This window comes from Theobroma cacao, chromosome 10 (assembly GCF_000208745.1).
Source record: "Theobroma cacao cultivar B97-61/B2 chromosome 10, Criollo_cocoa_genome_V2, whole genome shotgun sequence".
In the NCBI taxonomy this organism is placed as follows: Eukaryota; Viridiplantae; Streptophyta; class Magnoliopsida; order Malvales; family Malvaceae; genus Theobroma; species Theobroma cacao.
Genome location: NC_030859.1, coordinates 142,463 through 208,547, shown reverse-complemented (window position 1 = coordinate 208,547; position 66,085 = coordinate 142,463). Strand labels below are relative to the sequence as shown.

The following is a 66,085-nucleotide window of genomic DNA, read 5'->3' as shown; positions in this document are numbered from 1 at the left end:
ATGCATGAACCGCCCGTGCTCTTTTGAAACGCAGGGAAAGGTTCACTATTATATGCTCTGCTGTTGAATGAACTGCACAAAAGGACACCATCATCCCTGCTCATGAGACCATAAATGAAGTGAAAAGGTATTAATGGCTTGATGGACAGAGAATCTGGTAGCATCCAGAAAGCAGTTTTTGGTCAGCAACATTGGCTACTCAAGCGCAAAGCTAACCCTCTTCGTAGGTTTCCCATTCCTCCAGCAATGACTTGTCTGATTATCATCTCGTTGGAACCTGTGGCTATTGTAACCAGATATATACTGATGAGAACTTTCCCTCTTCCGGGAACCACCATGCCACGCTCCACCACTGCTGCTATTTTTTCTGAAGTCCACCTTTCTTGACCCAATATTCTTGTTCTCCCACTGTTTCCAACCCCATGAATTTCTCCCATAATCTCCCCACCCCTGATCCTTTGCAGCTCCATTGTGTTGAACAAAACTACGGTCCCATGAATTATCCCCATTAGGCAACCTTTTATACTGCTGGTTCCTTCGGCAAGAATTCCGTTTGAAGTCTCCCCATCCATCATCCTTCCCAGAGCCAATGCCTTGACAGCTATGGCCCCATGAATTGTTGCCGGTATTCCAATCCCTTGACCCATAATCTCCCCATGAGTTGTGCTTTCCACTTTCATTTCCCTGAGTAATGCCATTATCCCAGGGATCATTTCCATTACTATTTAAATTCCTAGAGCCATCAACTTTACTAACCGGCTGGCCCCAGCCTACAAGATCCTTTAAACCACTATTACCCTGAATATCGTTGTTACATTCCCAAGGATTCTCAACTTTATAAGGGTTTGCATTACACCCTTCTGAAGGAGCAGATGAAAGGTTCATTGCAGTTTTGTTTTCATGTACTACCTTGCCATCTTTGTCTTTGGCAGCAAAGTATTCTTGTTCTAAATCCATAATCAATTCAGGATCGATATTAGGATTCCAATTTATTTGATCAATAAAAACATCTGGATCAGGAGTAGGAATGTCACAGGCGAGGCCATTAATCTCTGCCCAATAGCGCTTTTTTGCATTTTGAAATGCTTCTTCTCCAGCTGAGTCATCCCAATTGAGCACATTCTCATTGTAGCACATGAACTTCTTGGCATCAACAATCTTCCGCCATGATACCAATCCAACTAAAGTGCAGAATTTCTTCTCCCACAAAGGCACACCATCATTCCAAAACTCTAAGAGAAGAAAAATACAATTAGAAAAGAATCACACACATTGCAAAACGGAATGTAGACAGTAATGAAAATAGTAAATGCCATGTCCAATATTTGATTGGTAAATATAGCCATTAACAGAAAACTAATGAGAATAGTCCAGCGGCTAAAGCCCATGCAACAAAATTTTAAGTTAAAATCAAACAGGCAATTACTAATAAATTAGGAATAACATGTAAATCATATAAGTTTAGTAACTTGTAATATCTTTCATGCATTCCAAAACCAATTTATAATTCTATGGAATATGCCAAAAATACACCTAATGGTCAAACAAAGAAAGTTAATTTCTTTTCCATCTACAGTCCTCCCTTTCTGTGAATCATTCTTTCCTTCCCTTAAAGCATGACCCCGATTCGATGCTGTATCAATTGTGTAGCATCTTCAAATACCAAAGACATACAACGTTTAATGCTTGCAACTTGTTCTGGAATCTATTTAATCAATAAAATTATGTAAAAAAATCACAATTTAATGTAAGAAAGAGAGAATTCAAGTAAAACCAACAACTATAGAAAACCAAATTCACAGAAAAGATTGAAAACACAATGTGCATAGAATCATAAAACAGTACAGTTATACGTATGTAAAAGAAATAGGAGGAGTACCAGAAACAGAAGGTTCAGGTTCATGATAAGAAGGAGGGTATTTAGGAGCTCTATCTTGGCGGTAAAATCTTCGGTGCGGTCGATATCTCCAATTGCCCATCGCCCCTTGATCACTCAATATGCAACTCTCCAACCCAAAAAGAAAAAAACGAAGCTTTTAATGAAGGAACACAGAAAACAAGAAGCAGAAGACAAATTAGAAGGATGGGTTGTTTCGAAAAACGAAGCTTGTCTCTTGTCTGATATTAGAACAGAGATTCTCTGGAGAAGAGACGAGAAGTAACGAACACACACTTGGGTGAAAGAGCAGAGAGCTTTAGCGGTTTTGTCAGATGCGATTGCAAGCATATATATATATACAGACAGGTTTATTAGTTTCGGGTGCGCGGAAGATTTTACAAATTATTATTTCTTTTTCTTTTTTATACTATTACCATGTATCTCCTTCTTGGTGAAGTTCCCCTTTTTATTTCCTTTTGAAAGAAGTTTGAAGATAACTTGTAGTACAATTCTTTCTTCTCATGTTTGACAATGTAAATTGATTATTTTCATGCTTTAATTTTTCATGAAAATTAAGATAAAAGTCTTTAATCTTGATATATTTTATATTAAAATTGAAAAGAGTTATAATATAATAGATATTTATTACAATATGAAAAAGTAAAAAAATTTATAATAAAAATAAAAATATTAAATATCTAAAAATATTATAAAAAAAAAAAAAGATAAATCAGAAAAAGGAAGGGAAAGAGTACTTCTTTATTAAGGACAAGGCAGCAGATCTTTTACCAAAAGGGGAAAAGGTAGACAGTCTCTATGCTCACATAGTTTGGTGACATTCAACAAATAATTTCTAATAAAAGATATAGTATATTGTTTCAATTCATTAGAAGAACAAAAACATGATACGACATTGTTGTTTAAATCACAATCCAATGACACATTGTCATCTTGCCAGAAATTGTTGAATGTGAATGGAGCAGCTTGAATGTGTATTCTGAAAACAAAGAAGCAATGAGTTCGAGTAGTCTTTAGATTAGATGCCATTAATAATGCAAGAAAGTAACTCATGCAGGTAGCCAGTGAACACGTATCACAACAGCAATTCAATCTTTCCTTGCTGGTATGTCTTGCCGATAGATTCATTTCTTCACTCATGATCCAAGTGCTGTAAAAATTGACATCTACATGCCACACTGGACAAGATCAATTTTATATAAAAAGGTACATTTCATGGAGATTTAGAAAGGTTTAGTAGATTCGACTGTACAAACAGTTTGTGTTAGATTGGCATCAGCAGATGTCCAATGAGTCCTCAAAAATTCTTTAGAAGATGTTAGTAGGTTGTGAAGAATTGGGTTTGGTGAATCACTTCTGCCAAGAATGTTCTCCACCTCATCAACTAATCCTACAATAATATCCTTCCGGAAACGAGAGGCATTGTCCTTGAAAAAGTTAGACCATGCTGACTTGGAAAATGCCTGTAACTCCCTCAAAGGATGGATGGTAATACATGAAAGAGCAGAAATGTAGTCATTTTTCTCCAACTTCATGCAAAATCTTTCTTTGATCAGAGGCAGAGGAGGGGTCCTATCAGCCCTTGCCATGTGCTCCCAAGTTGTTTCAATTAGTTCCCCCTGCAAATGTTAACAGGTCTCAATAACCCTTGGCCAAAAATAAAAGCAAGGTTGTTTGAAACATTCTAATCATGGACAAATTTTGTAAGGACCTTTCCAGCTCTGGCAGCATCCAGTATCATGTGGAGATGACGTTTTGCATTGAAGTGAAATTCATGGTGCAACATCTTTCTATAGACACGCTCAAACTCATCCCACCTCTTCTGTTGAACGCATGCATCTAACATGATATTGAACGTATAACTATCAGGTATCACTCGATGCAAATAATCAGATTTACTGCTGATTTGATTTGCATCTTCTAACATCTTCTGAAAGAGATCTTTCGCTTGATCAAATAATATATGATCCAGATAAGCTTTTAGCATGATGTTGCAAGTGACAAGATTTGGAGAGCAAAAGTTCTGCATTTCATTGAAGATGTATGCCCCATTTTGAATGTTTCCAGAGTCTAGACATGCTTGAATTAAACCAGTATAAGTTACCACCAGAGGTTTACTAGCAACCTTGCATATTTTCTCAATCTGTAAGAGACAAAATGCAATAACGCATTAGCCAATGTTTTGGTTAAGTGATAGACATTACCTCAATAGTTTATTGCATATTCTTTCAACTGTAAATTTCTTCAAGCTCCTAAATACTCATAAATAACTTTTCCAAGAATAAATGTAGAAGGCATGAGCAGAAATTGCTTCAAATGGTGACAAGCACAAATAAAATAAATGCACTAAACAAATTAAGCATTAAAAAGAAATACCTGCATCAGTGCTTCCTGGCACCTTCCAGAACTACAAAGACAGCGAGCAAGGTCATAATAAAGAGCAGCAGAACCTACAATTCCTCTTTTTTCCATACCTTGAACAGCCAATACAGCGTCATCTATCTTACCTTCCTTCCAAAGGGTATTTACAAGAACTGAAAATAACGCGAAGTCAACTTTCAAAAAACATTCTTACGGAACCATGACAAAATAGATGACAATAAATACCTCTATAAGTCAAAGCATTTGGCATAGAAGATTTCTCAATTTTCCTGAAAAACTCATGAACCAAGTTGTATTTGCCACATGCAAACATCACCTACACAAAACAAAAAAAGTTGTACTATTTTATCACAAAGAGAATCCATTTAACAACATAATATCACAAACTGCAGAGAAGTCATTTCCTAGTTCAATGTTATGTTGTGATCCTAGAGAATATAGCCATGACAACTCATGCTAGAAACTCATTCCTGCAACAATACACTGCTACTCCTTAAAACCATATTTTTGCTTGCTAGTAAGAGTTCTTAAAACAAAACTAGTTTGATGTCATTGGATGTTATCTTCAAGAAACTTCGAAATGTTGAAGGCACTTCCACTTGCAATTTAAGAAATGTACACAATCATCCAAAATGTTGCAATAATTATTATCACTTTATAATACAAAAACCTGAACCTATAATTAAAATAAGTTTTGTAATTTTAATCACCTCCATTACAAGTCCATAAGTCGTAGCGGAAGGCTGTAAGTGTTGTTGCTTTAACTGCTGCAAAACCCAAAATGCCCCCTCCCACTGTTTCCGCCGAGCACATGCATTTAGGACCTGCATACACAAGAAAAATATGATCATTCTTTATATGCACCTATAATACTGCATAAAATCAAACCAAAGATGACTAATCGGTTTCTGAAGATGATAGTATTTAGGTATACTAATACTTATTACTGACAGCATTGTAAACCACAATATCAGGCTCTAATCTCGGGTCCCACTTTCCAATTAGCCCTGTCTTGAATTTCTTCTTGGGAGGAGATCGCATGCTATCAATAACATGAAAGAGTTCCCTCATATGCCCAGCTTGCCCAAGAGTGACAGCAATGGAATGATAAGCGACTATGTCAGGATATGAAGCCATTTGTTGCTGCAGTAGATTGGGAGGAAAAAAAAAGTAGAGTCAAATAAACCTTTCATCAAGCTAAATGCATTTCATGAGCCATATAGATGGGAATTGAAGTGTATTACCTGCATTGAATGAAATATGTTAAGAGCTTCCACAGGTCTCCTTGCTTTCCCAAGCACATCAAGTGCAGTTGTGTAAATATGTCTGCATCATAAAGTTATACCTCGTTAAAAGACATATACACCACGCACAATTTGTAAAAATTAAAAGGGAAAGAATAAACAGGTAGCACTCCATTTCTAAATAAAAAATACTAAGAATGTTTGCAAACGTTATTGATTCAAATTTGTACAAAATTAGAAACTAATGGGGCTGGGGGAAGGAAAATACCTGAGCCTGTAAGATTTGAAGCGCTCGCGCATTTGAAGCCACTCGATGACTTGAAGTACCCGCCTCCAGTTCCCTAGTTTACCCAATGCCTGGATCACCCTTAATATACAATAATCTGTAAATTTAATTTTTGCACTCCGCATCATCTTAGAAAACATCCACTCAGGCATATCAATGTCTGCACCATTCAACCTGTTAAAACAAACTACTTTAAGATGACTGAGACCATTATAAAACCTGACTGAACTACAAATATAGAAACCGGTAATTAACAGGGAAAAAAATGGATATAATCCATGACAAATGACATTCACTAAGATGGATCCTAGGCACAACAAAAATGTTGACAATCAAGATTTTAGCAATAAGCACTTAAGGCAAAATGAAATTTCTCTGGCATGATTTAACTTCAGCTATCAACTCACAAGATTCTTTTTCTACTATAAAAAGAAAAACTTATAAATCCAAAACTGTCTTCACACAATTGAATCAAATCTTAATAGCTCTCCCTTGTCTAAAACTTATCTTACTCCACTTAATCCTTTGATCAATTCAAATAACCAGATGCTACAGTAATTAGTAAACCATAAAGAATAAATGAAAAAATAGTTAAAAAAAATAGCAACTTAGAAATGTTCAAAATTTTGATAGGTAAAAACAAAGAATGTAGCTTACACCTTGTTATCATTATAAAAGATTGATCATCACTTCATATAAATAACATCACCAAATTGCAAACATAAGGAAGGAAACTTGCAGAAAAGAAGAAAGAGGTCCATAGGGTACATACGACTTTGCTAATCTTTGAACTCTCTCCTCCATTTCCATCTTTGAAGCTCTTGGCTTATCAAAAACATCATTGGACTCTTCAAAGTTCTTGAAGGCAGATCTTTCCATTCTCAAATCATCATCTTCATCTTCTTCAAGAAATGCCTTTCTACTTCTAGTTCTTCTTGCTCCTTCATTCATCGTGTTTACTCCATTCCATTTAACGATTTTGGACATCTTTACTTCCTCAGAAAACTCCCCAAACTTCATCAACCTCACATCTCCTTCATCACTTTTTGATTTTGAATCATATTTGCCTCTATCCATATAAACAATATTGTTATTGGAACACAAATAATATTTAAATTAGAATAAAAAGACTAGCAGAAGAAGAAGAAGAAACAGGGCATAGAGCACGTACAAATTTGCTAATTTTGTTATTCTCCCTTCCATTTTAATTCGTGAAACTTGTGGCTTCTCCACAACATCATTCGATCCTTCAAAATTCTTGTATTCATCTGTTTCCGCCTTCAAATCATCATCTTCACCTTTCACAAGCAATGCCTTTCTGCTTCTAGTTCTGGTAGCTTCTTTACTTTTCATTTTTACTTCATTGTGTTCAACAACCTTGGACACCTTTTCTTCCTCCCCAAATTTTCTCCTTGAATCATCCTTTGACTTGCCTCTGTTTGATTTTTCAATGGAATTGCCTCTATTTGATTTCAAAGATTGCTTCTTCTCCCTAACAGACTCCATAGTCTTCAAATACTCATCAAAAGACGGCTTAAAATCGAGCTCTTTCTCAAGAATCCCTCCACCGGAATCAACCACTCTTAAAGCAAAACTCCATTTCTTCTTGCTTGAATTCTTCGAGGCGACCCCACAAGTTGGTCTCCAACAATTCAAGAACCCACTTGGAGGAAATGGTTTCTGGCTAGAAACTGAAGTGCAAATTCCATTCTTTTCAAAACTAAAGACACCCATTTGAGCACTCCACATAGTCATGAAACTAAAGCTCTCACCTTTGGCTAGTTGGCTGCCTCAAAGAAAACGCTGCTATGCTAAGATTAAGCAGCAACTAGCAAGGCTCCGGGTGGTGATATGCTGTGCGACTAAATTTTCATAAAGATAAACCAGAAGTTAAAAGTTCTCGAAAAGATATTGTCGGGGTTGAAGAAAGAACCAACTGTTGAGTGACTGTTCTGTTCTGCTGACTAATGCATTCAGAACTCAAGACAGCTACGCTGTTCACTTAACTCTTGTTTTGGGCCAAAAGCTCAAATGGATCCAAATAGTCCATTCATGGCTACTGGACTCAATAGTTTTAGTTTTTGAATCTGTTGGGCTCAATGTGAATTGGGTTCTTTTCTTTTCTCAAGAAATTTACCATACTTGAGGAAAATGGATATTCAATCTTCTCAATAATGTAAAAGAAGATACGAATTCTCATGCCAAACTCCTTTTCTTTCTTATATCCTAAGTAATTATGAGTTAGATGAATGATTAAATATTTCTTTTGTCTTTTTTTTTAGTTGGTAATCATATTAGCTTCTCTAACATGTGCAATTCAATCAATCTTTTGATGCATTTTCCACACATAAAGTTAAAGTCACAGGCAATGGGGCTTGGTGCATTTTTCCAACTTTTATCGTTCTTGCAAAGAGAAAAGGGAGTCCATGGGTACCACATAGTGTTGGTTGCATGCATATTTTTGGGTAAAGCATGGGATCAAGGAAAAACCTGGAGCTAACATGTGCTGCTTGGTTCCCACTTTCCAATTCCTATCATCTTCACCAAGCAACAGTCAACGTTAGTAATTAATGGTTTTTTTGGCAAGCTTCTAACTTACAAAACACATATGCCTCTCAAAGTTTCTCATAGTGGGGCTTCAAGCCTTATCAGGAATTTTGTCAGCCAATAATGACTGTCCTCTACCCCTTGCATTTTGGCTTCTGCATTAGTTTCTGACACAGTTTTATAACATGAATTTCAAGCATCTCATCAAGGGTTGAAACTTGAAGCTGGAAACAGATTTTTTTTCTTCTCAAGGCTCAAGTGCTAACAGCCTAGCTAATTTAGACCCCCAACTTTCATGGTACATCAAGAAAGGTTGTCATACATGATGGGTTGTTTCTCCTGCAGCCCTTCTGCCATTCCACCTGCCGAGGGAAAAACAAATATATTTGGAAAGGAAAAGATGCCATAATTGGTCACAAAGGCATTAGCAATGCCATAATGCTAAAGCTTTAGTAGTTAGACAGTATGTAAAAAATGTGGTCAAAGGACTGGTGATGGTCATTTCAGCATGTTCGTAACTTTTCCAGATCTTCAGTTTAAGCTTCTAGCTGAAGCTGCTAGTTTGTAATTGCCAGAGATATTACAACTAATTAAGTTCTTCTATACATCTGCATAACTGCCTTCTGAAAACAATGATTTTAGAATAAACTATGAATTATGCATAATTAATTCATTATTATTGGAGGCGTTTTGACTTTATTATCCTGTGATTGCATATATAATATTTGCCTTGATTAACCAAAATACTTCTATCTTTACCCATTTGATTATAATTAACAAAACTTAACTCATGTGCATCTGAAACACCTTAAATATATCTCTTTTCTTTTCCTTAATATGACTTCAAACCTCAGAAATAATTCATAGTTTGTAGTTTGAGTCAGAGACTCAGGGGGGGTTTTGGTGTTCTGAAAAGGAAAGAGAATTATTCTTGTTCTTTTATAAAAGCTGAGTATGAGACTATAAGCTTGTATGATGATTTGTGACTATTCATTCTTTCAAGTTTGGGCCCTTTCACAGCTGTCATTCCCCTCCACAACTCAAGGCTGCTTTGTTTTCTTCTCCTAAAATCTCTCATCCTTGCACATTGAGAACAATGACACTCTCTCTCTCTCTCTCTCTCTCTCTCTCCTCCCTCATCCCCCACTGCCCTCAATAATGGCAGTATATGTATGCGTATAAATGTTGGTGTGCGCATAATAGTATCTCAGTGTAGTACTTGTTTTTAAGGAATGGTCCATATTTTTCTTAAAAAGAATGATAACTTTACCTTGAGGGCAAAGGTAAAGGTTATCATTGCCTTACTCTTAACAAGAGTAATGCAAACACCCAAGGTGTTAATCTGGACAATCTGTCAGGTGGTTCATAGTTTCAAGCCAAAGTACTTGGATATGTCTTGAAGTTTCTCCATAATGAATCGTAGGGAAGATAGGGGTAAGCTGAAAATATCGATATCAGAACTTCAATGCCTCAAAAATTTGGTGAATGGGAAGGTGTGATTGGTCCCACTCTACAGCCTTGAGATCACATATCCTGCAAAATGCAAGCAACAGCACTATAAGAAATCCTAGCTACTTTCTCTATCAAATTCATTTTATATAGCAAAATTGAGGATTTATTGGAGTACGGTATATGGTTGCACTTGGACCCCGAAGTTAAATAGAATTCTGACAAGCAGCAAGGTGAAACCACACACCTGCTGCTATTGCAGTGCCATGTTCCTTCCTCAAGAAAGAATTAAGTGAAGGATAGTTGAGTAATTTCATTCCCAACAGACATGTTCAAATGTCTGTTAGGACTCGAGAAAAAGTGGAGGGTTGGAAAAGGATGGAGAGGCCCCATGAAGCTGAAAAAGCCTTTCTCATAATTCATTGAAGAGGTTCCCTCCATGAAAAATAAATACCTACAGTGACTTCTTGGAAGGCCCACAACTTTGAACAGATGAAACTCATCATGAAAAGGATGGAAAAAATATGAATCATTGGACAAATATCTAATTGTGCATTGCTAGAGATGATCATCAACTGATGAATTTAACCGACTTTTGGGTGTTAGTGGTTTCAGTTTTTCAAGGACAAATATGGATTTCTGAAGTTATATCTGATGGCAATTCCTTCACTACCACTTTTCTTGGTATTTGGTGTAATAAAGAATGGTTGATCTAAATTCCACGGCTATCCTATCTCAATCTCAGATATCCAATTTCCCAAGAGCCAAAGCTTTTTGAAGCGGTGATTCCTGTTTGATTCTCCGAATCACGGGATTCTAGGAAATGGGTAAGAATTCAGAGCAACTTTTGTGCACAATCTATATGGATTTTGCCACTATAGTATCTCTTTTGACTTTTTTGTTAATTGCTTTCAAAAACTTTGGTTCTTTCTTTCAAAATGATTGAGCAAATACTTCATTCTCTCTATGTGTTTCTTCCTGCTCTAGCTTTCCTCCATTTTTCAGCTTTTTTCCCTTCTCTGCAAGAATGATTTTGTGGTTAGCTTAGGATAAGCTGAAGAACTGTAAAAGATTCATAATTACTGAAAATAACTAAACTTTTGCCTGAAGTTGTAGTTCTTCAATGGCTAAGAAGAAGAGCTGGTTCAATCTAGTGAAGAGGTTCTTTCTCTTTGAGACACTTTCAACAACAGAAAAGGTAATTTTGCTCTTTACTGATTTTTCTTGTTTCTCTGTATGAATGGCTGTCATGAATGTTATTTATCTCTCAGAAGGAGAAAAGAAGGAAATGGATGTTTGGAAGGTTTAGGACCAAAAGGTTGGCATCCCTTGCAGCTGCATCACCACCAAGAGACAAGACTAAAATTGAAACAGATGAAGATCAGGAGAAGCATGCTTTAACTGTGGCTATTGCCACAGCTGCTGCTGCTGAAGCAGCTGTTGCAGCTGCTCAGGTAGCAGCCGAGGTCGTTCGGCTCACTGGTACCCCTCAGTCTAACCATAAATGTGAAGGAGAAGCAGAAGAATACATAGTGAATTTTCAACCCGGTTCCTCTCCATCTGCTGATCAGCATGAGAGGAAGAAGATCCAAGAACTTGCTGCCATTAAAATCCAGGCTACCTTCCGGGGCTACCTTGTAAGTTCTCTTTATGCATCCTTACTGAACTTCCTTCTTTCCTATTAGTTGTTTGTCAGTGACTTGTCATTGTAGTTCCTTGTGATAAATCAGGAAAACTCAGGTGTGAGTTTGGCTGGGAAAAGAATTACTATATTACAACAAAATTTGCATATGCACTTTTATTAAGTGAGTAGTCTCAGTCAGAAGTGGTCCTCCAAAACAAATCACACTAACTATTATGAACATAAATTCCACCATTGATTAACTCATATTGGATTTTAAAGTTCTTATGGAGAAAACTTGTAGGCAAGGAAAGCTTTGCGGGCATTGAAGGGGATAGTGATGCTTCAAGCAATCATCCGAGGCTGGGCTGTGAGACGACAAGCAATGAATACTCTAAAATGCTTACAATCCATTGTAAGTATTCAGTCTCAGGTCTGTGCAAGGAGATTCGAAATGGCAGAAGGCATTTGGCAGTCTGATGAAGACAAACAGTTGCTAACATTGAAAGACAAGATTATTAAGGTATGCACCATTTAAATTTCTTTCTTGATGTGAGAAGGGCTCCATTTAATTGGAGTGGAAAAAATGTTCAAAAAAATTACAGGTGGACACAAACAGTCACAAAAGATGGGATGATAGCATTTTGACAAAGGAAGAGGCAGATGCAATGGTGTTAAGCAAGAAAGAAGCTGCCATCAAAAGGGAGCGGATAAAGGAATACTCATATGTTCATCGGGTAACCCTCTTTGGCTTGAAATATCTGTCTTGAAATTTTTATATACCTAGTGCATTGTTCTCAGGAGTTAGAAAAGTAAATTGCAGAAGTCAACAGAATCAGAGCAGAACAAGGGTAATGGAGGATTAAAGTACTGGTTAGACCAATGGGTGGATACTCAAGTGAGTAAAAGTAAAGAACTTGAAGATTTGGACTCAGTTTGGAATTCAAATCCCAAGCCTGCGGAGGAAAACAGAGCTAAACAACTAAGACTGAAGACCTTTCCGCGACAGTATCATATGGAAGGATTGGATTCTCCCCTACCGGTTCCACGAAGATCATTTCATAGAAAGCAGTGTTCTTTGGGAGAAGACAACTCTTTTTATACCTCTCCTGTAGTTCCAACTTACATGGCTGCTACACAATCTGCTAAGGCAAAGGTAAGATCAATGAGTTCGCCAAAGCTAAGGCCTGGAAGTTTTGATACTCAGTCTGAAAGCTACTCACCATATAAGAACAAGCTCTCTCTCATATCTTCTATTACAAGGGATGTGCCCAACAGTTGTAGGATCAGTAGCAGGCCTAGCGCTTATCAGCAGAGATCCCCTAGCCTGAAGGGTGTTCCAGGTCCTGTAAAATCAAAAAGAACCTTAAAGGATCTTAGCTTTAACTCTGAATGTTCGTTGCCTAATTGGGTGCGAGAAAGCACCTTCAGATGATTCTTTCATATTCTGATCATTAGGTGCTGGTAGAATGTCTTTGTTATTGTGTTGGTTTGAAAGTGTAGATGCTACTTTGTGCTTAAACAGTTGAATCAATCCAGTTTCATGTTTGACTGATGCAGACTCCTGAGATACTACCTGGATAACAATTATCTTACGAAGCTACAACATTAAAGAGAAATGACATAAGAGTCGTTATGGTTGGAACTGTGATACCTCACATTTCATATCAGATATGAATATAATTGTTAAGACCTATATAATAATTCAAGTCCATCATTATTAGTAATTTGAGCGTAAGGTTTTGAGGACAATGTGGTTTAGTTTCAAAAAACTACTGGGCCAGACCCTCCTCCATCAGTCACTCACATCTCCTTGGCCCATGAAAACTAATATTGGTTCCTTCCTGGCTTTGCTCTGCTTCAATAAATACACCATTGGATCTTGTCAATGCTGAAAGTTCAAGTTTCAGACAACTATCCTAAACATTCCTCCAACACTCATAACTATAACGAGTTCCAGGGCCACATCCAAGGCCCGATCATTTTATCATAAATTGCTTAGACTTCATTAGGATACCTCATCGTGCTGGAAAGTTGCCTGCCTTCAATTCTTCAATCTGTCCTATCGTAGCAGATAAAACTGCTAGTAAAAGAATTTCAAGAGGAACGAAATCTAAAACTTCAAACATCACAATCTTTAGAATAACATATGAAGCTTAGCCTCAGATCTTGTTGTGACTTCAAAAGGAGAACGGACTCACTCCCAAGTGCCACACGTTCTTCTTCTTCTTTTGCGTCACATATCCTTATTGCCACCTTCTGCATGCACAGACAGGCAGCCCGGTTTTCCTCCTTCATATTGATCACAAACATCCTTTTTTTTTTTTTCTCAGCCAAAAAAGTATTTATTTATATAAATCATTGATTACAGTGAATGGAAGTCATAAGTCTATCCAGCAGAAAGAATGCCTGACTTACATAATTGCACAAGGTACCACCTAGATATAATAAACACCTAGATACAAAAAACAATAAGCACCCAACTCTTGAACAGACCAAGACCAATACAATCATAGAAACTTAGTACACCTGCTGCGCACCATTTGATCCCTCTAAACTGCCCATGGATGCACAACAGAGTTTCAATCCCTCTCAACTATTCTGTCAAACTACCAGTCAATTTATTATTCTTTCAGAAAAAGCCAACATCTCTTACTTCATGTCGATAAATTATGCCAAAGTTTTGTCAATTTTCTCGCAAATTTCTTCTGTAACATTTGTGTTGATAAGTTATGATTCAGTTCAATATTTGATAAGGGGCCTAATTCCATATATGTCAATGTCGAGAGGGTAAAAGGGGCCATGACCCAGGGTTAAAACCCTCAATACCCAAAAAATGTAGGACAGTAGGGGCTTGCTAGACTATCAAATGAAACTAAAGCGAAAACTGGGCCTTTGGTGAAGCCCATAGGTACCTTCAAGCAAGTCCATCGTCGAATAGGTTAAGAAGGAAAAAAAAAGAAATAAAAGAGAAGAAAATGTTGAATTTTTTGGAATGAGCTTTGTCCCATGACAGTGCCTAAACAGATGGAGCCAATGTTGGACTTAATTCTAGACCACGATAGAAGATATTGATTTTTCTCCGCTTCGTAGTATTGAATAATAGTAATAGTACTTGTTAAACATATTTAAAGTTACGATAATAAAATCAAATTAATTAAAGATTGCGTGTTTAAATATTTACTATTTTTATTGGTTAAGAAAAGTTAAAAAAATCATGTCAGTTTCGTGTAACAGGGTTCACATAATATGTTATGATAAAATGCCTTCATTCCAAAAGTTCCACATTCATAATTTCCAAACTGCAGCAGTTCCTTTCCATGAAAGCGAAAATGTCTACCACCATGGAGTTGTAATTTTCATGGTCCTGCATTTCCAGCATTGGTCATTGGACTTAGACCTAACCACCTACTTAGCCAATCTGTTTAGAGCACATGGATTGCCCAAAACAATTTATGCTGCCGACGAATAAAGATACATGTAACAGATATATAAAAACTTATAAAATTGACTGGCCTGGTGGTGTGTTTGATGACTCAGTAGAGTTTAAATGGAGCAAAATGCTTTCAAAAGTCATTCAAACGTAGAACATTCTCATCCTAGAAGTTGTAAAGTGTTTCAGACAATTTCCAATTTGAAACTTGTGGGAATCCTTCTCCAAATTATTGAGAATAGGACTTGGTCTTTGGGGTCCTAAGAAAATGACATTCAAAGGGCTGAAACATATTTGGTTTTTCATGAGTCAATTCCAATGTGCTAGAGCCAAGCGTGAATGCTCTTGGATTATTGGCTCAGCCTTGTTATGTTTTTCTGAGGTGTGCGGTATATATGCTCAGTCCAACTTTGTCAAATTGACAGCCTGATCGAAACCAAGCTAGGCTAGGCTGCCTTGGATGCTTGTCTTAACAACCATGATAATTACATTAACCAAAATTTATGAACAAGCTAAGGATGAATGAGTGATTTGATGATCCAAAAAAGAAGTTCATTGAATTCAACTCTACTACATGGGTTATAATTTCCCTTTAGGGGGCATTTCAGTACTGCGCCCATTTAGTTTTGTTGGCATTTTATTGTGTCTATGTGTACCTGGCAGCATTCTAATCTTGTTGCTAGCTTTTCATACAATGTATATACCTCACTTCACCTGTTCTTGTTGCTTTTCATGTCGATTAATCCCTAGTGACCAGGCTTTCCACTATGATCCTCTCCTTGATGGGCTTGGAGTAAAGTTGTGCCTCAACCCTTTTGAAGGAGTGTTTCCAGCCCTTAAAACAAGTCTTTTTTCTTAATAATTTCGAAATGGAATGATGGGAATATTCCAACTTAAGAGTTCCATTTTAGAGGAAAGATATTGCCACTATTATTATTTAGAAAATATGGATTTACTTCTCTATGAAAATTGGTTCAATTTCTCTCCGATCACTTTAAAAGAGGATGGTGACAACTAGTCAAACTCTCCTTGCCTTTTTCATTTAATTCAATGTAAATATAGCTTAATGGGAGTAATTTGAGAATTGGGTCTTTGGAGCTACCTGCATGTGACATGTTAACCAAACCAATTAACTCACTCATTAGCTGACAAAAACGTATAATCACATAACTCTGTCTCTGATCATTGGCATTGCTCCCCTTTCTGTTTCGAGTCAAACCGACTTAAAACATGACACAAGATAAAGTAGACAGAAACTTGATTAAACAGCTTATGTTGATATTTGAAAAATATGGTTTTAATTGTAGTGATGAGAGAGACCCTAGTGAAGGGGTATTATGTGATGGAAATCAAAAAGGGTTGTAAATCCAGAGTTTCCAGAGAAACCTTTATACAGTATATTGACCAAAACTTGGACAGGAATAGCAGAAGAAAAGTCATGAAAAGCACATGGCATGTAAAAATGATCACTCATATTACATGTTTCCTTCATGGTTTTCCTTTTCAATTTTTAAGATTCCATATACTTTTTAGATGGTGAAGCTACAGTGATGGTAGTGCACGGGCACCCTCATTGTTTTTTTCTTTGAACCTAATGATACCATGGCAGAAGAAAAGCAACTGATCCACCGAAACCACCAATGAAAATGGCTGCCAAGTATGAATCACTCTTTTTCTTCTCTTCCTACATTGTGATATAGAAGGAATGCTGCCAACTTTCATGCATCTAGACTGTGAGGAGGCTTCAAAATGGTTTTTAATTGAAAGATTGATTATTATGAATGGAACATATGCATGACGACTCACATTGTTTGAAGAGATCAAGAGAAACATGTAATTAATTAATTATTTTGAGCACAAAAACATACCTAACACAATACATGGAAATCACTAATTGAGTGGAGTGGACTGACTAAGAACTTTGAATTACCGAGTTAGAAGAATCTGTCTGTGTAAGTGTGAACACGATTTCATTTTGAAGGACAGTAGAAGGTGGGGGCTTTGGATCATTGTAATAAACATTGACTGAGTAGAAAGAAAAGGACAAAAGAAAAGAAAGGAAGCAAGCCTATGGCAAAAGATCTAACAAATACTTAAATCCAACCACAGATTTCATCATTTAAACCATTGCCTGAGGATTAAAATATAATTAAAAGTTGTGCTGCAAAACCATAGGTGGTAATCAGCAAGCTGTGTTTGTTGATGCTGGACAGTTCACCCTGCATACCCTAAAAAGTAGTAAAATATTGCCAAAATGCACTTTTCCCTAACTTTTGAGAGGAAGGGTGTATTCACCAAACCAAGTTTCAATGGAGATCATCAGACATGGGGATTGCCAGCGATCAAAGTTCATTTTGCTTCTATGTACACAAGTGTTTTACAGATCAATCTTTTTTGGTTTCTTCATTGATGGTTAAAACCAAATCAAACACAGAATCAGGCCTTGCATGCGGAATGCTGGCATGATCCTTTCACTGCAGATTTGTCCCATGCAGGTGCTTGGAAAACAGGGAAGCAACAGCATATATAAGCATATAAATGCAACAGTAGGATTAATGAGCCAACTGGCTGGCTATATGCAGACAAACAGATAAAAACACATTTTTCTGGAGCAGGAAAAATCCAGTGAAAGTTTACCAGATTATTATACCCGTCATGTTCTTCAATGGTCCCTCCACTGATCCACTCAATGAGACGCGTTTTGCTTGTCGATAAAACTAAACAACGAAGAAGAATTCGATTGAATGGGGGAATTTTCCATGGACTTTGGCATTTACCTCGTGTACTGATATTGTTTTTGTCCTGGTCCGGACTAGAAACTAGACAGGCACTTGACCGGACAAAAGCAAAAAAAGGGGTTCTCTCTCGTAATAAATTACCTCATGATGGGTGATAATAAGTTGACAAAAATAAAGGTGAAGTAGCTAATCACGACAGGCTTGAATAGCAGGAGGCTTTGAGCGCTTTAAATTTTAACCTCAGGGATGGGGAATAGGAATAGCTATCGAGACAAAGGAGACATTGATTAAAGTGGAATAAAAGTGGGGATGGGAAACATGATAAGCATAATTATTTATTAATCACATAGGTTTGAGTATCCTAAATCGAATTTGTGCCCTACCAACCCTTCTAACCACATTCTTTAGTCCCAAAGGCATATGATGATCCATGAGGATTTGAGCATAGGTGTAATGGCGATGACAGATACAAATACTACGTGGCAATCTCACCCGTCTCGTCCGGCCTAATGGCTCCTCCACCTCCTTCCCACCACACTTGTCGAAGCCTCATTGGCCTGTCCTCAATCTCGGATTAGCCAATGGACTGGTCGAGATGACACTGACTTGGCAGTAATCGTGTCGAGTTTTTGATTCATGATTTTACTGAAGAGCATGGAAAGTGACTATGGGAGCCACGCCTCGCCGCCCCTTTGATCACTTTGATGACAAGCTGCTCCCATGATTAAAGGTTCAAACATTGTTTGACCATCAAAAAAGCCTTTCTTGCATTCCACAAATGTAGCATCCAACGGACAAGAGAGGCCCCATGTTTGGGAGAGCTTCCTTCCTTCTTACGTGTAATGGGGTATATTCATTCATTCTCCCACAAAATCATTAAGATCACCCGAAACCCTAACCTAATTAACATGTTTCTTTATTCGCGGTCGGTCTCCTTCTAGAAAAACATTCAAGTTTATACATAAATAATTCAGGATTAGGGTTCTATCTAGTTCAAACTTTCACCCTTTCACACCATAAGCTAGAGGATAAGTGAGTGCAATATCTATTCAAAATTTCATAATCTTTGGTTATGGTTATAGTATAATAATAATAATAAACTCTAAGATTAAGATGCCCTAGACTCCTAAACTCCGAATTAGGACAGCTGTTGGATTCATGGCTACTTCTTTTGAGGATGTGATTTGTCGAAAAAGAGCAAAATTGTGGCTTTTAACCCTGCTTCAATCATATCACTTTTGTTGTTTAGGTCTTTTTTGGCCTCTTGTTTTAGGTCATTTTCATTTCAATTCTTTTTTTTTTTTACTTTGTAAGATTTCCAAGTTTTCTTTACCTAAAGCAACTTCAAGTAATGGAAAGTATGATCCACAGTATGCAAGATTTTTCCTTGGTGGAATCTCACATTGGATCACAAATTACTATCTTTCGAATCAAACAAGTATATCTCTCTCTCTTAACTCAAGAAGCCATGAGATAATACTTCTCTTATATTTCTTTGTTTTCAGAAGCTACAGGCACATCAAGTTATTGCATGTTACAAACTGACTTTGATTAAACAAATGTAAATATATATCTAATGGGTTGAAACAATGGCAAGGAGTGATGAGTACTATATATAGATTTTGTATTCAAGTAGCTGGGTAAGGTACAAGTACTGGCCTTTTTCATAAAATGGTCTATATGTAGATGTTGCTCAGTCAGACACCAGAAGAAAGGCATAAGGAAAGAGACAAAAGAGGGAGGAATGTGATAGATATATAGAATCTTCCATAGGTTGGGAGTTGGGAGAGAGGGAATCTAGGGACTAGGGAGAGTGTCCATCTATAATTCAGAGGCCCTTGTACCCATGATCCTGCTTGCTGCTTTCATTAATGGAATGACACCTAAAGCCCTCGCCAAGTCCCCAAACTCTATCATCTGATCTCTGTTACATTAGGCCGGGGAGGGGGGCGAAGGTTGTATTTATGGTATGAGGTCTATGTTGAAGGCTGAATATGGTGTTTTCCCCTTTCCAATAATATCTCACCAACAGAAAAATGATAGGCGCGTCGTAGCTAGCCAACGAGAGCTAGGCTGAGGTGATACCGATAGAAATCCTACAGTATTGTCCATGCACAAGTTGTTTGCAAAAAGGGAGGAAGAAGCAATAATTGCGCTACTGTAATGTAATCTAATCGCATTCTAAATCATATAAACAAGAGAATCATTCAAGCTTTGTCCAGTTGCTGGATATACCAAAGGCAAAGGATTGAAAAAACAAAACCGAAAACAAATTAACAGCAGATTGCCAAAAGAATGGGCCTTTTCTGTGCCTGCCCAAAGCTGTCATCCCCTGGTTCATTTCTTTGCATTGCGCTCCAAAAGGGGTCCCAACGTGACCAATCATAGAGCTTCTACCATAAAGCACATAAGCATTTGAAATTCACGTGTTCCAGGGTCCCCTCGCTGCCCCACTCGGCCATCTCTCAAATGAATCAAGGGCAGTCCCTCTCATCCAAATCTGAAAATAGATACGTGATGTCTACATTAAGACAGTGATGGATTCAAGGAGGAGCACTCAATATTCGTATCGTTCATGGGAGTGAGATTGGGGGCATGGGCAAGGCAAGGCAATACCCTGGCATAAGAGGCAGAGAAACAGGGGCCATTCGACTCCCTGAGCAAAGCCATTGCTTGTTATTCTAAAAACGGGGGAAAAAAAAAAAAGGAATCCTTAAACATAAGGTTAATCAGAAAAAATTTTGGGAACATGTTTGTCTTTGGTGGAAAAGGTGGGATTGTGGTTGCAACTGTTTGAAAAAGTGCAAAGATTTGTGAAAATCTTTCTTTCTTGTAACTTTTTCTCTTCAACTTGGCTTATGTGTGATGGCTTCTCTTATAAACAAAAGAGCCCAAAAAGGACAACTGAAAGAAAATCCTAAAACTCTCCCACCCAAGAAGGCGGTCTTCATACGGATTCTAACAACTGAAGATAGGTTGACTCGGCCACCCAAACCTTCCTCTTTAAATTCCCCCCCTCACTTCTTCGCTTCCTTGGCTCTTCTACACCTCTCCTCTTGCTTTTGCCTTTGCTTTTGCACATAAATAGGAGACTCCAAGTCTTTCGTTCTCGATTCCCTCCAAAAAAAAAACACATACGAAACGAAGATACCATGAGCTACACACTAGTTAGCTTTCCCAGAAAAACGAACATGCTTTTCTTAAGAAGCTTCATGATCTTATTCCTCAGCTGCATAACCATTAAAATCAACCTCTGCTTTCCCAGCATTCCTTCTTCACTAAAAACACTTTCCATTGATGGACATTTCAAATTTGAAGAAGTTGACCATGCAGCAAAAGATTTTGGCAATAGATACAGGTTCCTTCCGTTGGCAGTGCTACACCCCAAGTCTGTTTCTGGTATTGCCACCACGGTGAAGCATATTTGGCAGATGGGTCCTCGTTCAGAACTCACAGTTGCAGCTAGAGGCCATGGCCACTCACTTCAGGGCCAGGCACAAGCCCACCGAGGAGTTGTGATCAACATGGAATCACTCCAAGGCCCTAAAATGCAGGTTCACGCTGGGAAATTCCCCTATGTGGATGTTTCTGGTGGTGAGTTATGGATAAATATCCTGCGTGAAAGCCTAAGGCATGGGCTAGCACCAAAATCTTGGACAGACTACCTACATTTAACGGTTGGCGGTACTCTGTCCAATGCTGGGATCAGTGGACAAGCATTTCGTCATGGACCGCAGATCAGCAATGTTCACCAACTGGAAGTTGTTACAGGTTTGTTAAAGTAAAATTCAAGGACAATCATATGCTGACAAAATTCAGCATTAATGAGACCAGCATCCATGATATACATAAGAGTGACACTTAGGCAACTTATCAGAACAGTAACTTTATATTTGTCTTGTCTGATTTAAAAATTCATTCGAAACTGAAATTTTAGGGGGTTGGTAGGTTCTTCCATAATGCATGTTGTAACTTCACCCATGTTCCGTAAAACATGCTTAGACAATTGGTTATCCATCATTCTAGAGGAAAAACAAAGAAGTAACGTCATGGTATATAAACTGATGTATGGACTGTACTTGAGTGCAGGGAAAGGAGAGGTGGTGAATTGCTCAGAGAAGCAGAACAGCGACCTCTTTTACAGTGTTCTTGGAGGACTCGGTCAGTTTGGCATCATAACACGGGCAAGAATATCCCTGGAACCAGCACCTGAAATGGTAAACATGGCAATCATTAAGCTGGAAGACAATTTCCAAAATGTCTTTGCTTTAGTTAGAAAGTACACTTCTTTTGACAATTCTCCCTCTTGAACAGGTGAAATGGATTAGAGTGCTGTACACCGATTTTGCCACATTTGCCAGGGACCAAGAGAAGCTAATTTCTGGGGAGAGCACGTTTGACTATATTGAAGGATTTGTGATAATAAACAGGACTGGTCTCTTGAATAACTGGAGATCATCCTTCAATCCACAAGACCCAGTACAAGCCAGCCAATTCAAGTCGGATGGAAGAACACTCTTCTGTCTAGAATTAGCAAAGTACTTCAACCCAGAAGAAATGGCTGTAGTGAATCAGGTAAAGCCACTCTTCCAACCATCAGTTGGAAACAAATAAAAAGATAAAAGGGGCACTTATTCATCTCCTTTCACTGTGCAGGAAATTAAGAATTCACTATCTCAGTTGAACCATATTCCATCAACACTTTTCATGTCGGAAGTTCCATACATCGAGTTTTTAGACAGGGTTCACATTTCCGAGATCAAACTCAGGTCAAAAGGCTTGTGGGAAGTTCCACATCCATGGCTCAATCTTCTTGTACCCAGAAGTAAAGTCCACAGCTTTGCTCAAGAAGTCTTTGGCAATATCCTGACGGATACAAGCAATGGCCCCATCCTCATCTACCCCGTTAACAAATCAAAGTAAAAATTTCACCCGAAATGAGTAATTCATCTCTTAAGATTCATGAGTATCTTAGATTAATGGAGTATTATTAATCTTGATTACAGGTGGGACAATAGAACCTCTGCTGTTATACCAGAAGAAGATGTCTTCTATTTAGTGGCATTCCTTTCTTCCGCAGTACCTTCCTCGACAGGAACTGATGGCTTAGACCACATCTTAATTCAGAACAAAAGAATATTAGAATTTTGTGAGATAGCTCGTCTTGGGGTCAAGCAATACCTTCCCCACTATTCTACACAGGGAGAATGGCAAGCCCATTATGGCCCACAGTGGGAACTTTTCGTCCAGAGAAAATCCACTTACGACCCTTTGGCATTGCTTGCTCCTGGCCAAAGAATATTTCAAAAGCCAATAGCTTACTCGTGATAGCATCCATGTAATATATAGTAACTTTTTTTTTTCTTAAAGAAAAAAAAGATGCATTGCAGCATGCAGGGAAATGTTTTAGCAGCATATACTGTAAATTGATACTACTCAGGTCCAGGTGCCTCTTAAATATTGTAATGTACAATGAGGAGGCTTAAGTCTAGTTGAAAATTTTTTTTCAACCAAAAAGGTCAACAATATCATATGTTAAGTATTGGCTAGAGTTGTAAAGGCACTGGACAAAAATCAGTGCCCTAAAGGGATTATGTAAATACTGAATTTGCCTGTTAACTGCTAATTATTTTCTCTACAAAGTCCAATTGCTGTAACAGTTTCAATACAAAATTTCCACAATGAAGGGAACACCAGATTTAGATCAGGGTGGAGAGAAAAAAAGGCTTTCAGATTAATGGTTTCTGATTTCCTATTAAACAAAGTCAAGTAAAATACTAAATTTAACATGGACATACCTCCAAACAGGGAAACATTGCACCTGCTGCAGCATCTAACTTGCTTTCATTGGTACCATTCCATGCCAAACTGTACTGTGATGAATGCACAAAGGTAATTTGTTTCTGGTTCAGCATCAACAAGTATCAAATCATGGCATAAAGCCATTTGCAAGCAGCTAGGTTCTGAAGCCTGAATTGAGGCTAGACCATCAGAGCCTGCAGCCTTTCTTTTCCCAAGCTGGGATGCTATAATCTGGTGCATTCTCCGCTGTTCTTCTACCTTCTATGCCAAGTTTCACAGTCTTTTGAGCAGGTAGCCCTGTCAAAAAGTAAATGTCTTATTTTACTTTAGTCTATTACACGCTCTTATAATTCCTTACAGTAAGCAATCAAGGAAAAAGATGTCTAAAGTGAAGCAAGGCATAGAATTAGGACAATATACAAAGTGGAGAAGACATAAAGATTATCAGAATGGAAGATTCCCTAAAAATTCATGCTTTCTCCTTGTCTTCAATAGAACATGCAAGCGTCTCATGGAGTATTCTGATTTGTTTGATCTTCATTTCTCTGAAATTATGACAAGCTCTACCTGAATGGCTTTTACTCTTGGGAAAAACTTGATAATGATCACTTCCTTTATCCTTAGGGATCAACTGACAATTATGAGTCTAAATGGATCTTTTCGGTTTTATCAAACTTTATCAATTTCACATCAGCCAAAAAACGAAAAGATGTGTGGATAAAGTGGCTAAAAAGGAGAATATTTTGCTGTTTAGGAGATTCTGGCATCTGTATGTCAGAGACATCGTGGCAATGGTTGCCACAGTTGATTCTCTATTCAATCACTCCACTGTACATTGTTTAAGTGAAAAGTTTAGTGACAAACATGGCCGCCTCTATGAATTTTTAAAATGCAATGGTTCAGAATATCTGCCTCCATTTCTGAAACCACTCAATAATACCAGAGACACTGCGAACACAACAGTGACAACATAATTAAGCAAAGCTCCAGATTCCCATGGAACATTAAGGTCCGTTGGAGGAGAATATTCGAAAGAAAAGGGACTAATTACAAAGGATATGCATGTGACTGGAGCCGGTAGATATAAAGAAAGACTTTAAGTCATTCCCACTGCAATTGATGCCATATTACCGTTCAGAAAGTAGAGAAAGTCCTTTTCAAACCCACGAAATGAAAGAAGTAGTAGAGAAATTAGTCCAAAGAATTTAGGATGTATTAAGGTTTCCATCATGCCAAAAATGTACATTTACTGGCATGGCACTCAACCCATAAATCGGTGACTTTATGAGCCAATTAGTGTGAATTTATAAACTTTCAAACTAGAGAGATATCAAGTAAGCATAGCTTAGAATATAATTATCCTGCATAAAGATGCTGCTGACTCTGATATTGCTTTTCTTGTGACAGTCCCGCTTCTGGAAAATCTAGTTTGAAGGGGAAAAAGAATCATTTACAATCAAAATCACTGCGATCAAACATTTCGTTAGTGCTAGATTGACGACTACAGCAGTGATAAGTGATAACCATGGAACTGGAAATACAACTCATGATGAGATTCTAAGACACAAAAAGTAAGTCTAGTTGTCACAACTTGATCAGAACCAAAGAATTAGGTCAAGGAGTAAAGATTGCTCCATGAAGGACATGTCACAATCAGGTAGTCAATGGAATGTGAGCGGGTAGAGCGATGAGCATAGCATGTAAAAGTTTGTCTATACACAGACAGTTGTGTATAGTCCAGCTTCCAATGATTATCAATAGGATGATACCTTACATTCAGATTTAAATTTATCGACAACTAAATGCAGTGTCACACTGTGTATTTCGTCATAAGAAGCTTCATGCAGTAATCACAAATTCATAGAATTATCAAAGATGCAACTAGTGCATTCATCAGCCTATTATAATTGAACTGTTAATCACACTTCTCCAAAAGTGAAAAGATTTATGATAGCACATGAAGGCAACACTGTAATACTTGATAAACTCATTGACAGTTATGTAGAAGTAACCATGTGCAGACACACATAATCAGAGATAGAGAGAGATAGATCCTACATACATCTTTTTTCTTTTTTTTTTGAATGGCAAGTGATCCTACATACATCTTGACAACCTTTATTGTAAACTAACTAAAAGTTGAGCCTGGTTCATTAACAATTCCCACCAAGCCGAAAATTCCAAGTCTTCAGTTAAACAGGCAATAATGAGGCCATACTTATAGGAGGAAAAAATTTGTCAAACAAAGTTTGGCACTTATAGAACTTCTCTTCATGGGAGAATTTTGATTTATATATGAAGATTGTAACCTATACAAGCAGCCAATAATTATCTGATGCTGCCATATTTGTTTGAGTCATTGTTCACACCAAAATTAGGTGTACAACTTTTGATCAGAAGATCAGGCAAGGCAGAAGATTTGAAAGATGCTTTTCTTGGAAGACAATGACAGCAATTCTATGTCACTTTACTCAAACTATCAACATTTATTTACCCCCTTTAAGAGGGTTCAGGTCCAAGGTTCGATTCCCACAGCCGCCGCACCCCCCCCCCCCCCCCCTGCCTCCTCTGCCCTTGGAATCTTCCTATGTACGACCAAATAGTCAAAAGGAAAGCTAAATCCATCAAGGTTCACTGTCCAAACTGAGGCCAATCACATAAATGGGCTTTTCATTTGGTTCATGCCCAGGATGCGGGGTTTCTAATGTGTTATGAAGAAACAAAACAAATCACCCTCCTTGAAACTCAAAAAAAAAAGGAAAATATGAAAAGAAGAATAGAAGAAAGAAATAAGGACATCGCTTAATACAGTAAATCCTAGGATTTTAACTAGCATGTATTGACTGCTGAACACAAAAGCCATAGACAGGAATGGTGTATACAAAATGCTCAAGAATCAACTTCATTGATTGGTATATGATATATGTTATAACAGCCAGAAAAATAGTTTAAAATATAGTATGTAGCAATGCAACCTAGCTCTACAGAACATAGTCCTGTACATGAATCTGCATAGCAGAATTATTTGATTCAAGAAATCATAGGTAAAAACTGCAAAAATCAGCTTAAACAACACAAATGAACATGGTAAAGAAAGATCTCTAAGTATCTCCAGAGATTAGATTTTAGGTAAGACAATAGAGAAAAGAATTCATTTTGCTAAGGAGACTAGTTTGGCAAAAAGCCCCGTTGCATTGAACACTGAATTCAACGACAAGAACACATTGGTTGATGACTAAAGTCTATGCTTGTCAAGCAAAGATCCTTTAATTTTTAGTTGAGAAATACTTTGATCAAGATATTGTTTAGGCAAAAGGAAGGATATACTGAACTCACTACAATCAATGCAGCTCATATTAATGACAATGTAAGAAGCAATGGTGTATGAAAAGAAAGATTGTAAAGCATGTCTTTACTTTCACCACAACTATGGTAATTATGAGACCATCTACTTCAAACAAAAGCAGAATTTACTCACCCGTTTACCTCAAAGAAATTTGGAGAAACGCTTGCTTCAAACCTTTTCCATCTCTCCATTACTTCCTTCTGCAGGAATGAAATTTATGTCAAGACAATAATTGATCAACTGAATATTCCTTGTGGACCAAGTACCATCATATGGCAAAGTGATCAAGCTTGAGTTACCATAACCTTGTCACCAAGATGTTCCTACAAGAAGTAACAAAAAACACTCTCTGTTCGAGTCCACCACAGCTTGTAATGGTTCTTTTCATGGTTAACCAACTTCGAAATTGATACCGCTCATGCAAGTAAAATGGTCAAAGTCAAAATCGGTCAAATTTAGCAAATTTGTTTGTGTACATCACTGATTGAACATCCCTCACTTTTACAACTGGTTGCTTACAGAGATTAGATGACACTTGAAATTTGAAATATATGAACTCGATCGAAGTCATCCTTGCCCTTTGGAATTTACCAGCCTTGACTTAATTTTCTATTCAAATTTCTCCATTTTTTAAACACTACTTTATGGGTGTTACCAGGAAAAATCTATACTTCAACGAGAAGAACATCCCAATGAAGGAAAAATCATGGTGTGTCTGTTAATTTTCTGTTTTATTTCTCACTTAGTTTCCTACGCAAAGTTTAAATCAATAATAGCAAAAAACCTACTTGAAACACTACGATTCAAGAACCAGATTCTCCATAAAGGCCAGCCGGTGGAAAATGACCAACCATTTTCAGAAAAATAACAAAGAATCGTACAACAGCACATCAGAAAGGTTCTTATCAAACTGCAACAGAAATGTCATTCTACACTGCCAATAGTGCATCAAAAATGTGAAAGACCTCTTTTGTTATTTGGTTTGACAACCATAGGCTGCGAAAATTCAGTGAAGAATACTAAACAAAACTACACTGGAGACGACCTGCTATTTGTTTTGACAGCCGCACACCAAAAACAGATAAGTCAGAGAAGAAAGATAGACGAAGAAAGCTAGGTGAATCAAAGTTTCGCTGGTTGCAAAGAAGATATATATGGAGGAAGGGAAACCAAGCAATAGCGAAAACAAAACCACATCCACTGCATCTATATCAATGCTAATGAAAATAAAGTAGTATCAGCAAATCCTTAATAGTACTATTCAAAGTAATGTATGATAACCCAACAACTGAAGTCTGTTCATTCCCATTGAGAAACAAACATATGAAACTTTTCCATCGTTGCCAAACTAGAGACAAGTGCTACTGGTTGGTGGAGCAGCTGCATACTGTCTATCCACGCCCTCGATGAGCTTGTTTGCTATGGCACTAGCATAAACAGAAGAGCCTTCGTATATCTGCATCCATGGAATCATGATCATCCGATCAAAGATATACTCAAACATACACATGCTGGATAAAACAATGTAAATAAATGAGTTAAGGAAAATTTACCTTGGTGTTGAAGAGAAAGCTGTAATAGTCACCAACGTGGCCACCAGCAACATGGTGGAGATCCAACTGAAGCTCGTCGAGGAGTCTGGACACAAACAGCAAGCAGTTGATCTTCTTTCTTTGAACAAGTTTGATGGTAACTTCATCATCAATAATGCGTACATCAACCTCAGTATCCTTAGACTTCCTCTGAAGCCAAGAGCTCCTCAAGGAAGAATTATAGCATTGGTCTGGATCCCCTAGAGGCTTGCACTCAACATCCCCGGCATCAGCAGCACTACCAGCATCTTCAGTCTTAAGCCTCTTGCTCCTTCCTTGGCCACATCTCTTTTTCTCCACCAGTAACTTAAGCTCATTAACTGTTCTAACAAGCTCTTTGATGTAGTTTATGGCATCCCCCACTATAGATGCTCTATCGGTCTTGGTTGCAGCCGATTAAAATGTGTTTCCCCACCACCAAAGAAATATAATAACACCAAAAGGATGAACTTTTTTAGTGCTTGTCATTAAAGAAAGAAACTGTTTTAATGTTGTGAAAAAAGAAAGAGAGTGATAAACTGGTTAGTGTACCTTGGATGGGTTAGGGACCATATTCCTCAAAGCCTTGTACTTGTCATTAAGATGAACTCTCCTTTCCCTCTCGGTAGCAAAGTGTTTGGTGGTTTTGCCAGCTCTATTTCTGCCTTTGCCATGGCCAGCCATAGAGATGCCCCTATTGAACTCAAGAATCCCATTGTCCCCATCATGATAAAGTCCCCCGCCCCCACTGGCCTCTCTGTCATCAGCCGGCAAGGTGTAGCCATGGGGCAGAGATTGCAGCAACTCCCTGAAAACAGGAGGCTGAGGAGGCAGGTTGAGATGGAAAAGTGGGTCATATACAACAGAGGAGGCAGGTGCGCTTTCAAAGGAAATGGAGGAATTGGGAAGAAAAGAGCATCTGGGTAAATGGAAAAGGTTGAGAAGGTCAGGCGTTGCAGGGTAAGCAGCTTCTGGGGATGAAGAAGATGGCACCATATTGAAACTTTGTTGGTCAGCAACCCAATTGGACTGATCATAGGAAAGCTCCTGAGTTAGTTGTGGAATCAACAGGGTAGTGTTGTTATTGTTGGTGGTGTTGTTATCAAGCATGTAGTGTTGTTGGATTTCCATTTCCACGGCAGCAGCGGCGGCGGAGGCATCTTCATGCTGGTGATTATTGTAAGAAGAGAGATTGAGATTGTCTTCCAAACTGTTTTGGCTGTTGGTGGAGATGCCCCCGGCCAGTCCCCCCATGAGTGCCTGGCAATCCGTCATGGAGTTGGGATCAAAGCAACCACTGTCCTCGTACACTTTCATTCTCTTTTTCTCCTCTTTCTCTCCCTCTCTTTCCCTTTTCACATAAGCAAAACAAAACCAGCATTAGCATATAGTAATAATAGTATTCTTATATTTAAAGAGTAAAAAGAAGAAGAAGAAGAATAAAACTTGTACTAGTTCATTGGGAAACAATGAGATGAGACCCTTTTTGCGCAATTCCGGAGGGAAGCATGATTTACCTTTGGCAGAAGAGACAGATATGAAAAAGGGTAGAATTTGGTTCAAACTTCAAACTCTTTTGAGTTTTGATTTGAGAGAGGAAATTTGGTTGTTTAAGATTTTAGTAGTATTTTGTTTGGAGCCTGCCAGATTGCCTAGTCTACCTACATATCATGTGGTATTTATAATACTACTCACTATGATTATAGACATGTTGTGATTATTCTACTAATTTAGGCTAGAACTGGGTAATTACACCCCTTAAACTCGTACTCTAGATGATAAGAACAGAGCTGAGAAAGTTGAGGAATGGGGAGCATCCTTTCCTTGATGATTGATTGATTGATTAGTTCTTATTACCTGTCTTAGGAAGAAAATGTTGAGTTTTAGTACTTAAATGTCCAATCCAAGGTGGCATCGACCCCTTTGGGAAGGTTGTTACTTGGTACTCAGATTCCCATCAATGGGGCCCTTACATGATCTCCGTATTCTGATTTCTGAAAAGACTGTCCCGCGTGATTTTGCACCCTCCTGCGTCCCGCCTGCCTGCCTCAAACCCTTTTCCCACAGCCCCCCCCTTCTATTTTCTTTCCTTAGCCACAAAAAGGGAAAAGTGATCAATCAGTATCAAGTCAGCAACTGATTATAGGTCTTATCTATGAACCAGTACTCTACCTGTCTACCATACCAGAGTTTGACCATCAATTTTACATTAAACATTAAGGATTACTTGCAACAGTTTGATCAACACCAACATTTTTACAATCCATCGGCATGGTGTTGTGGTGTCTGATGTCCACCTTACAACCTGCTGGTTCCTCCATTTTATGTTGTAGAGTCATTACATCGACAGAACCCCATACTTAAATAATTTTCATTTAGAAACATAAATTGGATATGGTTTTCCCCTATCCTGTCAGGTTTCCTTTCTACATACGAGTGCATGCAAGGAAAGCAAGCAAGAGGATGAGATGGCTAGCTTTGTAATTTGGAGACTCACGCGATTTGTGGTTATTTTGCAGGGACAGAAAAAGTTTGTTAGTTTAGGTGGGAATGGGATGGGGAGATGGAGGTGGGGATGGAAAGCTGTAATTTTTTTTTTCTTTTTTCTTTTCCAATTTTATTAATTTTACGAGAGAAAGTGTGGGGCCCCCACCTCCCTCCAAAAGTAATTCTCCATGCAAACTGCCCGCCCCAACTAACCACCCCCCCATCACTTGGATTTCTTTCCATCCTTTATTCTCTCTCTCTTCAATCGATTCTTAATACTATTATTAATCTCCTAATTAAAATCAAATAAACAAGTCGAGCATATACTCGACCTTCTTCCCTTTGGCAAGTCATGGAAAGTTTGTGCCAACATTTTCAATACATTTATCGAAGAAAGGATAACGTTAAATATATATTATCCTTTTAACTTTATATACCGCTTTCAACCTTATTATTAGTATATCATCCATCAAAATTTAGACTTTGTCTATTGCCCATACTTAACACATCAAATTATACTTAGTACTACTTTCGATATAATAAAAAATGAATTTTTCTTACTAAATATAATTCGATTAAGATTAACTGTAATTTGATATGAGATGAGATAAGATAGTCATTCAATCGAGATAGAATCTTAAAGTTTTATTAAGATTTCATGTTTCCCATATATTTTCATTTCATTGATTGATACAAGGTTAGCTCTTAATTATAAATTGCAAGCAACAGTTTCTCAACAACTCCTGAACTAATTGGGAAATAATAGATAACATTAATTAAGAACCCGACGACAAGTATCTATGGAATTAGTTGTTATGAAGGAAACAAGCAGAAGAGAGAATGGATCCATAGCCTTAAATCTCATGCCTCCAATGAAAAACTTGTTCTAGGTTTAGTCAATTTTCAATTGCGTAATGGTAGCAATTTCTCCTCGGAAGTTAAGTTGGAAAAGAAAGCAAGAAACCATTGATAAATGGATTCAAACATAACATAAGCTCTCATCATCAACAAATATTCAAATCCTGCAAAAGGAAAACGTCCATATAGACTTGAGAGGTTTCGTGTCAGTTAACAAAAACTTGGTAATAGTTTCATGGATCCCCGTTGCTTATTATAATTAACTAGTTTTCTAACGTCCCGAAAATTGCACTCCAATACGCATATTTGTGGCCTTTGTCCTACAAGCTGGGAGATATGAGTTAAATCCCTTTCTGTAGGCATCAAACCAGACAGTTTCTAGGATTCAACCTACTTGTGCTAGCTGCCATAACCTCACCTTTCTTCTTTCTCCAACCAAATAATTTGTTGCATGGAAGCAATCTCAAACCTTATAACAGTTTGCGTCTTCAACAAGGGCCAAGGGATGTGTCCTTGGGCTGATTCCAGCTTTGGTTAAATTTAACAGGACCTGGATGGATTCCTGGAAGCTGCCTGAACTTGGGCTTGTCATTTAGCCCAATTCTACTAGATAGACTAACGTCTAAACCCAATGTAAATCCCGACCAAAAAAACCCAAATCCCAAACTTAAAGATGGGCATGTGTGACATAAGCAAGAGGCGTGCAAATACAAATTGTATCAAAAAACCAAACTCAACAGAAGTGAGTTTGGTTTTTTTAATTCGATTAATTCGGTTTTTTAAATATTTTAATTAAGATAATTCAGTTATTAAAGTTAATTCAGTTTAGTTTCAGTTAAAATTTTAATCAAACTTGAAAAATAATATAATAAAATTTTCGTATAAAAAATAAATCATTTATTGTTATTTTTATTTAAATTTTTTAATTATTTATTATTTATATAAATATTCATTTTATTTATTTTGATTGTTTATTATTATTTTTAATATTTTTATAATATTAATTTATAAAAAATACAATATAAATAAATATATAAAATAATTTTTTAAATTAAATTTCCAAAAAACCAAACTAAATTAACCGAATTAATTCAATTAATTATAAAATTAAGTTAAACATGAATTCGATTACCAGAACCGAATTATCCAAAATAACCATTTGCTCCACCGTAACATCAGCAACAGCTCCTTCCAGACAGCATCTTAACATAAAGGACCTGAACTGAGCTGAGTTGAGCTGCCACCGCATCTCATGTAACCGCGGTATCTTGTGTTTCTTGAAGCTAGGGCCTTTTCTTAGTGCATCTTCTTCTCTTCTGCAATAAAGACTTCCCACTTCTGGTAAATCTTCTCTCTTAAACACAACACAACTCTTTGACAAGGCTGAGGCTCCCACTCAAAGTTGTTCATTTCCATTTTCTTTCAGCTGATCAATCTCTTTCTTGAGTACCCGTTTTGTATTTCCTCAGCATCGTGTTTGAAAGGTTTGAGCTTTTTCGCCACATTTTTTATTTGTATAAACTGGCCAAGAAAAAAGTCCAAATTGGTGTTACCGCGTTGAAGAAGCCGACAGAAATCGGGCTTATCACTTTCCCTTCTCTTTCTTTTTGTTGGCTACTTCTTGTTTGGTAAGGAGTAGATAGCCAAAGTACCTATTTTGACTGAGTTTTCAAAGTCCGCTTTTGCCATTGCTGGATAGAATATGAGTTGGGTTCTTGATTATTGATGCTGATGGAATAAAGATCCCCAAATATCCCATCTGGTGAAACCCTTCTAGAATTTTATGTTATGCTGTAGAATTAGAAACTTCTTTTGGGGTCAAACGGGGCTAAAGATTTCAGATTGTATTGTTGTTGATTAGTTGGTTTTGGTTTTGGTTTGGTGTCGTCGAGTTGGCAGCTTGGCATGCTGGTTTCAGTTTCTGTGGTTTCTTGGAAGATAAAACGCTTACAAAAAGCATAGGCGCTTGGTCTCAACTTGTATAATTTGGTTCAATATCACAGGTCTGGTCCTAGAATTCTTGAATTTTAAGCTTTGAATATTTCCAGTTACAACTGACCTCAATCAAGAAAGAAAGATGGTAGGAACTACCGAAGCAACGGGCCAAAATGTCCATGCAAATGGCTTGATTCATAACTCCAATGGTTCTTTAGAAGAGAAGCTTGACGAGCTTCGGCATCTCATGGGCAAAGCAGAAGGCGATCCGCTAAGAATTGTTGGTGTTGGGGCAGGTGCTTGGGGTAGTGTATTCACTGCTTTGTTGCAGGATAGTTATGGTCACCTAAGAGATAAGGTTCTGATAAGAATATGGAGGAGACCTGGAAGGGCAGTTGATAGGGCCACAGCTGAGCACTTATTCGAAGTGATCAATTCAAGGGAGGATGTCTTGAGGAGACTGATTAGGCGGTGTGCGTACTTGAAGTATGTAGAGGCAAGATTAGGTGATCGGACTCTGTATGCAGATGAGATTTTGAAAGATGGCTTCTGCTTGAATATGATTGACACTCCGCTTTGCCCTTTAAAGGTTGTTACTAACTTGCAGGAAGCTGTGTGGGATGCTGATGTTGTGATTAATGGCTTGCCATCAACGGAAACTCACCAGGTGTTTGAGGAAATTAGAAGGTATTGGAAAGAGAGAATAACAGTGCCCGTAATCATATCCCTGGCAAAGGGTGTAGAAGCTGAGTTGGGGCCTCAGCCTCGCATAATAACTCCCACCCAGATGATCAATCGAGCTAGTAAGCCACATTAACTGTTTGAACCTATTTGCTGAGTTCACAATGAAGTTCATATTAATATGAATCTTGCTCCTTTTCTTGCAGCTGGAATCCCTATAGAGAACATTCTCTATCTTGGAGGACCAAATATCGCTTCAGAGATTTATAATAAAGAATATGCTAATGCTCGAATTTGTGGGGCTGAAAAGTGGAGGAAAGCATTGGCAAAGTTTTTAAGGCAGCCCCACTTTATTGTGTGGGACAACGGTGATCTTGTTACTCATGAAGTTATGGGCGGTTTGAAGAATGTCTATGCCATTGGAGCTGGTAAGATTTAGTTTCTTGCAAGTATGCTAAGACTTGGACATCACAGAATAAGTTGTTAGGAGATATTAGTTTAAAGATTGGGAATAACCCTGGAACTAGGTAATTCTGCAATTCGTGTTAATGTATGATCAAAACATGATCTATTCACCCAAAAAAAAAATAAAGAGAAAAACAAAGGTGTTGAGCCAATGGCCTACTTTCCTTATGTAGCAGTTAGCATGGTGATTCTAGACTTGTTTCGATCTTTAAGTAGTAGATATTACTGGATTCCCTGTATTACATAATCTCCAAGATGTTAAAGGTTTACACATTATTTCCATGAATATCTCTTGACGAACAAGTCAGGATGCTAAACGCTAAGTTGAAATTCAAATCTGTATATTTAACCTCCAATATGTTTCCACAGGAATGGTAGCAGCTCTAACCAATGAGAGTGCCACCAGCAAATCAGTATACTTTGCACACTGTACATCTGAGATGATTTTTATCACTCATCTCTTGGCAGAAGAGCCAGAAAAACTTGCTGGGCCTTTGTTGGCTGACACTTACGTAACCCTGTTGAAAGGTCGTAATGCATGGTATGGGCAACAGTTGGCCAAAGGGGTACTGAGCCTTGAAATGGGTGATAGCATCAAGGGGAAGGGGATGATTCAGGTATGAACTTTTCTGTTCGAGTATTGAATTTGAATAAACAGTTTTTGGTTGATTTAGCAAGAGTTGAGTCAATAGTTGTCTGACTGAATGCAGCCTATCTGATCCTGTCTTTTAATTCCTTTTATGAATATTAATCTCATTATTTTGGCAGGGTGTCTCTGCTGTGAAAGCCTTTTATGAGCTGCTTAGTCAGTTCAGCCTGAGTGTCTTACACCCTGAAGAAAACAAACATGTAGCTCCAGTGGAGCTTTGCCCCATTTTGAGGATGCTATATAAGATACTCATCACGAGGTATTCAATCTCTTTTCCGCCAGTGGCTAAATGATGTTTTTATTATCCCATAAAGCACCCCCCTCTCTCTCTTTCAGATGTGCACAGACCATGCTCAAACTAGAGTTTTAACCAGATATATGTTGGTTGAACTATATTGTAAATGCACCATAGTCTAGATTTTTCATTGTTTCAGAAGTGTAAGCTGATGCCTCCTCTTTAATTTCAATGTTCAGGGAGTTTCCATTACAAGCCATCCTAGAAGCATTAAGGGATGAAACCATGTATGACCCAAAAGATCGTATCGAGATAGCACAAACTCACGTGTTCTACAGACCATCACTTCTTGGTCAGCAGCCATGATAAAAGATGTACCAGTTTCCTTACAGTAATTCTCGGCAGATGTAAATTTGATAAAGAAGTCCATAGTCTAGGTGCTATAGTTTAAGGAAGCGCTGCAGTGGAGGTGAATAACTAGACCAGTCAAGGCAAATGTCATGACCTTTGTCAGAGTGTGTTCTTTCAATTCCTTCATTTGTTTTTTCCTTTTGTTTTGTGTCATCCATTTGTAATAGCTGGTTCTTAATGTCAATGAACTCAAGTTCGGGTTTAAGAATGAATTTTGTTGGAAAGTGTCGGTAGCAGCAATACGTAACATGCCATTTGCCATTCCTATTGATCAACAAAGGCTTAAAGAGAAGAACAAAGTGAAAATGGATTTAAGATCAAATTCATCATTGATAAAAAATGCTTAGCATGTCTTCTGTTAATAGAAGTACACCAAAGAGTCACTGCCAAAGCCAAATGGACTTAGAACGACATCGTATGGTGGGAAATTTCTTTTGTATTAAGCTTTTAATCGTCGAAAGCGCTGTGCTTTGGGGGCAGTCGTTTCCCTGCGCCAGCGGTGGATAATTTAGCAAGAAGAGAGCGAGATGTCTCTGGTAGACTACGCATCCTCTTCAGACGACGACGTTTCAGACTCCGAACGTGAACCACCACAACAACGCCATGAGCCACCGCCACCTCCACTCCCGCGAGCCCCTTCCCCCCCTAAAACTCAGTGAGCATAACATTCATTGATTGGTCTTTCAAATTTTCAATTTTTTTTTTCAAATTTTTCACAACTTTTGAAGGTGGTTGATTTAATTTGCAATGGAATTTGCAGGGCATCAGGGTCGTCGGCGGATCAAAAGCCCGAAACTTTTGAGAGTCTTCCAGATGCTTCGATGCTCTTGAACTCTCCGACGGTTTCATTGGTGAGCGGCAACGACCATGCATCTGTGGTAGCGGCGGCGATGGCGGAAAGTGCGTCGCGTAAGAGAGACTCGAAGGGGATGATGGGGTTGGGTTCCGGTGGTGGTGCAGCAGCGGCACCAAGGGCTAAACTTCCTAGAGCTACCTTACCTCATTCCAAGAGCGTTCCTGATACGGAAGGTGGCCTCCTTGTTCCCCCTCAGCTCAAAGGAAGGTCTCAATACTACCCTTTTACTTATTTCCTTTCTAACATTTCAAAGCTGCTATTTTTGCTGGGGCCTTAAGCTTCTTGTTTAAAAGACTCAGTTGAAATTGTGTGCAAACGCATCATCTACTTGATTTTAGTACAACTTTGGGTAGCGTTTGATGATTTAGCTACCCTCGAACATATAATTTTCTGCTCAATAGAGCAGCTAATTGTTAAGAATTAGTACTTTGCCATTGCTGAAGATTTAAGCCATGAATCAAGTGCATCTTTTTTTCACTTTGAACAACTCAAGTGACACAACTTTAATCTTAGGTCCCTAGAAGTTAAATTATTTTACTTTGCTTGCGGAAAGGTCTTTATTCACAGGCTTACAGCATCACTGAAAAAATAGTGATGAATTCTTACTAGCCAAATCTTGATTATGTTTCTATGAAGGTCTTCATCACAAGAATTTGAAAATTTTACAGCTTTGCTCTTATGTCTCAAGAAGCAAATCATTTGTGCTTTTCCAAGTGAAAGAGGTTTTTCTTATGCTGGAGAACTCTGACATACTATTCACCATTTATATGACCTAAAGTTCCTTGCACCCCATGTGGAGTAGTTTAATATCTGAACTTTCTTGCTGAATCATCCATGTGCTGTCTACGTTTTGATGTGCTATGTTGAATATCATTCTTTTGTACTGGAGAAAGTTTGTTGTTACTGATTCATGGTTCAATTTTTGGCAGGAGTAATGTGGTCACAGAAGATATCAGCAAGCTATTCGTCAGCAGACAGGCTGTTGCACAGCCTAGAGGACCTGAAAATCAGTCGTAGTTCATTTCCTCTTGAAATTGTTGCTTTGTACAAGCCCAAAACAGATCAACAACTTGAGGATTTTGATTCTCTAGAAATGTAAAGAATAATTTTGCACATGCTTGGATACTCTAGTTTGGCTGAAGGCATGCAGACGCAGTGGGTTCATGTATTCCTCTTGCAGAATTCATTGATGAAAGTGGCTAATTATTCAAATTAACTTTAGCTTTTATGATAAGAGTTTTTAGGACAAATTGACAACTTATGGAAATGACAGTTTGAGTGCATTGCCTCTCCCACTTGATTTCAGGTGCGTGTATGATTTCTTATCAATGCATCGTTTTGATGACAGCTACTGTAACTTATTGTGTTTTCCGTCAAACAAGTTTGCTACAGAATTTAACTTGCATTCTAGCATTTTGTATTGGGATTTATTAGGGTAAGATTTCAAGATTAAGGTTACGAAGAGATTGTTGTTGACTTGCTGCAAAAAAAGGCTGTCAAGTCGGTTTAAAATTTGCAAAAGAATAAAGAATCATAAGAATTTCTCTACAATGAAAGAATTTTGTTTTGCCTATATGTTACGACCATCGTTTTGAATTGATTTCCTCGAGTCAGAACCTGTATTGGCAGTTCTAACGACCTGGATCATTCATGCCATATCTGGACCATTCGGGAGTGGTTCGTAGCCGTCATGGTTCGTGGTTGTGGCAGCTTCCTTGCCTTTCTCAACGGGAATGCATTTGAGGATAACAGCAACGATTAGGCTTCCTGCTCCAAGTAAGATGCTGACCAGCCATAAGTCCCAGCTCAGTGGCACAGTGTTTGCAAAAGTACCCAACAATTCGACTATTATGCTTTGGGAAGCCACTGTAGAGACCACCACCATAATGAATAGCCAACTATCAAAGATGCCTCGGATAACATTTACCTTCTCCATATCCCTGCTATTGATTTCATTGAACACCTGAAACAATAAAAACAAAGTGATAAAAATCAGAGTTGAACAACTAACATATGCCTTCTCCAGCCATCAAAAAGCAAAGGTCTTGTCTTCTTTTGGGAAGATAACCAGAGGACTTTTTGAAACTACATTATAAAAAGTGAAGAAAAGGGTAAGTAAAGATCAAGGCGCAGTACCTGGCAAAATACGAAGGTATTGAAGATGACTGTGTTCAAAGTAGCAGTAGTATCTGAACCAGAAAGCTGCAAAAGCCGTTTCCCATCAAACTTGAGAATTGCAAGTACAATCAATTGATAAATGCTCTGGCCGATGATATTCCTCCACATGATCCTGGTGATGAAAGCTACATCCCTTCCAATAGGAGGTCTTTTCATCAGGCCCTCATGAGGAGGTTCTGTAGCCAATGCCAACGCACCGAGAGTGTCCATGATCATGTTCACCCACAGCAGCTGAACAGCCGTGAGAGGAGCAGAACCTGAAATATTGCTTCTCAAAGAACATTAGTCATCTGCATTATCTAAAGACAGGCTTAAGCTGAAACCAAGAAACATATTTGCTACAGATGTTTTTAAAAGGTTAGCATTTGTAGATGAAAGTACCTGAGACGCATGCAGAAATGAAATTGAGCATGAGAGCGACAATGTTAACTGTAAGCTGGAACTGTACAAACTTTTGGATATTGATATAAACTGCACGCCCCCATCTGGCAACATTCTGAATAGTCGTGAAGTTATCATCCATTATGATAACATCGGCATTTTCTTTTGCAACCTGAAGGTGGTAATGAAGAAAGATGCTTAGGTAACAATATAAGAGAAACTTGCTAAGCGGACTTGGAAACGCTTAATTGTCGCAAATACTAAGCTGAGAATGACAACAAACCTCTGTTCCGGCTATTCCCATAGCAAGTCCAATGTCAGCCTCATGCAAAGCAGGTGCATCGTTTGTCCCATCGCCAGTCACTGCCACGACTTCTTTAAACTCCTTCCTCAAGTAGGTTACTAGCTTGTGCTTATCCAAGGGCGATGATCGGGCCATAACCTGCATATGTTTCAAGCATATTATGAGGACTTTACACAGGCTACTTTGGTTCTGTTTTCAGCTCCAGACATATTTCTGAAATGCATGACTAAGAAATAATTTTCCGATCTTTTTTAGTAAAACCTGCGTTTGAAGCACCAATTGTTCTTAGAAAAACAGAACAATTTTCTGGTAAGCAGAAAAAAGAAAGTAGATGTTGCAACTGAGACACATCTTGGTTGAGAGGAGAAAAGGTTTTCATAACAAAAAAAAACCCAAATTCTTAAAGCAATAGCAAGACCTGCAGTTTTGGTAGTGTCTCCTCCATCTGCTGTGGACTCATGTCACGAAAATCGGGCCCTTCAATTGCCAAACCATCATCTGTCAAAATTCCACATTCTCTTGCCATAGCTTTAGCGGTATTAATGTTGTCTCCGGTGACCATCCGCACAGTAATCCCGGCAGCTAAACAAGTTTTCACTGCTTCCTTGACCCCTGGACGCACAGGATCCTTAATTCCAACCACAGCTATCAGTGTATAGCTATCTTCAGGAATGCTATCTACTATAGAAGTGTCCTTTACATCCTTGAAAGCCAAGCATAGAGTTCTTAGGGCTTCACAGGCGAAGCCATTAATCACATCAGTGATGCACTTCTTCTGTTCTCCGGATAGAGGCTCAGCCTTCCCATCAGCATTGATTATCTTATTGCAAGATTTTAAAATTATTTCTGATGCACCTTTGCAAAATGCTCTGTGCCCACCACCATTAGATAGGGAGACAAGGACGGACATCTTTTTCTTCTCTGAATTGAAGGGCTCAACTTTCAGAATTTCAGATTCCTTCCTATGGATTTTGAAGGCACCCCCCAAAAGCAAACCAAACTCTAATATTGCTGTCTCTGTTGGAGAACCTAATATGTTATTCTTTCCATCTTTTCCTTTGACTACTTCTGCGCCAGTATTTTGAAATATGGACTGCAAAAGTATGTTGAATACTTCTCCAGTGATTGAGGACTGCAAAACTTCCTCACTTTGGTTGCCTTCAATTTTTATTGTTCGTCCACAAGTCCAAATTTTATTGACAGCCATATGATTAGTAGTCAGAGTCCCCGTCTTATCAGTGCAAATGGTAGTAGCTGATCCCATTGTCTCACATGCAGAGAGATGTCTAACAAGAGCTTTATTACTCATTAACTTTTTCATCGCAAATGCAAGACTTAGTGTTACTGCCAGTGGTAACCCTTCCGGAACTGCAACTACAATTATAGTAACTGCAGTGGCAAAGAAATTCATGAGTATCAGAGCGTCGCTCACAGACCAGTCTGTGATCTCACCATGGAGTGCCTTTGTCACAACAAACCTTATGGTCAGAACCAAAAATGTCAAGACAGCAAAACCCAAACCAATCTTTCCAATAACGGTGGCAACTCCATTGAGCTTCACCTGTAGAGGTGTTTCATCTTCTCCACCTTCACTTAGAGTAACCATTATTCTTCCCCATTCAGTCCTCATACCAACTGTAGTCACCAACATTTTGGCGGAGCCATCTTGGACTTTTGCCCCGGCGAGAAGAAAAGGCCTCTGTTGAGTAACATTAACAGGCTCACTCTCACCTGACAAGCTTGATTCATCAATTGATAAGCTGAAACCAGATAGAAGAACACCATCTGCTGGAACTTGATCTCCAATTGATAGATGAACAATATCCCCAACCACCAAATCATAGATAGAAATCTTCTGCCTGCATCCATCTCTGGTGACCTGAACAACTATGTTTTTCTTCTCTTTATCCAAGTCATTGAATTGCAAGGACTGCTTGTAATCACTTATGGCCGTGACCAATACCACCAGGAAAATGCAGAGTACAATTCCTATCCCATCATACATACCTGCAGGCCACCCTTCAGTAGCAATTCCAACACCAATAGAAACAGCAGCACATACCATGAGAATAATCAAAGTCAAGTCATGCAGGGCTTCCCATACAAACATCCAAAAGGATCTAGCAGGTTTCTCAGCAAATTGGTTGTAGCCATATATTTTTTGCCTGAGTGGAATATTAGTTGGAACAACACCGTCGGTCAGAGATACAGAGACTTTTTTTGCTAAGCCTTCAACTCCTCCATGATCTTCGAAGCTCTTTATGTCATGGGAGTGAACAACGAATGCTAGCTCATCAGCTCCAATGCCAAAACCAGCTTGCCTGACATCTTCCGGAAGCTTGTACTGGACTCGCTTGCCAGCTGTTCTAATCGCCAGATATAGAGTTAGATGATTGAAAGGGGAAAAGAATAATTTAGATTGATGAGGAGATCATCATCTAGTTGAGATCATACCATCAATGAAATGCAATGCCGCTTTTTGCACGTAAAGAGCTACTCTTAACTTTTCCTGGCAAAACATGATGAAAGTATAATAAGTGCAGAAATATCTTGGAAAACCAAATGTACACTATTTGGGGAAAGGCAGAAGCGTCCAGAATATATGGACTAGTACTATTTAGGGAATAGCACAGGCCTTCAAATTTTAATGCTGGCGAGATTAATTTTATGCTGGTAAACTTGGGGACACGATCACTGATCACAAGGTCAAAGTCTACCAGGCAGATTATCCTGTATTAAGAATCAGATTATAACATTTTAACCACGAACACAGCTTCAATAGGAACTGCAGATTGCGTTCCCTGGTCTTTTGTATAGTTATTTAGGTGAACTTTTGAAGGAGATTTTGGGCTGTTATTCTCATGATCAGAGAGTGATAGCCATGAATTTTCCTTTTTATTTCCAGAGGTGAGGCTTTTAACTTCTCTCTGGTTTCGATATATCATGAAGTTTCAAAAAAAAAAAAAAAGGACCTGCAGATCGCATGCTATCCAAGCCAAGAAACATACAAAAAAGCTGCCATAGCCGTAAACCATCATGATTTTAACTAGATTTCTAACATCCCACACAGATTATGTCATTTAAGACATTAATCTAGCTCTAATATTAAGCAAGATGCAATGCATGCGATGATGACCGTTAGTTGACTCAAAGTACACTTTTCTCATAACAAAGGGGAATAACCACACAAGACCTTTCATAAAAAAGGGAAAATATACAGCTGCATGAAGCAAAAATGACGAAGTGCACTGTTAAACCAGAGAGAACAGTGAAAATGTTTGCTTGCTGCCTCCACCAGAACATACTCAACACACACTGACAGGGATTTGACTCTATAGTCATCACCATTGGCCCTGTTGTATCCAACAATCCACCTTATAAACAGATATCTTTGTACCTCAAAATTCAGAACAGTAATTTGAAACCAAATTACTTACAATTAGGCTAAAGCTTGGCGTTTAGAGTTTCACAACTGATCAAGTTAAGACTTCAATGAGCAATTAAAGAATCATCTATTCCCTTGAGTCATTTTGGCTGAGCAATATGATGATTTCATCATTTAACAAACAGTTTGCTTTTTTAGTTTAGTATCTGTTTCAGTTGGTAATTTTTCCACAGTACCAAACAAAATCAATATGAGTCAACCATTGTTGGAAAAGACAATGATTATATTAAATTTTTATAAAGCATGGTACTTAACATTTTGACCAACATTGATTGTTACAGGACATTAAAAAAAAGAAGACTATGATTGCATCTACCATTCGATAAACCAGAAAAGACAAGAGTGTATCTAACTAATTTCGGCTGAGTGGATTGTCCCGTCTGGTAATGGATATTTGGGAGTGATGTTCCCTTGTTTGCTACTAAGGATATATAGCTGAAGAGATTCTAAAGGAAATTTGTAATGTGGTCAGGATTCTTGTCAAGAAAGTAATAATAACTCCCTTGCTTTATCCAGGTACATATGCACCACTTCTTCTTCTGATAGAAAAGAAGCCTGACTTGTTATTGCTAACTTAAACTTTAAATTCTGTGGAATTTTAGCTCATTTTGGGAGGAATAAACCTAACAAATAAAAAACAGTCAATTTGATTAGCTCACGCCTTCACTAAACAGTATAGAATATAAGTCAATGATTCTCAATACTACAAACATACAACACAAAAATGGAATATCATCTTTACCCTTTCAACTTTCTTTTCTTTCAACGCTTTCACCATGTACCAAAAGGAGTCAAATGAACAACTTCTAAAATACTCCAAAAGGTCATTTTAGCAGTAATTGTTTAAGTTTTGTTTACATTTGGACCATGCAAACCTACCCCCTCACTCAGGTCCATTAGTACTGGCTCTTGAGAATAATCAGACATGACTCAGACAATGCCTTTTTTACGACAAACAGTTTGTAAATTGAAAAAGATTAGCTAGTTGCATCTATTGGGAGAAAATGTGGCTGAAAAGGGCTCCAACCTTTTTGACCCGTACAGTAAAATTGTATGGAAGAAACTTCTTTTGGTTTGAAACAGATAACAGAAGACACTGATTCCGATGCCTAGGAAAGTTCCCATTGTTCTCCAACTGCCAACTACCGAATCAGATGCCAGCTCAAAGCAAGAACTAAAGTTCAAGCAGCCGTCAATGAACGGACTTTGTTTTATTTTCTGCGTACGTAGTTGATATGATTTGTACGCGGTTTCGACATTTCGAACGAGGAGGCCGACCTCGGAAAACATGCCAAATGACCGCCTCATCAGGGATAAATTGTAGGACTGTACTGTTTGCTTCATATATTACGCAATAAATTAGTTTGTATTAAGTCGAGGTAGACGACGACGACTATCTTTCTAGCCTGCCAGCCTGCGCTTTGTTTGTTTCGTGCAAATCAATATGAACCAATTGAGACGATAGAGTGAACCACATGCGTCTCAGTCAGGGACATCATGGGAGGGTGCAAACAAACAGTAACATTTGTTGCTTGTACTTGAAGGCATTGACTAGTCTAATTAAAAAGGTCAAGAAACTATATATGATTAAGAGACCTACATACGCAGCTAGTTAGCTCATATTCAAATGATCAAAATCCTATTGTACGCCGGCGATCTTACGTTCAAATTGTTTGTTCAACGACGTTTGCGAAAAGGGTTGGGAATCTTAATTTATGCGAGAAAAACACAAGTCCTCTTTGACCTGCAACTTGAAAAAGGGCAGCTAGCTAGGATGGTTTCATACGAACCCCCTTACGATCCGGCAATGCGAGAGGCATGCCTCAATTCAACAGGAAAATTGCCAACCAAAGCTAACTAGCTCATCCATTTGATCGTGGAGGATTAACAATCAAGAAACAAAAGCAATATACAATTATTACTACAAAAACAACAAATTAATTAAGCCAATTATATATGTATATATATATATATATATATATATTGTCTTTTGTTTAGTAAATTAAAATGGTAGTAGGTAAAATATCATTCAAAAAGAAATAGTATGAATCATCAAGTGATGAAGATATAAACGGGGAAAAGAGAAAATGAAAAAGAACCTGGAGGTTTATGCGCTTGCGGTCAGCTTCAGCACGTTTAGCAAGATCAGCAACCATGCGAAACCTACGGCGAGGGTTCTTGACCACAGAAACTGCACGTCTCCATCTCCTCAGAGCTTCTTCCGATGGCCTTTTGTGTTCGACAGCGAAGTTCTTTCTCAAGTAATCCTCCATATCTGTAACTGATGAATATGATGGATAGCGTTAGATTTCTATCTCAAATCTGAGAAACTTAATTTGCATGCGCAGCGCAGGAGATGAAGGAGGGCTACGTTTCCATGGATTAATGAATTGTTTTGAAGAAAGGTTCAAACCCTACCGTGATTGGCGGGAACAAGGAACTGAGAGAGTTTATCTATGTTTAACGTGCTGCTCATACGTTGTTGCTCAACATGTGTCAAATTGAAACCCTTTCTTTTTATATGTGATGAAACTTACCAAGTTCCAACTACATAATAAGAGACATGTCCTAAACTTCAACATCTCTTTTTATAATTTCTATTGTGTAAAAGGTAGACTTATCTCGTTCTATAATTAAATTATGGAACAGTTGTTTGCATTTTCAATTATCATGGTCAGAATCTATTCCGGCGAATAAAGAGAAAGGTGTTGAATTAGGAGCAGCCCGCGTTTCCATGGATCACAAGAACAATATAAAACAAAAGGATAGCAGCCCAACTGGCGTGCTAGCTAGCCTAATCAAACTTGACTGGATCAAATATTCTTTGATAAAGGTTAAGATTGGGGCTGGGCTTCTTCAGAGAATTGGGTTGGAACTTGGTTTTTTATCTATTCAAAGCTTTTGGGCTTTAATTAATACGTAAATCCGCCACATCCAAGTTCTGCTTCAACCATTTCTGCTTAACAAAAGTTAATCGTCATGTTGGCATCGCCTCCTCTTGTTTCCTTCTCATCAAAACTATCCAAGGTTTGAAGTTTCAAGTCAGTGATTTGAGCTGACAGAAGTAAGCAAAATTCGCACATGAATATCGTGTCTTGCTTTTTGTTTCTAGAGTAGAATTCCTGGAACCAAGCCGCCACAAAGCCTGTTCATGTTTTAGAAAAGATGGTAATCATCAATCCCCTCTAATCATTGATCATTGTCAAGAAACGTAAGCAATTGTAACTCTAATAAGGAATAAAAATATATTAGTGGGCAACCGGTATGATTAACAAGTCTTGGGCACCGCGAGTTGGACTTGGACTTTTGATAATCTCTTTGGTTTATGAAAATGATTACAACATAAACCACTAAGAACAACTTTCCTGGATACCAAACAAGTATCCGCCTTTCAGGAAAGGAAAGGAAACTGCCCAGCAAGGACTAACCCTCTAACCCTCTCTACGTGTCATGTTAAAGAACATGACGGCTTGTACTTATCCGGTTATCCCCTTTGCCACTAGCCACTTGCCAGCCTGTTTTATCTTTATCTTATCTTTTCCTTTTCTTTATTTTTTTTAACTGGTACAAACTTTCTTTCCTAGCTATTGATTACAGACTTCAAGGCCACAGTGAAAGTAGACAAAACACCCCGAAAGAGAAATATAAAGAAAAATCTTTTAGTAACACTTTGACAGTGTTACAGACAGTCGCAGAAAGAAAGCCACACAGAACCCAAAAGATTCCCGGACGTAGTGCAGCGCAACCGTGCACTTTTGTCATACGTGTGGCATCACATCTTACTCTTACTTTAAGATCTAAGGGAGTGACCTTTCCTGCCAACAAGAAGCCTTAAGAGAGAGAGAAAGTGAAAGCAAGGGACGGAGCTATGCTATGCTATGCAGCAAGGGCAGAGAAAAAAAAGGCCGCTTCAATCACTCACATGGGTGGGTGCTGGTGGGGAGGACCCACTTACAACCTGGCACTTTGATAAATATACATACTAGTAAAACAAGAGTAGGACCCACTCCTCGTGTCAGCCACCCATGTGATGTTGTGTCTTTGTGGCCCTTCCCGTTTCACCTCAATGAGTGGCCAGATCTTAACTCTAACAAAAGCCATTGCGTGACCCCACCCCCTTGAATAATGCTTCCCTATTGCAGTCTTACGAAGTGACAAATTTCTTGCCCTGGTGGTAAACAATAATAAAGCTTGAAAATACAGAGTAAGGCAAAGAAAGCCCATCAGAGTTTAGAACTTTTTTTTTTTTTGCCTTCTTTCTGATTTCTGATGCTTCTACTGGTAAAATTTTTCTCTTTCTATCTGTCTCAATCTTATGGGGTTGACACTGTGGCAACTGGCTACAAAATAAGACCAAATACACAGGGTACACTTTGAACTGAAATTCGACTAATGTCTGTGACCCTTTCCCTCCTATCCCTCCAGGCAGATCCCCATCTTTTAGCCTACAGGGCTATTCATTACAATTTGAATTTTACCATCGTTCCCTGCTTCTGCTTGATGCTGTACAGAACAGATTTTTGATTATACCCTAACAAACATAGACTAACAAACTAAAGAACTAAATATGGGCTTTTCCTTGTGTCTTCCAGGGAAACCATCAGTGCTGGAAAAAAGGAGGAAGGGGAAAGAAATTACAGCTCAAGGGGAGTTACAACTACACATCGACTGTGTGATCCTTTTTTTTTCTTGTGTGCTTTTTACCTGTGGTCCAAACTTCAACTACTGAAACAATAGATAACAATATTACAACAAAAGAAAGGAATGGCTGACCCACTTCCTTCACTGCCTTTCACGTATGCATTTTGTATGGTTGTAAGTAGTATAGTATTTGATGAGGATGATGACGATGGTTGAGGTGGTTCTGATTGTAGTGGCGGTTCTCTACATATCTCTGATGTGATTTTTTTTTGTTTGGTTATACTTTCAAGCTTCCTGTAAAGAGAAGTTATCCTCGTTAGAAAAACCAAAAACATGATTTTGAAAGCATATAAAAGCAAATAAAAGCAAAACAGAAATAATGCATTACGGAAAAGAATCCTAAGCCATTCATTTACCTTAAGCATAAGAAGCTAAATTCCAACAGGGCAAGTCGGGCCGCCAGTGCCCGCATACATACCAATGGTCCCATGTCCAGACGAGAACCTGAATTGAGAGGCACAAGTCAAGTTACAAATCGATTACAGAGAATACGCTTATAACCGTAATGATAGTATTATTGAATCGACAAGAGTGGCTTTCTTAGTTACAATAATATACCTGGGCAGTTGGCAGTTGTAGGAGTTGAAGGATGCCATGTCTAAGGCATTATTTGCAGGAAGTAAGGCTGAAGAAACCCAATTATTGTTAACAGAAGAAGCCGAGACTGAAGCATCCTTATCCACATCAGCATCGGAGAAAGCTGACAAGTACTCTCCAGAGGCTTTTGTAGGAGATGCAAAAGGACTATCAGGAAGGTTGTGCTCCAAACTGCATTTCGTTACAAAAGATGTATAAATTTACAAAAGATAGGCTATTTGATCATCCCCGCATCGGAAATCAAACCATAAAGATCATTGAAATGAACTAAATAGAAATTGCACGCAAATCTTAGCAAAAACAACATATTTGCCTTTCTCTGGGTTTACTCCTGATTTTAATATGACTGTACAAAGTTCCATTACTTTGTATACCTTTCTGGCAGATCACCATCTTCACAATGAGGGCTATCCTTGCCACTACCATTCTCTTCAGTACTGGCTGATTCTTTACCAGCAGCATTAGCAGTACTGGCTGCTTGTTTCTCGGGAGCAGTGACAGATATAGCGGGCGCAGGGCTTGAACAATTCTCTGCAATGGGAAGATTGCAAGTCATTTCCTTTTAACAGTATCAAGTGCTGATTCATATGCACTAGGCAAAGTATCACTGGAGGATTGATTCTGATATTTGAATGGAAAGGTGTACCTTGTGGAGCCTCTTGACTATTGTGAAATTGAGGAAGCACAAGGGACTGGCTGAACAGGTTTGGTGAGTGAGTTGGTGAAGGAATGGGACTTCCACAAGAAAGAGCCCTGTGATGGTGATGCTTCTTGACATCAAGGAGTTGCAGACCCATCAACCTTCTATTTTGAAGCTCAAGGGCTTGCTGCAGATCAGCTTGCTCCTCCAATTTTCTCCTCCATAACATGTCCTGGGAATTGTAAATCATCCTTGCTCCTAATCGCACACAGAGACATTATTAGGCATACATACCTCACAAGGAAAATAAATGAACGACATTGTTGGTTCCTTGGCTTCTGCTTACCAAGCTGATGGTCAAATGGGTCTCTGGAATCAAGGCCAGTTGGAGTACCACAAGGAGAGAACTCTCCTCTTTCCACTTGTGGCTGCTGCTGCTTCCTGCAAAATAACGAATAGCATTAAAAGATATAGTTTCACATAGGCAAGTCCTCCGAAAGTAAGATTATTAAGTGCGAGAGAGAGTGCCTGTACTTGTCTGGGACTTTTCCTTTCTCCTTGTAAGGCTTCACCAGAACCCGAGCGTCGCAAACAAAATGAGGATTGCCTTTAGCCAGAATGATCTTCACAGTCTCAGGATAAACAAATGTAACAAATCCAAACATTCTCTTTTGTTGGTATGGTATCCTCACATCCTGAACCGGTCCATAAATACTTCAAGAAGAAACACAATAAGTTTAGCAACAAAGGTGAATTTCCGCAAACGGCATCAACATAGAACCTAAAAGTACAGTATTCAACAACAAAAACCTGAAATAAGTTGACACATCCTCCTCTCTGAAAGTGCTATCAGCTGGGAAAGTCAAGTAGATCTGTCTTGACGCTGGATTTATCATTCCTGCTTCACCGTTTATGGAAAAACCGTTCCTTTCAAGCCTGGAACGGTTAAATTTATTCATATCATCACCCATCATCAAAGCCGCTGCAGCCCTATAGTTTCAATCAAAAAGAAAATTTTAAAAATACTTCACACCAAAAGAATAAGTCAGGACTCAAATCTTTACCCGCATACTAGATAGCACAAGGGGGAATTAATCACTATGTACCTCTGAGTATCATTTTGTTGCTGTTGAAGAAACAAATTCATGCACTTTGGGGAGTAAGGAAAAGAAGCAGAACCCATGAGCTGAGAAACAGCAGCCAACCTTTGCTGCTGAGCGGATTTAGATCTAAGTAACTCATGGCACTGGTCCATCATCTCAACCTTGTTAGGTGACCCAACCATGGCGGCACCATCTGCCCCAGCAACCATTGAACCAGACTCCCCAAGCGCACCATGGATAAATCTGCAATTATTCCCATTTTTACAGTACCCTCTAGCAAAATACAAGCAGGGTCTCCACCCAAACCCTGAAGCCGGGTCATCAGGTCCCAAAATATCGCTCACAGAGCTACTCTTCCTGTGAAAAGAGCTTCCCCAATACGAGGGGAAACCCATGGCGTCAGTGCTGCCACAAGCAGCAGCAGCTGAACTTGAGGATAAGTCAGCTGCTTGTGAGTAGAACAAATCATGGTTTTTGGGGTTAAGATTTGGTGAGCCCTCATTGAGAAAAGATAGTTGGTCTTGAAGTTGAAACTCATCAATCATATCAGTAGCTCCTCCATTTCCATAGAAGGGTAAAGAAGAAGGATTTAACCCACTGCTCGGACTGATCAACTCGTCATGATTAGGAAGATCAGATAAAGCACTCCAAGATGAACTACCAGAAGATGTAGAAGGGTTGGTAGGGATCGCGAGAGAAGGTGGAAGATTGACTCCAGCACCGTTCCCTAGAAACCTGGAAGCACATGAGCTTTGTCTTGAAACAGTAACAGGATTTGGGTTGTTTGCAAGAAAAGGAGAAGGAGATGATGGAGTTGAGGGTGTAGTAGGAGAGTTAGTGGGAAGACCAAGCTCCTTTTTTGCCTTGAGAACCACTGAGTGAACTAAAGCTTCCGGTCCAAAGGCTAAACGAATCATCTCCTTCTCGCCATGATCTTGAATGAGCAGCAGACCCATGATTTTGGAAGCATTTTCCGGTTCTAAGTTTTGGATTCTTGAGAACACAATTCTGGTTGCTTCATAACCATCCATAATGGAAGTACACCAACCCCCAACACTCTCCAAACAATGTTTAGTTGCTGTATAGTTTTACTTTCCTTCTTTGATTTTGATTTTTGAGAGAGTGAGTAAATTAGTGTTTTGAGTAAGGTCTTTACAAGTAAAACTTCTTTCTCAACCACAAACTCCACCTACCAACTTGTGACCAGTTAGCAGCAGTGCAGTGTCTCTCTATCCTTCCCTCTTTCTCTTATTCCTGCCAGAAAATAAAACAACCATGAAAGAAACGTAAAGAAGATAAATTTATAGAAAAGAAGGGAAAAGAGAGCGTCGAAAGGAGTATTCCCGTGTGGAGATTTAAAAGGAAGAAAATATGGTGGTTGAATTTCTTTATTAAGCAAACATGAGCAAAAGTTGCAGTGGCTAAAGAAGAAAGAGCAACAACCCTACTCTTTTTTCTGCTTCCTTTTCCTTTATGGAGAGAACTGAGAAGAGAGAGCTTCCTAGCCCCTTTCCCTTCTCAACGTTTCTAGTAATTAAATTTGAAAAAACAGTTTTCAGGCAGGGGAGTACGGGCTTACCCATATAAGAGAGGAAAGATTGTGATTTTTAGGGGCTTTGGTCTTTATCTTTCTCTTCTGACGAGAAGACTAGCCAGAGGGCAAGGAAAGGAAAGGGCTCAAGTCTACTGTTTCTGTCCCTTAATTTGCGCTTTCAGCTTTCAAACTTACTACAAAAGCCAAACCACCGCCTTTCTTTCAAGCCTGTGAGCATCAGCAGCAGCAGTAGCAGAGGTAACCATCAATTGCTTCACTGCTGCTGCCGGTTTTGGGTTCTGGAGCTATGTTGAGCAGTCAAAGCTAAGGGCTTTGGAGCTATCAAGTCTTGCCTCTCTCTCTCGGAAATTTCTCTCTCTCTCTCTCTCTCCTTTGAAGTTATAAGTAAAAACAAAGAAAAGAAAAGAAGGGTAAGTGGCAGTGAGAGAGTGTGGGGAGTTGGGGTGATTCGAGTGGATCCAGCTCTGTGCTTCAAATACTGCACGTTCGCTTGCCTCAATGCCTCACTCACTTAACACTACTTTTATTAGTCTTTAACTCTTTCATCAGATTAAACTCCCACACTCACCTTTTGCCCTTTATCTTCCCTCCTCTGCCATTGTTTCTCAGTCTCAACTTGATGACAGTAATAATTAACCAAATGAATGCCTGCAATACTTGTTAACTGATATTTTTAAATAAAAAAGTTTTGTAGAATACCCCGTCAATCATATTCATACCCTCGATTACACAGTACACTAAAAATAATGCACACATACAACATGAAGAATTGAAGATTCTGATCTACTCCACTACTCTCCTTTTGGAAGAGTAAGATACGCACCAATGGCAAAGATGATGCAGATTGGCGGGACCCATTTGGGAGGATGATGATTGGGGGGTGCGTGGCAAGCGCTTCCCCTTTGCCCACATCGGGAGCATCATGTTCATGTGGGTGGGAGTCAAATGCCTCGGCCACTCTCCAATCGATAATCGATTTCGATTGCTCTCCACAAAAGGAAAAGTCCTACCCTCTCTCACCACCTTTGCCAAAAATTCCTTCTGCTTTTTCGGTATAAAAGCAAAAGGCAAAATCTTAATAATTTATATATGTATTTGGAAGAAAAATTTAACACACCAATTTACTAGTAATCGGCATTGGAATTGGTTGACTCTGTGCTGTTGGCTAATATGATACTACAAAGAAAGAAAACTTGGTTTTGAGGCTTTTGTTATGAATGTTCCTGCAACACATACCACCCTCTCCTTTTTCCCCTCCGAAGGGTTTCTTCTTCTTCTTCTTGCTGACTCCCTTCAAAAATAATTGTTATTAGTGTCTTAAGGATTTGATGATAATTGTTATTAGTAGCAGATAATAATGTCCAAACATGTAAAGAGTAAGAAAGGGAGGCAAAAGAGTTTTGCTGTTTTTGGTGGCAGAAAATAACAAAAGGGGGAGGCAAAGGCTCCTTTGTAGTAGCAGTAGTAGTATTTTTATGAGATAAGGGCTTCCTCCCTCCTTTCTCATCAATTGTCGTTTATGAGATGAGACGCCCCACAAGACCACAAACAAATAAATGATGACTGAATCTCTTCAAGGACCCCAACCCCATCTCACTCCTCATTATAATTCACAGCGCATATCTCAATTATTCACTCACTTTTCTTAACCTTTTTAATGTTTATTACTGTATGATATGATGTGTAAAGAGAGAGAGAGAGAGAGAGAGAGAGAGATTATTGCTTCTTGGGGGTTTATGCTACTTGCCACCTCCCTTCCCCCGGTCCCCAATCCCCATAGAATGATAGATGATAGATGATGAACAACCGAGCATTGAGCAAGAACAAGAAAATAAAAACTGGGAAAATACTGAAACTTGAAAAAGCATCATGGCATTCATGATTCATGACCAGGGTTAAGAGGGAAACTACAGTGCTCCCACATGGGGGTGTGGGTGTGGGCACCATTATGATTCTCCTTTTTTATGAATTGATATAGCTATATTTACCAATGTGGATGCTAATCATTTACACTCATTATTCATATCATCCAATCTCTCCTCTTTATTGTCAACGTAATTGTTTCAACTTTGAAACTTCACCTTGTTAATAATCTCATCTGCTGAAAATTTTCAAAACTTAGTACTCCTCCTTTTTCCGCATATGTATAAACTTTTGTCCTTACATCACTCCTTTCAAAGACCATGGTTCCATATTCCACAAAACAGAAATACATTAACTAAAGTAGAAAGATGCTTTGCCAGTGTTAATCACATGCTTAGACCTGCGCGTGTGTGTATATATATGAGTAGAAAGTTGGTTTTGTCCATAAAGTAGTATTAGGGTGAATGGGGTGGTCGGATAACATATCAATTATCAAGTTGTTCCCCTCTCTCTATCATTACAGATTTACAAAAGTGTATGGGCAAAGGGGACTATTCATGGTGGAAGCAATCAAAGCACCTTTGAAGAATTGGCAGTCATGGAATATTTTGAGGCTACTGTTTGTTGCTGTGTAAAAGAAATATATATATATATATATATATATATATACACACATATATATATATATATATATATATATATATATATAGTGTAGTNCTTAAAGGAAATATCATTTCCACTCTATAAATCCCCCTACTCAAATTCAACTCAGACTCACGTACGTTTCTTCGAGATATGGAGGACTGACCATGAAACCAAACAAAATCATACAAATTTGGAAGGTTATTGATTCTCAACAACCTTTGGCTCCCTTTGACTAGGAAAATAGGTGTATCACGACCCACATCACTACCAAACTGCAATGTAATAAATTTAATCAAATTCCAAACGAAAGCAAATTTTGCTAAACCCCCTACGAACAATATGCTCAGGAAATGCCTTGTGAGATCAGGACTTTGATTATTTGAGCTAGAGTACTGTTGAGGCAAACATCTTACCAAGTTGGTGGCCTGTCTTGGTGAAATTTAGTGATTGGTTATAACATGACAAAGAAATTTCAATAATAGAAGCAATATGACCCATAATTTTCATTTTCGAGTCCTTTAAAGGAAAAGTATCACGTAATAACATTAACTTGAGTGACGATTGACATATAATTTAACTGAAATCATTAGCGATGCTAATGATTTATCCAGCACACTTTTCTAAGAGGGGGGTAATTAAATTGTAATCATATAGATTACTTACCCTAGGTAGCAAAAGGATAGACAGCTGCTTTGTACAGCATTTTATGATTAAGATACGAAGCTTAAGCTAGCCACACAATTTGCTCAATTATGGAAAGAGAGAAAAGAGACATAGCCCCTAAAGTTACACTAATGCCAACCTACCAACCAGAGAGAGAGAGAGGAGGAGGTGAATCCAACTAAAGCAAATAATCAGAAGGTAACAAGAGGTGGGCAGTCCCTACAACAAATGAAATTTGAAATAGAGACATGAATTTGTGTTCCCTAGGAAAACAACTTTGTGAAAAGATGGGCGGAGTAGGCATTTGCTTGGATTTGCAAGAAGTCTATAAATGGAGAGAGGAGCTTTGTGTCGAACAAAGATGCCTTGTCTGCCCCTTAATCACGATATCAAATGCAATCAGGCTTTTAATTTTCAGGCTCACTACTGTCTGTTTGATTGTTTCCCTGCCTTTGTACAAAGCTTTTCTTTTTCTCTAACCTTTGCTCATTGCTATGGTCTCAAGTTAAACAGTGTTGTCTTTGCACGCTCCTCTGCACGTGTGGTGTCATGCATGGTTTCCAATACCTTTCGGCTGTTGTCCTCACTTCACATGTCATGTGAGAAAGAGATGATCATTTTCTTTTCTTTCTTCCTTTTTGGTTCCAAGTAGAAAAAGATCATTTCACTCATGCGTAAAGGCCTTCTTTTTTTCTTCCTTTTATGCAACGTGAGAACCTCATTACCAAAAATCCGAGTTGCTTACCCCTTTTTACTTGACTTGTTCTTCACTTGTTGAGAATTGCATAAACCATTCATTAGCACTGAAACTGTCTTTCTTCTCGAAAATGATTCCTCATGACTTTGAGATTCTTACCAATTTTTGATATTAAAACCTGCTATTTATACATAGGTGAACATGGACACCAGGAAAGGCATGCACTGAAACAAAAACGATGGGCCGTTTTATTTAACTTGTCGATTCACTTGAGTGCAATAATCACAGTAAACAGGAAAGCAATTCAAGATGTTAGAGTGTAATTAATGTGGTAAGCCAATGGTTTGGGTTCATATATATATATATATATATATATATATATATACACATATATATTCTGCAAATATTTTTGTTTTCCATTTTATGCAAAGTCGTTTCCTTTCACCATGTTAGCTCCTTTATGTATAAAATAAAGAACTTGAAGAAAAGGATGCGGCTGCTTTGTTTTCCCAAAATAAATACATTCTGGCCCAGCGCCAGCTCCAGCGGCCACCTCCACTCACCACTTGCTTGTGTAAACTTTTCTTTCCCTTTCTTTGGTCAATGATTGGATAGGAAATAAATTTGGACCATTTTGTTCCATCAAAAGCAGAAAAAATAAATATAACTATGATGACCCACACCACACCCCCTCCAGTTACTTCCATGTTCCCACTCTGATTCATATTTTCATTTTGCTAAAAACAAAAAACAAAAAAACCAAGCCCCTTTGTTTCCTTATTTCATATTGACAGAAACCACAGTATACTTGTCCTTGCATGCAATCATTCATGAATTGTAATATGATCATCATGATTCTTTTGAAAATGAATATTATCCTCATGATCATCTTCAAGTAGAGTAAAACAACCAATGAAAAAAGGAAAAGAAAAGATACCTTCATCTCATTTTATAATAAAGATTAGGAAGATGTATACCAAGGAATGTGGGAGAACACCTTTTGTTTTGAAGAAGTAATGAGGTGGCTACGTGGACGTTCCATTAGGTTGAAGCGTAAATGACCATGTTATATAGTATATTGCTATGTCGTTTTCATTTTTTTTGATTTATCTATTCATTTATTTTTAAGAAATAGCATGCAAATTTAGAATCTTTCAATTATTAAAGTTGATGGGTTCATCATACTAGTTTTTCTTACCCAAAAATGGGTTTGTTCTAGGCGTTGCGATGAGAGTTCATTACTACTAATTACTATGAATATGGGATGTGGAAGGGGAGGAAGCATTAAACTACAATATACGACTAACAACATTGGTTGGAGGGCTTGAGGAATCTTGTCTCTGAATCATGAAATATTATGATATGATTAAAAAAGATAATAGTACAATACAAAAGAAAAGACAAGCCGAGAATGAAGATATTAAAAGAACAAGGGAGGAAACTTGGAAATAAAAATAGGGCAAGGAGACACAGAGGTAAGGAGGAGGACAAGCTAACCCATGTGGCCTCCTGTGCTGCCTGATTTGTCTTGAAATGAAATGAAAGCCCCGAACACATATTTATTTCTACTTTGTTTTATTTTTAAAGGCAATGGGGGGAAGCAGTGTGAGCATGAATGATTTGGATGCATGGGGTCCCTCACGCCCTCACTCCTTCGTTGGCCACATTGCCCATTCAATGAAGTCAGACAGAGAGGTTGGCTCAGCTTTCCTTTCCTGGATGTGACTCTGCACTGTTCAACCTGTCTGCTGACCTGCTTCTGCTATTTTTGTCGTCTTTTTTCCTTTATAAATCCCCTCTGATATGTTACTTATCTTATGCAGGAGTATCGATTCACAAGGAGTACTAAGAGGCAAGACTTCTTAGAAAGAAAATGATTGTTTACAACTCTTTGATTTGGGTCCATATTTCGCCAATAATAACTTAAATTAAGTCCAATTTTTGGTCTAAACTTCTTTTCGGGTCAGACATCCTGGATGAAACTTGAAAGCGAGAGAGGCTTTCGTCCTCTTGTTGCGTATGTGATTTCTATTAAAAGGCCTGGTTTCATACGATGGTATGATGCAGACCACAGTCGGCCCTAGCCTGAACGGAATTGGGTCCAAATACAAAGGCACTATCTGATCCAGCTGCATCTCCTCTTCGAAAAACGAAGAAAGTTGGGCCCAATTAACTTGTGTTTCCTGATAAGCACACATTAGGCCTCCTACAACATATATGTAGTCTAATTATCCATAGAGACAGAGATGCTGCCATGCTTTTACCTACTTCAACTACCCTTGTCATAAAAGAAAATTATCAATTTCATTTGTGAGTCAAAAGAACTGGTATGGAAACTTGAATCTTGCACGACCTGTCCTTTTATAATCAGTTGACAGCTTGCAAGAATGAAGTAAGATAACAATATGACCTATCAACAACAATTATCCAGCAAGCAGGGAAGACAAATTTTAACTGCACTACTATGCTATTCCATGTGATTTCAAAAGAAGCAGCAGTTTAAATATTTACATACTAGTACTAGATTTATATAAGCTGTTAAGAGATCAAAACAAGATGTTATGTTCTTGACTCTCAGTTACATGGTTCCGTCAGGCTAAAGTTGTGGTATTTAGGTATGTGATACATATGCATTTACAGTGGTAATCAACCTAACAAACACTCCTCGCATTGTTATTCTATATACCAAAGCATGTAATGTTATGCTTGCATAATGAGCATACTGGAAAAGACCTGGACAGACTTTTTATGGATGAAGATCAAATATATGGAGACTTACAAATAAGCTCTTCCTTTGCAGTTATTCATCTTGGGGTGCACATGATACCAAGGTTTCGACTGCGTTCACGTGGTGTCCTTCAACACTTCCATCTGATTTATGTTAGCTTGACAATTTACAATTGCAGGCTGACAGTTTCCTTCCCAGGATATATTCATTTTCTCGCTTCCACCAATGCTAGCCTGTGATGACGATCCTGCATGTGGATGGAAGCATGGCAAATCGGTCTGACATTGTAGACCGATTGACTCATCAGTAGATTGCACCCCACAATCACCTTCCTTCAAAATAGTGGCATTGTTACACTGCTTTTGGAAGGGGAAAAGACCCAACTCACCATCAATCTTTGCTCTAAGGTCTACCAAAAGGCTTCTGAGCCTCAGAACCTCTGCTTCAAGTATTGTCTGTCCTTGCAATTTTCTGACTAGTTGCTGGTTCAGTAAGCGCAATTTCTTAACTTCCTCTTCCAAATAAGCAGTATGTGCCTTCTTTTTCTCTCTATACTTCCGGACTGCTTCTCTATTCCCCGAAGGCCTCCTTGGTTTCAAACTAGAGCTGTTCTTATTGTTCTGGTGATCATCCTCTTCAGATGTAATAACTTGGGTATGTGTGTGGTAGCAAGTATGTGTATGTGCGGTATCAGGGCCAGGTGGGTTGCAAGTGTGAGTGTGAGTACATGTTCTGGTATTCTTGAAGAATTCGTCAATTATTAAATCTACAGATGTTGAATCCAGCAAATTGCTAGATGAATCAGGGTTGGATAGTAGAACATGATCTGAAAGCTCTACCTCCCCATCATCCATGTTTCCTTTCTTCACTGGCGCTTCTAACAAAAGCTATTTACAGCTAAGCATCACAATTCAGAAGCAAACGCACATCTGCAGGACAAGGCTCTAACTTTTCATAAATAAGCACCACCACTGCTACAAAGCGGCAATCTTTTTATGAATTGAAGCTAACTAATTAATCATCACACTAATTTATTGATAACAATATTAATTAATAGGGACGAAAAAGCAGGATTCCCACACCACAATCGATATGACAATTCGAGAATATATGCAAAGAAGCACAAGGCTTCCAAGAAGAGAATCAATCGATTGTCCAGCGCATCAAGTGTCACAATCAAGAATATTAAGTAGGAAACAGCTTGAGATTGAAAAGCAGAGGAAAATCCCTAATCTCTTCTAAAAGAAGTCGGTTTTTAACATACCAATAAAGCATGCTGTCTTGGCAATGAAAAGAAAACCCAGATGGAAACTGCTCACAAGAAGGTGATATGAAGCATAAAGACAAGATTTTGACATAGAAATCAATCAGAATCGAAAGCTGTAGAAGAAGAAAAAGAATTGTACAGGATCTGAGGGGAGGAAAAAACCCAAGATGATGATGTGCATCAAAATAGGGAATACCTGATGTTTTTAGCAAGATGGTATGAGCATGATCATGATGGTTGAACTCCCCTGGCAGGCAGGCATTGTCAGGGAAGGAAAGGGGGCAACAAGTAAAAGGCATTTCTGCCTCTGGTGTACTTTTCTATGCATTTTATCTGTTGTAAATAAGTTGTACAAGTCCACAAGACTTGTGATGTCTGCCTGCGTCATGCCTCGCAGTCAGAGACGTTGTTTAACTAACCCCTTTTTCGTTTCTTTCTTGTCTCCTTGTTAAGTAGCTAGCTGGCATGATTCTACGCTATGCGTACTGCCTGCACTATTTCATTTTGCTTTCCCATTTTCTCGTAAATCCTAAGCTTAAGCGTACCACTTTTGTCTCTTTGGAAGTTGGAGTTTTCCTTGGGATAGGAAAATGGCAGTTATACGTTGGCGGGTGGAGGTGGTTGTAAATGGGCCACGGAAAGACAGGATTAATGGGCTCTATTAGGCTTTAAGAATAGTCAAAGCCCATGTCGTCAAAATTATTTACTATATTTAGAAAGGGCAGACATTACAAGTCCAACTCAACGTCCAACCGACTGGTTTTATTTTATTTTATTTTCTATTAAAATTGAAGGAAAATTTTGGAAAATTGAGACATCTCCTCCACTTTTTACTCCCACTAAATCGCTTCCAACTTTCGTCTTCTACTTCCAAACTCCTTGCTTCTTCTTCTTCCTCTTCGTGGTGGTGGTGGTGGTGTTGTTTTAGAGCTACTGATTGCTGGTCAAAAAACGACATGTCAAACTTTTGGAATCAGACCAGAGCAGCGACGTCTCTGATCAGACGCCTTAAACGGAGCATCATCAATCCTGCGGCTGTTGCTCGCCCGAGATGTTTTACCACGGCGGAGGGCCACCGTCCCAGCCTCGTCCATAAGCGCAGCCTCGACATCCTTCATGATCCTTGGTTCAACAAGGTACTTTTTTTTTTTTTTACATCTTAGCTTGGATTCGAATGCTCAGTCCTCGATTTGAGTTTTCCAAAAAGCTGATTTCGTTACTTATGCCTTTTTTTAGCTTCAATTATCTACAGAAGTTCAGTTTTCTTATTTGTTTAAATGCGTTTGGTGTTAGGGAACAGCATTTTCCATGACGGAACGAGATCGTTTGGATCTTCGTGGCCTTCTTCCTCCGAATATAATGTCTCCTGAACAGCAAATTGAACGCTTCAGTAAGTTTTATTGATATCGGACTGGTGTTTATGCTGCTGAGCAATATGAAATCCTTCTATGTATGGATTTTGAATGATCAATCGGCTTTTGCTGACCATGATGGCACACATTGTTATTTCCATGATTTTCATATTTGTAATTCATTAATCAACAGTGGTTGATTTGAAGAGGCTTGAAGTTCAAGCTAGAGATGGACCATCTGATCCCAATGCTCTTGCCAAGTGGCGGATTCTTAATCGGTTGCATGACAGAAATGAGACCATGTACTATAAGGTAAATTCATTTTATGTTCTCCATGCTGATCTCTATAATGCTTTTAGAAGTTAACTTTTAAAGTTTCTCTTCTTCCACCTAATGATATTGTCTGTGTAGTTGTTGGTCATTTCAGCTAGTTGGAAAGAACAATATGTGGTTCCTTTGAGTTTGAATGTGTAGATTCTTTCTAATGATAACTGGTTATCAGCAAAAGTCCTTTTCACCTCCTTAATGCTATAACACATTCTCCAATGTCAAACAAATGATTCTATGAAATCCAATAACACGACTACTATCAGTCAAATGCCATTGTATTAATTACTTATTATACTTAGTTTCTTTTTCTGCTTTTTCCGAGTTTCATGTTGCTTCCATTTTTTGTTAATGGAATGACTCCATTGTTCCTTCCCCATTAATTGTTTCATTTCTGGTTCCCTATAAGCCATCTCCAATGTGATAACAACCATCTTTCCTACATTCTTACTTGAAATTAGCTTAAAGTGTCAAGAAAAAGAATCGCAATGACATGCTTTATTGGCTTTACTTGTGCCTATCTTTTCTTCAGAGTATGTAGTATGTATGCAGTGACTCTGTCATCTTCTCGATGATATATCTAAAGGATATTTATTTCTGACTCTGACAGGTTTTAATTGCCAACATTGAGGAATATGCTCCTATAGTTTACACTCCAACTGTCGGTCTTGTTTGCCAGAACTATAGTGGTCTGTTTAGGAGGCCTCGAGGAATGTACTTTAGTGCAGAAGATCGTGGAGAAATGATGTCTATGGTTTACAACTGGCCTGCTGATCAGGTCTGCTTTACATATCAATGATGCAGTATATAGTAGAATTTCTTTCCTTAGTTGAATTGATCCCACTTGTGGAGCTATGTCCTTGCTTGCTTTATTGTGGCCCTCCCTGGTGATAAAATGAAATGGTTTTCTATGACATGCATATTTTAGTACTATGCTTTCATACGGTTTTGACTAGTTATTTTGTCTTTTCTGTTTCTTTTGTGCACGGTAAAATATCCCTTTGCCTTTCGCTTTATGGTGTATGGGCAGCATGTCTTTTCAATTTTGACTACCAGCAGGCTCAATGGGTAACTTCTTGTGGAGAAATTAAATGTTGTAGACCTGCTCTTGAATTTGGGAATTTAGACATCCAAGTTTGTTCTTTATAGATATTTGTTTTTGACTCAGTGATTACCTCTTTCAGTTACCTGTACTTCATGTTCCAGCAACGTAATTATTTGTCTTCGTAGTGCGACAAAATAATGCTGGATTCTTCTTCCTTTATCAGATCAGGTTTAGTAGTAGCATGCATGAATTTTGGTATCAGTATTTCAGAAACACTTTGGTTTTTTATGGAGACTAGTTTGCAGGTTGATAGGCTTCCAGTTAATTTATTTTGTTTTATTGAGTACAGGTTGATATGATAGTTGTTACGGATGGAAGCAGAATATTGGGTCTTGGAGACCTTGGAGTTCAGGGAATTGGAATTGCTATAGGGAAGCTGGATTTGTATGTTGCTGCTGCTGGTATCAATCCTCAGAGGGTTTGTTATTCTTTTTCTACTCTTTTATTTTATATGCTAGAAGTTTTTATTACGTTGATGTTTATAATAGAAAACACAGAGTATCTCCTAAAGATTGTCAGTCTTTATGCCTGCATTTCAGATGCCGGAATAACGGAATAAGGATTGATATGATAACATTTGTAAATACTCAAGTTCTATATCCATTTTCTTTGGTTATTTTATCTCCTTACTTCAGAGTAGCTTTACTTTCTGAAAATGATATGAGAGAGTGAGACTTGATTGTGTGTTGATCTTCATTGTTTGTGGAGTCATTGCAAGTCTCAGTCACTTGTTTTTTCTGTTTTCAACCATTTTCTAATCTTATTAAATGGCAGTTCATATCATGCTAATTTTTGTGGTCTTGCCCAGCTTGACCAAATACTGGGAATTTTACAAATATTTCCTCTGTTTTCTCCCTTGCATTAGGTACTTCCTGTCATGATTGATGTTGGAACTAACAATGAGAAGTTGCTCAAAGACCCCTTGTGTAAGTTTTCCATTATCCAATTTTGGGGAACCATAAAAAGAGAAATTATGAAGCTTTGACTTCTTGTTGTGATGCTTGTAGTCTGTGGCCTTACTAGCGCTAGCCAATTTTCAGTAGCTAGACATCTTGTACTTGCATGCTTTCTGAGTTAATTTTATATTCTGCAAAAGAATGAAGATTACATATTTACATAATTTTTTGACAATAGATCTGGGCCTTCAACAACATCGTCTTGATGGTGATGAGTATATTGCGGTGATTGATGAATTCATGGAGGCTGTTTTTACTCGTTGGCCAAATGTGATTGTGCAGGTATATAGATATGTCTATCTTGTTAAACAGAATATTGTCTAGAATTAAATTGGAGTACCTTTATTTAAGAGATATGAGCAGATTTGGTTTTCTGCAGTTTGAAGATTTCCAGAGCAAGTGGGCCTTTAAGTTATTGCAGCGTTATAGAAATACATACAGGATGTTCAATGATGATGTCCAGGTAATTGAGATTTTCTCTTGGTACAAGATAATCCATCATGTTGACTTGATTTATTAATGCAAAACATTCCATTTGTTGTCACCTGTTGCTTTGGATCTCATATTTAAAGTTCTGTTTAAGCAATTTATAATATATTCTTTCAAATGTTACTGTATCAATTTTATGCAGAGTTCTAATTTATTCTAAGCCACTATTTGATTTATTTTATTGAGATTTAATTGCCTTTACATTCTGGCATACTTTCTATCAATTTGCTAAGCAGGGAACAGCTGGGGTTGCAATTGCTGGTCTTCTTGGAGCTGTAAGAGCACAGGGAAGGCCAATGATTGACTTTCCGAAGCAAAAGATTGTTGTTGCTGGTGCTGGAAGGTTAGTTTTGTAGCTTACTCTGTGAGGCTAAGTTGTGGATTATCATAATACCAATATTAGGGAAGAGATAACATGGCTATGTTAGATATTTATATATGTGATGGTTGCTTTTAGTGCTTAGACTGTTTCCATTGGTACCTGATTTACTAAATTCCTCACTTATGAACTGAAATTGGATTATAGCAAGTTAATTACTATGTGCTAAATGTGTTTTCATTTGTTCTCCCTGTATGTCTGAAAAAAAAAGAAATGATTCCTCCAAATAAAAAATTAGAACTCTTTCTTGGCTTATTATTCATCTTACTCTATATGGAAGTTTTATATTGCTCATGCTTAAGATGATTTGGTTGTTGGTTTGCTTGTGGCTGGATTTCTTCTCATTCTATCAGACATTTCTATAAACTTGTTGTATCTGCTGACTGATTTGTTTGCTATTTTTTGGTCTTTTTAGTGTTTTCCTGTGAAAACTAATACGGAAGACCCTGCATGCTAGTAGGAGATATTAGGGCTTGTTTGCATAATCTTTATACTGTTGCAGTGCTGGAATAGGGGTTCTCAATGCTGCAAGGAAAACAATGGCAAGGATGTTAGGAAATAACGAGACTGCTTTCGATAGTGCAAAGAGTCAATTCTGGGTTGTTGATGCCAACGTAAGTAGCATGCTTCCTTAAAACTAAAGAATTTTTTGTTAGAGAGTTGTGCTTTTAAGGCCAATATGTTTTTTTCGACATTTGGGCCTAGTTTTTCATCTAATATTTCAGCTTGAAATTGGAAAGCTAATGAGAAGGTAGTGGGTGGAGGAATATGCCAGGAAGATAGAACTGGTGAATCGGGCCATCAGCAACTTCCTACTATGATATGACTTTGCCTTGCTTTCAAAAGGCAGGAACACTATAAGTAGATTAAAAGATGGCTAAAATAATGATATGATTGCATTCATTGTTATCAGTATCACAACACCATTTCTTGTGATGCCTTAAAGCTAAATAACCAGTTGATTATACAAGTTACATTTCTATGAATGCATTACAAAGCTATTTGTGGTCATTTTTACATTTTGCTGCTGTAGATTCTGGCTGTTAGAATGTGATGGTTCAATGCAACCTTTGCACAGTTATCTTGCCCTGAGGAAGACCAATTTGCATTAGCTATACATTCTAATTAAATGTGTTGATTGGATCCAGGGCCTTATCACAGAGGAACGTGAAAATATTGATCCAGTGGCCCTGCCCTTTGCAAGGAAAATCAAAGAAGCTGGTCGTCAGGGCTTAAGGGAGGGTGCAAGTCTTGTGGAAGTGGTCTGTGAAATGCTAGCATAGTAGCACTTTTTCAAGTCAATATATTATAGTAGATTACAGTGTCATGTTATTCTTCATGTGTGAAATAATGGAGCCCTGTTGGCGAATGACTTTTGTCTCATTATGTTCTTTCCTGTTTTAGTTTTTACCAGCTTCTAAGTTGTGTCATAAGATATATTGTGATGTCTCCGTATCTCTTTCCAAATTGTAAGACCTTTCTTTAATCTGACTAAACAGGTGGAGCAAGTGAAGCCTGATGTGCTTCTTGGGTTATCCGCAGTTGGCGGATTGTTCTCCAAAGAGGTATAAAGCGAATTTACATATCAATCAAAACATTTGCTCCTGCTGTTTAGGAGAATGATTGAATCTATGATCACAGTCTGAACATCATTCGTGTTAATTGGCAATTTAGCAGAATGTTAATTTATTCTTTTAGAATTAACAATTTTTTAGATCCTGAAGCCCTGTGATCATCCACCTTATTATGAGAATGTATTGCTTGTAAAGTCAAGATTCACTATTTGCATTTCCTTGTCATATATTTAAATTTGAAGC

At 38.2% G+C, this 66,085-nt stretch overlaps 11 protein-coding genes across 17 annotated transcripts in view; 5 read left to right on the top strand and 6 right to left on the bottom strand.

Moving 5' to 3' along the window:
* LOC18585732 overlaps window positions 1-2,295 on the bottom strand; it is a 2,508-nt gene extending 213 nt beyond the window's left edge. Inside the window, exons 1-2 of the mRNA XM_018129064.1 lie at window positions 1,880-2,295; window positions 1-1,232 (exon numbers count right to left, since the gene is read on the bottom strand). The exon at window positions 1-1,232 is cut by the window's left edge and continues 213 nt beyond it. Coding sequence (XP_017984553.1) covers window positions 196-1,232; window positions 1,880-1,979 — 1,137 coding nt within the window. The 5' untranslated portion in view covers window positions 1,980-2,295 and the 3' untranslated portion in view covers window positions 1-195. The remainder of the gene's footprint in view (window positions 1,233-1,879) is intronic.
* LOC18585731 (pentatricopeptide repeat-containing protein At1g30610, chloroplastic) lies at window positions 2,971-7,778 on the bottom strand. The gene is made up of 10 exons (XM_007008702.2): window positions 6,981-7,778; window positions 6,582-6,878; window positions 5,792-5,983; window positions 5,524-5,605; window positions 5,231-5,422; window positions 4,990-5,103; window positions 4,505-4,595; window positions 4,274-4,431; window positions 3,609-4,040; window positions 2,971-3,516 (listed from the first exon to the last, which is right to left on the bottom strand). The coding sequence occupies exons 1-10, from the start codon at window positions 7,562-7,564 to the stop codon at window positions 3,121-3,123; spliced, it is 2,538 nt and encodes an 845-aa protein (XP_007008764.2). The 5' UTR covers window positions 7,565-7,778; the 3' UTR covers window positions 2,971-3,120.
* On the top strand, window positions 10,258-12,985 carry LOC18585730 (protein IQ-DOMAIN 14). Of its 3 annotated transcripts, none has more exons than XM_018128611.1 (6): window positions 10,258-10,632; window positions 10,922-11,003; window positions 11,080-11,442; window positions 11,731-11,949; window positions 12,032-12,163; window positions 12,250-12,861. In XM_018128611.1, exons 2-6 carry the CDS (start codon window positions 10,929-10,931, stop codon window positions 12,859-12,861), a joined length of 1,401 nt encoding a protein of 466 aa, XP_017984100.1. In that variant the 5' UTR covers window positions 10,258-10,632; window positions 10,922-10,928. The 3 variants fall into 3 exon arrangements, with proteins under 3 accessions (XP_017984100.1, XP_007008759.2, XP_007008760.2); XM_007008697.2 differs by having other exon boundaries at window positions 10,259-10,632; window positions 11,077-11,442; window positions 12,250-12,985; XM_007008698.2 differs by having other exon boundaries at window positions 10,259-10,632; window positions 10,916-11,003; window positions 11,077-11,442; window positions 12,250-12,985.
* On the top strand, window positions 20,387-23,197 carry LOC18585729 (cytokinin dehydrogenase 6). The gene is made up of 5 exons (XM_007008695.2): window positions 20,387-21,368; window positions 21,687-21,814; window positions 21,912-22,172; window positions 22,254-22,516; window positions 22,604-23,197. Exons 1-5 carry the CDS (start codon window positions 20,750-20,752, stop codon window positions 22,923-22,925), a joined length of 1,593 nt encoding a protein of 530 aa, XP_007008757.1. The 5' UTR covers window positions 20,387-20,749; the 3' UTR covers window positions 22,926-23,197.
* On the bottom strand, window positions 27,923-29,949 carry LOC18585728 (transcription factor bHLH91). 2 transcript variants are annotated; one of them, XM_007008694.2, is made up of 4 exons: window positions 29,769-29,949; window positions 28,869-29,667; window positions 28,299-28,718; window positions 27,923-28,201 (listed from the first exon to the last, which is right to left on the bottom strand). In XM_007008694.2, exons 2-4 carry the CDS (start codon window positions 29,631-29,633, stop codon window positions 28,094-28,096), a joined length of 1,293 nt encoding a protein of 430 aa, XP_007008756.2. In that variant the 5' UTR covers window positions 29,634-29,667; window positions 29,769-29,949; the 3' UTR covers window positions 27,923-28,093. The 2 variants fall into 2 exon arrangements, with proteins under 2 accessions (XP_007008756.2, XP_007008755.2); XM_007008693.2 differs by having other exon boundaries at window positions 29,834-29,949.
* LOC18585727 (probable glycerol-3-phosphate dehydrogenase [NAD(+)] 1, cytosolic) lies at window positions 32,809-36,284 on the top strand. 2 transcript variants are annotated; one of them, XM_018129094.1, is made up of 6 exons: window positions 32,809-33,002; window positions 33,088-34,399; window positions 34,484-34,705; window positions 35,112-35,359; window positions 35,511-35,650; window positions 35,866-36,284. In XM_018129094.1, the coding sequence occupies exons 2-6, from the start codon at window positions 33,739-33,741 to the stop codon at window positions 35,990-35,992; spliced, it is 1,398 nt and encodes a 465-aa protein (XP_017984583.1). In that variant the 5' UTR covers window positions 32,809-33,002; window positions 33,088-33,738; the 3' UTR covers window positions 35,993-36,284. The 2 variants fall into 2 exon arrangements, with proteins under 2 accessions (XP_017984583.1, XP_007008754.1); XM_007008692.2 differs by having other exon boundaries at window positions 32,810-34,399.
* LOC18585726 lies at window positions 36,479-38,240 on the top strand. The gene is made up of 3 exons (XM_007008690.2): window positions 36,479-36,692; window positions 36,798-37,100; window positions 37,823-38,240. The coding sequence occupies exons 1-3, from the start codon at window positions 36,565-36,567 to the stop codon at window positions 37,908-37,910; spliced, it is 519 nt and encodes a 172-aa protein (XP_007008752.2). The 5' UTR covers window positions 36,479-36,564; the 3' UTR covers window positions 37,911-38,240.
* LOC18585725 (calcium-transporting ATPase 4, plasma membrane-type) lies at window positions 38,285-46,746 on the bottom strand. The gene is made up of 8 exons (XM_018129091.1): window positions 45,620-46,746; window positions 45,301-45,482; window positions 42,211-42,265; window positions 40,175-42,117; window positions 39,736-39,894; window positions 39,453-39,624; window positions 39,030-39,328; window positions 38,285-38,856 (listed from the first exon to the last, which is right to left on the bottom strand). Exons 1-8 carry the CDS (start codon window positions 45,675-45,677, stop codon window positions 38,542-38,544), a joined length of 3,183 nt encoding a protein of 1,060 aa, XP_017984580.1. The 5' UTR covers window positions 45,678-46,746; the 3' UTR covers window positions 38,285-38,541.
* Window positions 47,562-52,410, bottom strand: LOC18585724 (zinc finger CCCH domain-containing protein 53). Of its 2 annotated transcripts, none has more exons than XM_018129092.1 (10): window positions 51,822-52,410; window positions 50,246-51,496; window positions 49,950-50,129; window positions 49,668-49,853; window positions 49,486-49,580; window positions 49,146-49,397; window positions 48,874-49,030; window positions 48,461-48,670; window positions 48,259-48,346; window positions 47,562-48,136 (listed from the first exon to the last, which is right to left on the bottom strand). In XM_018129092.1, exons 2-9 carry the CDS (start codon window positions 51,271-51,273, stop codon window positions 48,274-48,276), a joined length of 2,181 nt encoding a protein of 726 aa, XP_017984581.1. In that variant the 5' UTR covers window positions 51,274-51,496; window positions 51,822-52,410; the 3' UTR covers window positions 47,562-48,136; window positions 48,259-48,273. The 2 variants fall into 2 exon arrangements, with proteins under 2 accessions (XP_017984581.1, XP_017984582.1); XM_018129093.1 differs by having other exon boundaries at window positions 49,674-49,853.
* Window positions 58,164-60,084, bottom strand: LOC18585722 (basic leucine zipper 23). 2 transcript variants are annotated; one of them, XM_007008678.2, is made up of 2 exons: window positions 59,857-60,084; window positions 58,164-59,322 (listed from the first exon to the last, which is right to left on the bottom strand). In XM_007008678.2, exon 2 carries the CDS (start codon window positions 59,245-59,247, stop codon window positions 58,510-58,512), a length of 738 nt encoding a protein of 245 aa, XP_007008740.2. In that variant the 5' UTR covers window positions 59,248-59,322; window positions 59,857-60,084; the 3' UTR covers window positions 58,164-58,509. The 2 variants fall into 2 exon arrangements, with proteins under 2 accessions (XP_007008740.2, XP_007008742.2); XM_007008680.2 differs by having other exon boundaries at window positions 59,658-60,083.
* The window catches only part of LOC18585720 (NAD-dependent malic enzyme 62 kDa isoform, mitochondrial), a 7,724-nt gene continuing 2,073 nt past the window's right edge, over window positions 60,435-66,085 (top strand). The window contains exons 1-12 of the mRNA XM_007008676.2: window positions 60,435-60,796; window positions 60,954-61,050; window positions 61,206-61,324; window positions 61,950-62,117; window positions 62,734-62,862; window positions 63,310-63,370; window positions 63,579-63,682; window positions 63,780-63,863; window positions 64,126-64,232; window positions 64,771-64,882; window positions 65,417-65,530; window positions 65,768-65,833. Coding sequence (XP_007008738.2) covers window positions 60,617-60,796; window positions 60,954-61,050; window positions 61,206-61,324; window positions 61,950-62,117; window positions 62,734-62,862; window positions 63,310-63,370; window positions 63,579-63,682; window positions 63,780-63,863; window positions 64,126-64,232; window positions 64,771-64,882; window positions 65,417-65,530; window positions 65,768-65,833 — 1,341 coding nt within the window. The 5' untranslated portion in view covers window positions 60,435-60,616. The remainder of the gene's footprint in view (window positions 60,797-60,953; window positions 61,051-61,205; window positions 61,325-61,949; window positions 62,118-62,733; window positions 62,863-63,309; window positions 63,371-63,578; window positions 63,683-63,779; window positions 63,864-64,125; window positions 64,233-64,770; window positions 64,883-65,416; window positions 65,531-65,767; window positions 65,834-66,085) is intronic.

Bases quoted from the DNA above. Each gene is read 5' to 3' on its own strand.
- LOC18585726 (XM_007008690.2), top strand. From the start codon at position 36,565: ATGTCTCTGGTAGACTACGCATCCTCTTCAGACGACGACGTTTCAGAC. The intron at 36,693-36,797 runs GTGAGCATAACA...TGGAATTTGCAG, and splicing joins CCTTCCCCCCCTAAAACTCA to GGCATCAGGGTCGTCGGCGG. The intron at 37,101-37,822 runs GTCTCAATACTA...AATTTTTGGCAG, and splicing joins CCCCCTCAGCTCAAAGGAAG to GAGTAATGTGGTCACAGAAG.
- LOC18585729 (XM_007008695.2), top strand. From the start codon at position 20,750: ATGAGCTACACACTAGTTAGCTTTCCCAGAAAAACGAACATGCTTTTC. The intron at 21,369-21,686 runs GTTTGTTAAAGT...ACTTGAGTGCAG, and splicing joins CCAACTGGAAGTTGTTACAG to GGAAAGGAGAGGTGGTGAAT. The intron at 22,173-22,253 runs GTAAAGCCACTC...TTCACTGTGCAG, and splicing joins AAATGGCTGTAGTGAATCAG to GAAATTAAGAATTCACTATC.
- LOC18585730 (XM_007008697.2), top strand. From the start codon at position 10,929: ATGGCTAAGAAGAAGAGCTGGTTCAATCTAGTGAAGAGGTTCTTTCTC. The intron at 11,004-11,076 runs GTAATTTTGCTC...TTTATCTCTCAG, and splicing joins CACTTTCAACAACAGAAAAG to AAGGAGAAAAGAAGGAAATG. The intron at 11,950-12,031 runs GTATGCACCATT...AAAAAATTACAG, and splicing joins TGAAAGACAAGATTATTAAG to GTGGACACAAACAGTCACAA.
- LOC18585725 (XM_018129091.1), bottom strand. From the start codon at position 45,677: ATGAGCAGCACGTTAAACATAGATAAACTCTCTCAGTTCCTTGTTCCC. The intron at 42,266-45,300 runs GTTCTTTTTCAT...ATGTTTTGCCAG, and splicing joins GCAAGCGCATAAACCTCCAG to GAAAAGTTAAGAGTAGCTCT. The intron at 39,625-39,735 runs GTTTGTTGTCAT...TACCACCTTCAG, and splicing joins TGGGAATAGCCGGAACAGAG to GTTGCAAAAGAAAATGCCGA.
- LOC18585724 (XM_018129092.1), bottom strand. From the start codon at position 51,273: ATGGATGGTTATGAAGCAACCAGAATTGTGTTCTCAAGAATCCAAAAC. The intron at 50,130-50,245 runs GTACATAGTGAT...TTGAAACTATAG, and splicing joins CAACAAAATGATACTCAGAG to GGCTGCAGCGGCTTTGATGA. The intron at 49,031-49,145 runs GTACACCTTTCC...TTCCCATTGCAG, and splicing joins TAGTCAAGAGGCTCCACAAG to AGAATTGTTCAAGCCCTGCG.
- LOC18585731 (XM_007008702.2), bottom strand. From the start codon at position 7,564: ATGACTATGTGGAGTGCTCAAATGGGTGTCTTTAGTTTTGAAAAGAAT. The intron at 4,596-4,989 runs GTGATTAAAATT...TGTTTTGTGTAG, and splicing joins CTTATGGACTTGTAATGGAG to GTGATGTTTGCATGTGGCAA. The intron at 4,432-4,504 runs GTATTTATTGTC...CGTTATTTTCAG, and splicing joins AAATGCTTTGACTTATAGAG to TTCTTGTAAATACCCTTTGG.
- LOC18585728 (XM_007008694.2), bottom strand. From the start codon at position 29,633: ATGAAAGTGTACGAGGACAGTGGTTGCTTTGATCCCAACTCCATGACG. The intron at 28,719-28,868 runs GTACACTAACCA...GCTGCAACCAAG, and splicing joins TGGTCCCTAACCCATCCAAG to ACCGATAGAGCATCTATAGT. The intron at 28,202-28,298 runs GTAAATTTTCCT...CCATGGATGCAG, and splicing joins GCTTTCTCTTCAACACCAAG to ATATACGAAGGCTCTTCTGT.
- LOC18585727 (XM_018129094.1), top strand. From the start codon at position 33,739: ATGGTAGGAACTACCGAAGCAACGGGCCAAAATGTCCATGCAAATGGC. The intron at 35,360-35,510 runs GTATGAACTTTT...TTATTTTGGCAG, and splicing joins AGGGGAAGGGGATGATTCAG to GGTGTCTCTGCTGTGAAAGC. The intron at 35,651-35,865 runs GTATTCAATCTC...TTCAATGTTCAG, and splicing joins TATAAGATACTCATCACGAG to GGAGTTTCCATTACAAGCCA.
- LOC18585722 (XM_007008678.2), bottom strand. From the start codon at position 59,247: ATGGATGATGGGGAGGTAGAGCTTTCAGATCATGTTCTACTATCCAAC.